Source organism: Phyllobates terribilis, unplaced genomic scaffold (genome assembly GCF_046119375.1).
Source record: "Phyllobates terribilis strain yellow unplaced genomic scaffold, ASM4611937v1 Scaffold_5__5_contigs__length_657084704, whole genome shotgun sequence".
Taxonomy (NCBI): domain Eukaryota; kingdom Metazoa; phylum Chordata; class Amphibia; order Anura; family Dendrobatidae; genus Phyllobates; species Phyllobates terribilis.
Genome location: NW_027362765.1, coordinates 15,445,734 through 15,517,822, shown reverse-complemented (window position 1 = coordinate 15,517,822; position 72,089 = coordinate 15,445,734). Strand labels below are relative to the sequence as shown.

At 44.9% G+C, this 72,089-nt stretch overlaps 1 protein-coding gene across 3 annotated transcripts; it reads left to right on the top strand.

Annotated features, from left to right (window-relative positions):
- Positions 1-15,166: 15,166 nt before the first annotated feature.
- LOC141270554 (uncharacterized) lies at positions 15,167-56,172 on the top strand. 3 transcript variants are annotated; one of them, XM_073680621.1, is made up of 8 exons: positions 15,167-15,255; positions 33,541-33,681; positions 49,598-49,789; positions 49,919-50,095; positions 50,179-50,302; positions 50,386-50,483; positions 50,684-50,774; positions 53,028-56,172. In XM_073680621.1, exons 3-8 carry the CDS (start codon positions 49,718-49,720, stop codon positions 54,065-54,067), a joined length of 1,602 nt encoding a protein of 533 aa, XP_073536722.1. In that variant the 5' UTR covers positions 15,167-15,255; positions 33,541-33,681; positions 49,598-49,717; the 3' UTR covers positions 54,068-56,172. The 3 variants fall into 3 exon arrangements, with proteins under 3 accessions (XP_073536722.1, XP_073536723.1, XP_073536724.1); XM_073680622.1 differs by having other exon boundaries at positions 33,541-33,683; positions 49,642-49,789; XM_073680623.1 differs by lacking the exon at positions 33,541-33,681 and having other exon boundaries at positions 15,174-15,255.
- Positions 56,173-72,089: the final 15,917 nt, after the last annotated feature.

Below are 72,089 nucleotides of genomic sequence, written 5' to 3'. Positions count from 1 at the left end.
TGCTTAAGCACATTATTTCTCAAAATGCATTGCAAATCAAGCCATTTCCCAACTCTAGTCAGGAAATTCAAGGTATCAAGAAAGATCTTTGTGTGTGACTAAGCACCACCGAGAAGTGTGAGATGATGTATAAAGGACTGCCATTGCTTATGGAACTAGCTGCATTAGAGGACTTACTGGGAGAAATGACAGCTGGAGTAGAAACGGTTTCCCTCTATGCCAGTCCTTTCACCGAGCTAAAAAATATGGCTGTGGTGAAATACAACTCTCACAGAGAAGCAGCCCTGGCTAAGAAAAGTCTGTGTGAAGGTTCCCGGACACCCTATGGCTGCTTTTTTTTACTGTGGACTGGCTCCAGCAAATCTATAAGATCCCTTCACTGGCTTGCAACAGTTCAAACTACTAACACTGACTTACAAAGCCATCCATAACCTTTGTCCTCCGTACATCTTTGAAAGAATCTCCCAATATATTCCCTTAACTAATCTCCGGTCTAACATGCTGGAGAAACTTGCACCTACTCAGTGTCTTCAGCTCCTTTGTGAGAAACTAATGTTTGGGCAGGCACTCAGTCTACCAAATAAAATTCCTGAGAAGGAAATTGTGGGTGTCTTTGCTTCTGGTACTGGGTGCACTGCTAATAGCATGCCGTGCCAGAATTCACTGGAAATATTCCAAGCTTGTTGGAGACTAGCTCATTCCCACAGAAAAGTACCAGCAGCAAGCTAAGGAGATGGAGGCCTCTATCATCATAAAGGAGTTAGCTCGTTGTCTAGGAGACCGACCACCGCTGCTGTCCACTTTGTGAATATTGTGCTGAAGCTCGCAAGGTGTCACAGGTTTACCGTGACAGAGAGGAGCCTGAAGACTCTAACGTCTGATTCATCCCACTCCTGCACTCATTAAAAGCCTTTCGCCTTCATATTAATCAGTGCAGGGATTAATCTGCTCAGTTGTGAGTTCCTGGAAGCTTCCCTTCATTTAGGCTCTCAGCAGATTGGTCCCGTGCGTCATGGGAATGTTTAAAGAAATCAGCCGAGATATCAGGAAGAGAATAGTGGACTTGCACAAGTCTCGCTCATCCTTGTGTACAATTTCAAGATACCTGAAGGTGCCTCGTTCATCTGTACAAACAATTATACACAAGTACAAACAAGATGGGAATGTCCAGCCATCATGCTGCTCCGGAATGAGACGGGTTCTGTGTCCCAGAGATGAACGTACTTTGGTTCGACATGTGCATATCAACCCAAAGGCAAAAGCAAAAGACCTTGTGAAGATGATGGCGGAAGCTGGTAGAGTGTGTGAATATCCACAGTTAAACGAGTACTATATCCACATGGGCTGAAAGGCCACTCTGCCAGGAAGAAATCATTACTCCAAAAAAAGCATAAAAAAGCCAGATTAATGTTTGCAAATGCACACAGGAACCCAGACCTTAATTTTTGTAGACCTGTCCTGTGGTCTGATGAAACTAAAATTGAACTTTTTGGGCATAATGACCATCGTTACGTTTGGAAGATAAAGGGAAAAGCTTCGAAACCTATGAACACCATCGCCACTGTGAAACACGGGGGTGGCAGCATTATGTTGTGAGGTTGTTTTGCTGCAGGAGGGACTGGTGCACTTCACAAAATAGATGGCATCAAGAGAAAAGATTATGTGGCAATACTGAAGCAACATCTCAAGACATCAGCCAGGAAGTTAAAGCTTGGGTGAAAATGGGTCTTCCAAATGGACAATGACCTGAAGCATACTGCCAAAATGGTAACAAAGTGGCTTAAGGATAACAAAGTCAATGTTTTGGAGTGGCCATCACAAAGCCCTGATCTCAATCCTATTGAAAATTTATGGGCAAAGCTGAAAAGGCAGGTGCGAGCAAGGCGACCTACAAACCAGGATCAGTTACACCAGTTTTGTCAGGAGGAATGGGCCCAAATTCTGACCAACTATTGTGAAAAGCTTATGAAAGGATATCCCAAACGTTTGGCCCAAGTCATTCAGTTTAACGGCAATGGTACCAAATACTAATGAAATGTATGTAAACTTTTGACTTTGCAGTAAGTAATAAAAATGCCTTAAAACATTCTCTCTCTCTCTCTCTCATTATTCTGGCATTTGGCAAATATTAAACATTATGGTAATCCTAATTGACCTAAAACGGGAAAGGTTTATTCTGATTTCATGTCAGATATTGAGAAAAACATGCATATGTGTCTTTTTATATAGTGTATGTAAACTTCTGGTTTCAACTGTGTGATATATATATATTTTTTCCTTTTAAAGTTGGGGGGCCCATTTACAGCTATTGCTGTGGGACCTGTAATCTATAGCTACGCCACTGTGTATAGGATAATAGAGGAATAAAGTTTTATGGATGTGACTTAACAAACATTGTACAGTGAGTCGGTTTTGCCTATAGTGATGGATATTTCTTCTTGCTAAAACTGATATTTTTTTTTGCTTTAAACCTTTTTTTTAAACTTTTTTAAACAACTCTCAACATACAAGACTCTGCTCAGGTGATACAATGTACTACTGTAGTGCCGTGTGTTAGCCCTTCCTGTCAGTGTAATACTAATGTACCCATACACATAAATGTTGGCTGTACGGTGATTTGACAGACGACTATCTCTCCCGACTTCCCCATACACACAAATGTTCCAGCTTTCCTGTGGTCTGTATGAGAGAGTCACCTCCAGGAGGATTATTTACAGGAAGAACAAATGGATTAGCCTCTGAAATTCAGGATGCCAGATCCTCATCTGTTGGGAGGCCCCAAAATACATTATATAGTTGACCAAACCACCTGAAATCAGTGCTTTCATGTAACTTTAGTGTAATGTGTATTGGGGTGTTTAAAGGTAACGTATTGGACGCTGCCTCTGGCCCGGCCTAATAGACTTTCGTACATTGCATTGCAGGCCCAGACACCATTATTAGGAATTTAAGTCTCGTAGTAACTAGGCAATGCCATACTATCGAGCACTTGGGGAGGAGGGGCATTCAGGCGAACTCTGTGAAACCATCTTAGATGCCATGTTTGCTTTTAACAGCAGCAATTGGTTAAACTGTCAGGGTTTGTATAGCAGCTGCACCTGTGCCATCCTTGCAGTGTACATCTATGTTCTGTTCTGGTGCCCGAAAGAGTTAATTTGTTTTGAAATAATTGTTTAACGTGTTAAAACATAAGAAAATGTGTCTGATGCTTTTTGCATGTTTTATTTCTTTTAACAAGAATTGTTGGTGACGATTTTCTTTTGAAACATTTTAATATCTGCTTTTTTATGGTGTTTTTCTTGTAATATAGGAAAGCCTAAGGCCAGAAATAAACCCCATAAATCACTGTACATGGAGACTTCAGTATCAAATAATTTCTGTCTACAGTGTTTGTGACAATAAAAAAGCTTTTATAAAAGCCTCAAACTTCTGTGTGTGAATCAGACATGAGATCTATCATGATAGAAGATTACAGTCCAGGGAAGATGGGAAACATTCATATAGACGGCAGATGGTGATGTAGTCAGTGACAAAATATGTGTCTAGAGCTGTAGAAGGAGATGAATATGCTGTCCTTATCATGAAGTAGTTATTTCTCATGTCACATGTATTGAATATCTCCTGCAGTATTACCAATGCCGATTCTAGTGTCTGTAAATGAGACGAGAATTAGTGTAAGGCTATGTGCCCACGTTGCATTTATGAAGCAGAAAATTTCTGCTGCATAAATGCAAGTCCTCTCCCGGAAAAACGCATGCGGAATTCCGCACGCGTTTATCGCGCATTTTTCACGCGTTTATCACGCGTTTTCCACATGCGGAATTGCCTTGCGTTTTTTATGCATTGGCCAAAGGCAATTCCGCTTGCGGAAACGCAAAATTAAATGACATGCTGCGGATTTTTGAACGCGGCATAAACGCTGCGGAAAAATCCGCAGCATGTGCATAGAACTTGCGGAATCCCATTGGGGACCATGGGGTGCGGATATACATGCGTTTTTCAAGCGTTTACGCTGCGGAAATTCTGCAGCATATACGCTTGAAAAATGCTACGTGGGCACACAGCCTTATGGAAGATGAGTCTATGAGAAACATATTCAGCTGTAGACTCCGAGGAAGAAATTGCTTGTGCGTGTGTGGTCTTAAATATATAGGTTGTATTACTAGATATAAAGAAGAAAACTAAATACTGTAAAATAATCTCATATGTTTCCCTTTTTGTCTCCAGTAATTGTATTATTTCACAGGAATTTTATGATGTTACATAGTTTCATCTTTTCATTCAGGTCTCTACAATATCAGATCCTCTTAGTGAAGATTTTCTTTAGAAGAGAATTTGGACAGAGACATGATGGCAGAGAGGATATTACACCTCACCCTAGAGATCCTCTTCCGGCTTACTGGAGAGGTGAGAGATTCTAATGATGTCACATTACATCATTCTTATCTATGGGAATAACAGATGGACAGAACTGGAGACGTGAGGACTCTGGAAATGTCTGTAGTGAGATTTATTAATGTGTCTCTTCATAACCAGGATTACACAGTAGTGAAGAAGACCTCTAGTGAGTGCCATCAGGACCCTGTGTCTGAGGAATGGAGAAAACCCCTGATACATGAGGATGTTTGAACTGCTGACTGGAGAGGTGACACTGCTGGAAATGCTGGGACATTATACAGTAACACTATGAAGGGATCGGGGGATGACAGTATCATTGTATGTGTCAGGTTCCTATAAGGTGTCAGGATGTCACTGTCTATTTCTCCATGAAGGAGTGGGAGTATTTAGAAGGACACAAAGATCTATCCAAAAATGTCATGATGGAGGTTTCCCAGCTCCTCACATCACCAGGTAATAGACAGGACTAAATACACACTGCCTATTATTATCTGTATGTAAAAAAATTAATTCAGTCACTGTATGTGTTTCCTCCAGATCTATCCAGTAAGAGGACAACACTAAAGAGATGTCCCCATCCTCTTCTTCCACAGGACTGTAAACAAGAAGATCCCAATGTTCCTCAGGATCATCAGGTAGATGGAGAAAAGGTGTCATGAGATCTCCCCTATGATGTGTAGAAGGCTGTGAAGGTCTTGTGTTCAGTCTTGGTTTATCCACCAGTATTATATGTTTTATACATGTATAATGAGATTGGTGGAGATGGAAGGATTAGAGGTGATCATAGATGTGACTTCTCCATCTGTCTGTGACTTTTACAATATTTGTTTCAGGGTGAAGATCTGACCCATATTAATACTACAGAGACATGTGTGAGGGGTGATGAGCGGCATAAGGAGGAGATTCCTACATATGATTACCCAGGTGAGTAGTGACCACTAAATGCAGAAAAGTCACAGATTCTTCTCAGTCACCGGCTGTGGCTGCTTTATCGGTGGTGTAGTCCGGCCATATCACATCGTGTGATCACCATTTTGCTGCTAGACAAGAACATTCTTCTTCACCTAAAACTGTACAAATTAATTTGTGCATTGAAAGTCCTTTTCTATAGAATTTACAATCTGGAGGATCCACCTACCCCCTGGGATTAGAAGACGATCACGGTTATCTGCAAGGTCTGTAAACCACAAAGTAAAATGAAAGCGTACACAGAATGTGCTGACAAGTTAGAAAAATATTATGATGGGCCTCTTAAAGAAAGCGGAGGGTAATAATTATTTTTTTCTTCCTAGAATCCTGATATCTTATTGAATGAATCTACCTTCTCTCCCTTCTGTGCTGCTGAATGTGCTCATATGGTCCCTACAAGACCAGGTCCAGTCTCTCTGTCCAAACTTCGCTTTTATGATTGACCACATTAAATGTGCAGTGAGGGCCAAGTGTGAATTTCTGCACAATAACAACAGAGTTTCCCTTTATCCTGACTTTTCAATTTCTTTTAAAACTGACTAACTTCAAACAGGATTGCGATAAACTATACAAAAAACATTACACCTGTGCCATGATATATCTCTAAGCTGTGCGTGGCTGATGGCTGTAATATAGATTTATTCACGCCTGCAGGAGATGTGTTGGCATGGCTCGAGCCCTGGTTTCATGGCTTCACTCCACATCATAAATTTCATTATGTTTTTGTTGGCAGCGGATTAATTCTTGTACAGTCCAACCGTTCAACAGAGCTTACAATTGGTATTTCTTATAGGATCTTAGCATCTTGTCTGCCAGCTTGTAAAGTAAAACTGAAAAATGTGCTCCAGCTACACACACTGCGTGAACAGGAACCTCCCCTTCCCTTTTTTTTTCTTTTTTAACAATGCTTTACTGACAATATAACACTATTGCTGTAGACAGAAACTCATGTGCTATTAAAAAGTACTAAATAGTAGTTGATTCAATATATACAATAATAAGCATTATTCAAACACCCCCACTCAACAACTACTTATTCTGTTAGTCCCATAGTGGTTCTGAATTCTTCAAATTTGGCTCTTGGAAGTGGCTTTGTCATAACATCAGCTATCATAAGGTCATTCTCGCACTAAACAAACTCAATTATGCCACATTCTATCAAATCATGCAGGTGATGATGTTTAATGGCAATGTGTTTGGTTCTCGCAATGATCTTCTCATTGCATGCAAGTTTAATGCATCCTTGATTGTCTTCATAAATCACCGTCGGTTGAGTTGATGGCTTACCAAGATCGTCTAACAATTGGTTTAACCAAATGACCTCTTGACTTGCTTGGACTGTAGAGAAATAATGTGCTTCTGTAGATGACAATACTACAGACACCTGTTTTCTGGAAGAAATGTAACTTTCTCCAAGCTTGAACAAATAACCGCTTGTCGATTTACGATCACTTAAGTCACCAGCCCAGTCTGCATCCACATAGCCTGTATGCCTCCTGTGCCATCGCCGCCTGTTGAAGATATTCTTAAATATATGTCTTGAGTCTCTTTCAAATATCGAAGAACTGTCTTCACGGCATTCCAGTCTTTTTGGTGCGGTTTTTCCACATATCAGCAGAGAATTCGAATTGTTACTGCGATATCCGGTCGAGTCGTAGTTGCTATGTATAGAAGTGCGCCCACTGCCTGTCTGTATTGTTGATTGTTAGGTAACAGATCATCTTCTCCTTCCCACTTTAAATAGGATGGTTTCATTGGGGTTGATTTACCTTTGGCTTCTGACATTCCAAACGGATTCAGAATTGAGTTGTTACTTGCACTTTAGCTTAGAAAAATTCTTCCATCTTCTTCTCTTCGGACCTGGATTCCTAGATAATATGCCACATTCCCAAGGTAGTTAGTTTCAAAATGCTGATTCAGAATTTAAGTCATCTTTGCAATTTCTGTTTCCTCTTGCTGAACCATAATCACATCATCCACATATAAGAGAATATACAACCACTTTCCATCTGTACATTTTGTGTATAAACACGGATCTGCTTGACCTCTTTTAAATCCTTCTTCCAATAAGACTTTTTGGTGCTCCATACTCTTGCCAATTACTTAAAGATGTTTTTCATTACTATATATAATGCCCCCATAGATTTAAACAGTGGAAAGAAGAGCTTTTGTAATTACCTTCCATTGTCATTCTTGCCTGTGAGCGGCGCTATCGCTGACCGCTCACTAGGCATCATGTGACTCGGCAGCAGCCGGTTCTGACATCCGCTGATGTCACGTTAAGTTCCAGCCAGGCGTGACATGTACCCCCCATTTGATGGGCTGTGGGCGGGGTTTCACCGCACGTTACAATTCAGAATCCAGTGCTCGCTTTCCCAATGAATGCAGAAGAGAGGGAAAGAGAAAATGGTAGTGGAGCTGCAGGAACATGTCCTCTGCTTCCTGCCCGGCGATTTCGCTCTGACACATGCGCACGTGGCTTGATGACGTCAGCATGCAGCGCGCACCTGTGTCCTTTAGAAAGTTGCCGGCGACAATGATGCTGTGGGGCAACGGAAAGAGAGGTGAGTAGTGTTGAGTGAGTATGAATTGTTTTGTTAACTAGTGATGAGCGAACATGCTCGCCACTACTCGGTACTCGCCCGAGCATCACTGTGCTCGGCAAGTATTTCCAGGTTGCTCAGGCGGGAACTTGGGTCCTCGCCCTGCATGTTTGGCGCTCTTTAGAGAGCCAATGAACATGCAGGGATTGCTTGCCACGCACTGTAATGTCGTAGCCATGTTGGTTGTGGGCATTACAGTGATTGGCTGGCTGCACAGCATCATCAGGTCTATATAAGACCTGATGCAGCTATGCTCGTCACAGTCTACCCCGGAAACAGGCAAAGTAGGAAGAGGTGCTGCTGCATCAGGGAGAGATTTGCTTGTTTATAGTTAGCATAGGTATTCCGCAACATATATTTATATCCATTTGAACTAACAGTCCTTCTGAGGACTAATCCAGCTGCATATATTCAGTGGTGATAGCAGGAGTTAGGCAGGCAGGCAGTGTATGTGGCAGACTGCAGTGCATATAGTGCAAGAGGGTCTATTGAACGTTCCTGCTGCTGCTGTTCTTACAGATATTTGTAGACATAGCCTCAAATATCAAGGGCTAGGGCTAATTTTTTTTAATCTTAATCCTGGTTATTTGCTTAAAAACCAAGGCAGGCAGGGTATGTGACAGACTTCAGTGCATGATACAGCACAAGAGGGTGCATTGCATGTTCAACTTCTGACTGAGCCTGCTGTGACAAATATTTGTACACATAGCCTCAGGTATCAGGGGCCAGGGCAATTTTTTTTTATCTTAATCCTGGTTATTTGCTTAAAAAGCAATCCAGAGTACACCATTTGTCAGCTCCATTTGCTTGTTAGCACTGCAGAATACAGCCAGATCTGTTCCATATTACAGCGATAAAAATCCAGAAATTTGAACTGAACGTGGAAAATCTTGGCCTTCTTTTCCATTTTGTTGCAGTGTGTCGGTCAAGCTATTCACACGAGGTCGATGGGAAGAATAGTATTAGTAAACTACAGGCCTGCAATTTAAAACCATGGTTCTCTGTCACACGTATCACATATAACTGCGGTTCAAATCCAGCCATTTGTAGTGAACGTGGAAAATACTGTCCTTCATTTATAGATTGTAGCAGTGTGTCAGTGTACACCATTTTACAGCTCCATTGGCTTGTTCGCAGAATACAGCCAGATTTTTTTAGTTTTATTCATATTACCATATTGTGGAAGCAGAGGAACTTTTTTCAATGATTAGAAGCACGTGATCCATATGACTGCCGTAAAAATACAGACATTTTGTGGAACGTGCCAAATATTCCACTTCATATAAAGTCAGTCACCTGTGTTTTGTTGAATCAATTGATACTTGCTCACTGACAAATGCCATACTATTAGGCGACTGCTATCAGACGTTATCCCATATGATTGCCCTAATAATCCAGCAATTATTGCGAGCATGTCAATTATTACACTCCATTTAAAGTATTGCAGTTGGCCGCTGAGAAAAAGCATATCTGCAAACAATGTTGTCAGAGTATTACGCCACTTTTACGGACTGACAAAAAAAAAACCATACAAAAAACAAGCTAAAATGGAAAAAATGCTAAGAAACATTCTTTCCAGGGTAATGACTTGTATATAAGGCCAAAAAAAATAAAAAAAATAAAGTTATGGACTGTGGAAGACATTGATGTGACTAAAATGGACACTCATCTGTAGCTGATGATGATACCACCTAGCAGCACCTGTTCCTATTGTAAATGCATCTAACAGCGTTATCGATAGGGAATGGAATAGATTTGAAATTATTTTCGGCAGCACCAGCAGCACGCAGTATAAGACAATAATACCTGGCTGGATCGATATAATACGCTATCCATACTGCGATACCTCGCCCGTAAAAGAATTTCAGATAAGACAGTTAATATTCTAGAATATAGAATCTATTTGAATTGTCCTTCCCATTATTAAGGAGTGTGTCTCCTATACTGTTATTGCATATGCAGCAATTTCAAGGGCAGCCAAAAATTAGGATGAACTCCAATACACATTTGAAGAGACGTAAAAAAATATATAAATAAATACAAACAGTAGGATTTTTTTAGTATAAAAACCAGACTCGGCAATTTAACCTCAATGTAATCACATTGTTCAGCTCCTGCACCTCCTCCTCCTGTTCGACCTCCATCTCCAAAATGACCACATCAGTCACTAGCTGAAAGCACTGCAGCACTGCCTTGGCCAAGCGGCAACAGGCTGTGCTAAATATAATAGGCTTAATGCTTAGGTGACAAACCACCCACCACTGCAGAGTTGTTGAAAGCTGTAACACAGCAGCCTGATCTCTGGCTCTCACCACTGAACATACAGCCAGGCATGGTCGTGTGGGACAATGGGTGGAACCTGGAGGCGGAGAAATGACAGCCGGAGTAGATACGGTTTCCCTCTATGCCAGTCCTTTCACCGAATATGGCTGTGGTGAAATACAACTCTCACCGAGAAGCAGTGTCAGACTGAAAAGCATTGGGCCCACAAGATGATTTGATTCTAAGGGCCCACCTTTCTCCCCCGCTCAAGAGCCCCATAGAACCTGCAAATTTGAGCTCTCATGAACTCTCCTGATGGAGAAGCCAGGGCCCACCCGAGGATTCTCTGGTGGGCCTGTCCAACCCTGCAGAGAAGTAGCCCTGGCTAAGAAATGTGTTTGGGAAGGTTCCCGGACACTCTGGCTGCATAGGAAACACACGCAAGCACGAGGAGAACATAAAAATCCTTGCAGATGTTGTCCTTGGTGGGATTTGAACCCAGGACCCCAGAGCTGCAAGGCTTCAGTGCTAACCACTGAGCCACTATGCTGCCCTCTCTGTTCTCCCTCTGATATCTAACATGCTGGAGAAACTTGCACCTACTGCCACTCAGTATCTTTAGCTCCTTTGTGAGAAACTAATGAATTTGGGCAGCCACTTAGTCTACCAAATAAAATTCCTGAGAAGGAAATTGTGGATGGCTTCGCTACTGGTACTGGGGGCACTGCTTATACCATGGCGTTGTGCCATAGTTCACTGGATATATTCCAGGCTGGTTGGAGCCAAGCTGATTCCCATAGAAAAGTACCAGCAGCAAGCTAAGGAGATCATCACGACCTCACCTCGGCATAATGAACTCTCCAGAAGGAGAAGCGGGGAACACCGAAGGAGTCTCTGGTTCTCTGGTGGGCCCGTCCAACCCTGCCGAAAAGCAGCCCTGGCTAAGGAAAGTGTTTGGGAAGGTTCCTGGACACTCTATGGCTGCTTTTTCACTGTGGACTGGCTCCAGCAATCTATAAGATTGCAATCTATGATCCCTTCACTGGCTCCCCATTGGCCAGAGACTTCAGTTCAAAGCTGTAACCATGACATGCAAAGCCATCCACAACCTGTCTGCTCCATATATCTGTGACTTAGTCTCGTGATACCTGCATGCAACCTCTGATCCTCAAAAGATCTCCTTCTCTACCCCCCATCTCTCCACTTCCCACAATCGCATGCAAGATTTTTCCCATGCATCCCTTCTACTCTTGAACTCTGTACCCCAGCATATCAGACTCTCGCCTACTGTTGAAACCTTTAAAAGGAAGCTGAAGACCCACCTCTTCCGACAAGCCTACAACCTGCAGTAACCCTCGCTCCACCATTCCGCTGCACGACCAGCTGTACCCTCACCCATCCTTTATAGACTGTGCGCCCTCACAGGCAGGGTCCTCTCTGCTCTTGTACCAGTCAGTGACCTCTTTTCACATGTAAAGCTGAATGGAATAAATGGCGCTATAATAATAAATAATAATTATATTACTTGTACTCTGGGTCAATTGATGGCACTTTCCTGGTGACTGCTCCTAAATTGATGTGTTTTGGCAGCTTTTGGTCCTGTTTGAAGGTGTTGTGCATACGTTTGATTTTGGCATCCATTGACTCCAATGGCGTTTGGCAATGTTCAGCGAATATTCGACAATTACATTGGCGAATATTGCAAAAACGGCGATTGTAATCCAAAACCAATATTGAAATATTCGCTCGTCTCTAATCAGAAGCACCCTTAAAAAAATTATGTGGGTGTTGCATCACAGTCTCCCTGGTGATATGGTGATGCAGGATGAGGGGAAGGAGGAGGGCGACATAAAATAGAACAATTCCTGAAGGGTATACCCATGTCTGGGTGTGAAGGGGTGCATGGTATAGACCCCCCAAAAAATAACCACTGTATTTGAGTTTATGTTTGATGCTATCATCTGGTGGTGTTGAGAGAAGTCTGATCCAATCCAGCCCTTGTTAATTTTTATAAGAGTCAGCCTGTCAGCATTTTCATTGGATGCGCCTATCAGTTTTATGTTATAATGCCCCCGGCGGCACTAAAAACCATCTGACAAAACGCTAGCGGCCAGGACCTTCAAAGCGTAGGAAGACAGTTCATGCTACGTGTTCAGCTTGGATACCCAACAGTTGTAAGGCACAGAGACAGAGAGGAATCATGGAGGACACTGGCATCGTCGCCAAGATAGTCCTTCAGCATCTTCCAAAACTTTTCCCTCCTTGACAGAGTACCCCATGTATCAGGGCCTGGGCGCTGGAAGGGTCTGAGAAAACTGTCCCAGACCTTTGAAAGCGTTCTCCTGCCTCTGCCACATCTGGTTTGTGTCTCCCTTGCTTGTACTCCTTGTTTGTCCAATGAACTGTCTGTGACCTCTGCCACCAGCGTTGTCAGATGGGAATTTTTTTTTTAATTATAATTCTTCAACAAAAGCCTGAACTTAATATCTCCAAAAATGAACTCCTTCGGTTTCCTCCCTCTACTAACCTAAGTAAAACTGACTTTGCAATTTCCTTTAGCTGGTGCCACCATAACTCCCACTAGGCACACCTGCTGTCTTGGAGTCATATTTGACACACAACTTTCCTTTATTCAACTTGGAAAATTACTCACTCACTCATGTCACCTGCACCTTAAAAACATCTCCACAATTCGACTCTTTCTCACCTTTGATTCTGCAAAAACTTACTGTCGCTCTTATTCACTACTGCACCTCTCTTCTAATCGGTTTCCCGCTAAACCAACTGTCTCCTCTCCAATCCCTTCTGAATGCAGCAACCAGAGTTGTATTTCTATCAAGCTGCTTCACCAATGCCTCTATCCTGTGTCAGTCATTGCACTGGTTAGGTTAAACAATCACTACAGAATACAATGCAAACTCATCTCTGTCACTCAACAAGCTGTCTAAAGTTCTGCTCTGGCCTATATCTCATCCCTCATTCCCTGGTCAGGAACGGAGCGCTAGGTAGCAAGCAGACTCTCAGAGAGGAGATGTTATACAGACCTGTTTATTACACAATCACTATGTGTTTCAACAGCAGCCTGCCGTCTTCCTCAGGTGGGGTTTACAGACAAGAGAGGGAAGTGGCCAGTGCCATTTATAGGGACATTGACCAATAGAGAGAATAGCCATTTAGTGATGTCATTTAACCCTTGGCATTCCCAATTACTGCAGGAAACACTGGAAACTAACAGTAACTATACAGACTAATAAAATAGAACATACACAATCATTAAATTATTCTAGATGTGTTAAAACAGGGACAAATAACACAAAATATAAATTCAGGAGACACACCTATAAAAACATAAAAGATATAACAAGCACAATGATAAGAAATATGATAAAAATGTTAAAATAAAATTAAAATGAATCCAACCTCACAAATAAACAACAAAAACAAATCGGAGGCTATCCATAAAATCTTGTTTTACCTTACAGACGACCTATAGTGCATTAAACCAATATTGAATATATATATTAAAATATATCTAAAAAAAAATTTTTCGTACACGCGGCTCTGCTCCGTACATCTCGTACACGTGCGGCTCCGCTCCGTACGCCTCGTACACACACGGCTCCGCACACCTCGTACACACGCGGCTCCGCTCCGTACGCCTCGTACACACTCGGCTCCGCTCCGCACACCTCATACACACGCGGCTCCGCTCCGTACGCCTCGTACACACACGTGGCTGCACTCCGTACACCTCGTACGCACGCGGCTCCGCTCCGTACACCTCGTACACACACGCGGCTCCGCTCCGCACACCTCGTACACACGCGGCTCCGCTCCGTACATCTCGTACACACGTGGCTTCGCTCCGTACACCTCGTACACGCGCGGCTCTGCTCCGTACGCCTCGTACACACGCGGCTCCGCTCCGTACACCTCGTACACACGCGGCTCCGCCCCGTACACCTCGTACACATGCCGCTCGGCTCCGTACACCTCGTACACGCGCGGCTCCGCTCCGTACACCTGGTACACGCGCGGCTCCGCTCCGTACGCCTCGTACACGCGCGGCTCCGCTCCGTACGCCTCGTACACGCGCGGCTCCGCTCCGTACGCCTCGTACACGCGCGGCTCCGCTCCGTATGTCTCGTACACGCGCGGCTCCGCTCCGTACGCCTCGTACACGCGCGGCTCCGCTCCGTACGCCTCGTACACGCGCGGCTCCGCTCCGTACGCCTCGTACACACGCGGCTCCGCTCCGTACACCTCGTACACACGCGGCTCCGCCCCGTACACCTCGTACACATGCCGCTCGGCTCCGTACACCTCGTATACGCGCGGCTCTGCTCCGTACACCTGGTACACGCGCGGCTCCGCTCCGTACACCTGGTACACGCGCGGCTCCGCTCCGTACACCTGGTACACGCGCGGCTCCGCTCCGCACACCTGGTACACGTGCGGCTCCGCTCCGCACACCTAATACACGCGCGGCTCCGCTCCGTACACCTCGTACACACGCGGCTCCGCTTCGTACACCTCGTACACACGCGGCTCTGCTCCGTACGCCTCGTACACACGCGGCTCCGCTCCGTACACCTCGTATACACACGGCTCTGCTCCGTACACCTCGTACACACGCGGCTCCGCTCCGTACACCTTGTACACACGCAGCTCCGCTCCGTACACCTCGTACACACGCGGCTCCGCTCCGTACGCCTCGTACACGCGCGGCTCCGCTCCGTACGCCTCGTACACACACGGCTCTGCTCCGTACACCTCGTACACACACGGCTCCACTCCGTACACCTCGTATACACACGGCTCTGCTACATCCACACTGTAAACCCCTCCTGACCCCACACATAAACTTCAGCTCATCCAGCACCATGACAACCAGCACAGCAGAGTCCTGCATCCACTGAGGCCCCTGATCATGTGACCCCTGACTCCTCCCATCCTGTGACCTCATCACAGCTCCTGTGCGCACAGAGCAGCCATATATGTGGTGGCGGCTCTGCAGGTGGAGGTATGTGGAGACCCCATTACTGGGTGCAGGGAGCATTAACCCCTTCAGCACGGAGACTCTTTTGGGGTCTTGTGTTGCCCCTTTATAAGAATCATAAGGTTTTTGTTCTGTTTCCTGTAATAGATACATACGACCCAACTATGGAGACAGGAAGGGAGGAAACGTATTGTTCTCATAGTACAGGACCCCTTTACTGGCCCCACAGTGTAATGTCCCCATTATGCCCCTTATGCAGGATGTATGATGTCCCCACAGTGTAATGCCCCCATTATGCCCCTTATGCAGGATGTATGATGCCCCCACACAGTGTAATGCCCCCATTATGCCCCTTATACAGGATGTATGATGCCCCCACACAGTGTAATGCCCCCATTATGCCCCTTATGCAGGATGTATGATGCCCCCACACAGTGTAATGCCCCCATTATGCACCTTATACAGTATGTATGATGCCCCCACACAGTGTAATGCCCCCTTTATGCCCCTTATGCAGGATGTATGATGCCCCCATTATGCCCCTTATGCAGGATGTATGATGCCCCCCACACAGTGTTATGCCCCTTATGCAGGATGTATGATGCCCCCACACAGTGTAATGCCCCCATTATGCCCCCACACAGTGTAATGCCCCTTATGCAGGATGTATGATGCCCCCCACAGTGTAATGCCCCTTATGCAGGATGTATGATTCCCCCCACAGTGTAATGCCCCTTATACAGTATGTATGATGCCCCCACACAGTGTAATGCCCCCATTATGCCTCTTATGCAGGATGTATGATGCCCCCCACACAGTGTTATGCCCCTTATGCAGGATGTATGATGCCCCCACACAGTGTAATGCCCCCATTATGCCCCCACACAGTGTAATGCCCCTTATGCAGGATGTATGATGCCCCCCACAGTGTAATGCCCCTTATGCAGGATGTATGATTCCCCCCACAGTGTAATGCCCCTTATACAGTATGTATGATGCCCCCACACAGTGTAATGCCCCCATTATGCCCCTTATGCAGGATGTATGATGCCCCCACACAGTGTAATGCCCCCATTATGCCCCTCATGCAGTATGTATGATGCCCCCACACGGTGTAATGCCCCCATTATGCCCCTTATGCAGGATGTATGATGCCCCCCACAGTGTAATGCCCCTTATGCAGGATGTATGATGCCCCCCACAGTGTAATGCCCCTTATACAGTATGTATGATGCCCCCACACAGTGTAATGCCCCCATTATGCCCCTTATGCAGGATGTATGATGCCCCCACACAGTGTAATGCCCCCATTATGCCCCTCATGCAGTATGTATGATGCCCCCACACGGTGTAATGCCCCCATTATGCCCCTTATGCAGGATGTATGATGCCGCCCACAGTGTAATGCCCCTTATGCAGTATGCATGATGCCCTCACACAGTGTAATGCCCCCATTATGCCCCTTATGCAGGATGTATGATGCCTCACACAGTGTAATGCTCCCATTATGCCCCTTATGCAGTATGTATGATACCCCCACACAGTGTAATGCCCCCATTATGCCTCTTATGCAGGATGTATGATGCCCCCCACACAGTGTAATGCCCCCATTATGCCCCTTATGCAGGATGTATGATGCCCCCACACAGTGTAATGCCCCCATTATGCCCCCACACAGTGTAATGCCCCTTATGCAGGATGTATGATGCCCCCCACAGTGTAATGCCCCTTATGCAGGATGTATGATGCCCCCACACATTATAATGCCCCCATTATGCCCCCACACAGTGTAATGCCCCTTATGCAGGATGTATGATGCCCCCCACAGTGTAATGCCCCTTATGCAGGATGTATGATTCCCCCCACAGTGTAATGCCCCTTATACAGTATGTATGATGCCCCCACACAGTGTAATGCCCCCATTATGCCTCTTATGCAGGATGTATGATGCCCCCCACACAGTGTTATGCCCCTTATGCAGGATGTATGATGCCCCCACACAGTGTAATGCCCCCATTATGCCCCCACACAGTGTAATGCCCCTTATGCAGGATGTATGATGCCCCCCACAGTGTAATGCCCCTTATGCAGGATGTATGATTCCCCCCACAGTGTAATGCCCCTTATACAGTATGTATGATGCCCCCACACAGTGTAATGCCCCCATTATGCCCCTTATGCAGGATGTATGATGCCCCCACACAGTGTAATGCCCCCATTATGCCCCTCATGCAGTATGTATGATGCCCCCACACGGTGTAATGCCCCCATTATGCCCCTTATGCAGGATGTATGATGCCCCCCACAGTGTAATGCCCCTTATGCAGGATGTATGATGCCCCCCACAGTGTAATGCCCCTTATACAGTATGTATGATGCCCCCACACAGTGTAATGCCCCCATTATGCCCCTTATGCAGGATGTATGATGCCCCCACACAGTGTAATGCCCCCATTATGCCCCTCATGCAGTATGTATGATGCCCCCACACGGTGTAATGCCCCCATTATGCCCCTTATGCAGGATGTATGATGCCGCCCACAGTGTAATGCCCCTTATGCAGTATGCATGATGCCCTCACACAGTGTAATGCCCCCATTATGCCCCTTATGCAGGATGTATGATGCCTCACACAGTGTAATGCTCCCATTATGCCCCTTATGCAGTATGTATGATACCCCCACACAGTGTAATGCCCCCATTATGCCCCCCACACAGTGTAATGCCCCCATTATGCCCCTTATGCAGGATGTATGATGCCCCCACACAGTGTAATGCCCCCATTATGCCCCCACACAGTGTAATGCCCCTTATGCAGGATATATGATGCCCCCCACAGTGTAATGCCCCTTATGCAGGATGTATGATGCCCCCACACATTATAATGCCCCCATTATGCCCCTTATGCAGTATGTATGATGCTCCCACACAGTGTAATGCCCCCATTATGCCCCTTATGCAGTATGTATGATGCCCCCACACAGTGTAATGCCCCCATTATGCCCCTTATGCAGTATGTATGATGCCCCCACACAGTGTAATGCCCCCATTATGCCCCTTATGTAGTATTTATGATGCCCCCACACAGTGTAATGCCCCCATTATGCCCCTTATGCAGGATGTATGATGCCCCACACAGTGTAATGCCCCCATTATGCCCCTTATACAGTATGTATGATGCCCCCACACAGTGTAATGTTCCCACAGTGCTCCCAATCCCAGAATAGACCAGGACATTCGGAGTTGCCAATCCTCCCTCTTTTGTAGACTTCTGGAGATAAACATCTTCAGCCTCCGCTCTTTACCTCCTACAAACAACATGGTGGGAAAACAAACCAATTTTTAATTAGTTTTTTAACCTCTTTACCCCAGAGGGTGGTTTGCACGTTAATGACCAGGCCAATTTTTACAATTCTGACCACTGTCACTTTATGAGGTAATTACTCTGGAACGCTTCAACGGATCCCGCTAATTCTGAGATTGTTTTTTCGTGTCATATTGTACTTCATAATGGTAAAATTTCTTCGATATCACTTGCGTTTATTTGTGAAAAAATCGGAAAGTTGGCAAAAATTTAGAAAATTTCGCAATTTTCAAAATTTTAATTTTTATGCCCTTAAATCAGAGAGATACTCTTTAGAGCATCGATGAACATGCAGTGATTGTCTGCCTCACACTGTAATGCCGTAGCCATGTTGGTTGTGGCTGGCTGCACAGCGTCATCAGGTCTATGTCAGACCTGGCGCCGCTGTGCTCGTCACAGTCACTCCGGAATCAGACAGTGTAGGGAGAGGTGCTACTGAGCTAGAGAGAGATTTGCTTGTTTCTAGTTAGTGTAGGTGTACCAAACTACAGTACAGACCAAAAGTTTGGACACACCTCATTTAAAGATTTTTCTGTATTTTCATGACTATGAAAATTGTACATTCAAACTGAAGGCATCAAAACTATGAATTAACACATGTGGAATTATATACTTAATAAAAAAAAGTGTGAAACAACTGAAAATATGTCTTATATTCTAGGTTCTTCAAAGTAGCCACCTTTTGCTTTGATGACTGCTTTGCACACTCTTTGTATTCTCTTGATGAGCTTCAAGAGGTAGTCACCGGAAATGGTCTTCCAACAATCTTGAAGGAGTTCCCAGAGATGCTTAGCACTTGTTGGCCCTTTTGGTCTGTACTGTATGTCACACAAAATAATTAATAAATAACATTTCCCTCATGTCTACTTTAGATCAGCACAATTTTGGAACCAAATTTTTTTTTTTTAGTAGGGAGCTATAAGGGTTAAAAGTGGACCAGCGATTTCTCATTTTTACAACAAAATTTACAAAACCATTTTTTTAGGGACCACATCACATTTGAAGTCACTTTGAGGGGCCTTTATGACAGAAAGTACCCAAAAGTAATACCATTCTAAAAACTGCACCCCTCAAGGTGCTCAAAACCACATTCAAGAAGTTTATTAACCCTTCACGTTCTTCACAGGAATTTTTGGAATGTGGAAGAAAAAAATGAACATTTAACTTTTTTCACAAAAATGTTACTTTAGACCCAATTTTTTTTATTTTCGCAGGGGTAACAGGAAAAAATGGACCCCAAAATTTGTTGTGCAATTTCCCCTGAGAATGCAGATAGCCCATATGTGGGGGAAAACCACTGTTTGGGCGCATGACAGGGCTCGGAAGGGAAGGAGTGCCATTTGACTTTTTGAATGTAAAATTTGCTTGAATAATTAGCGGACACCATATTGCTTTTGGGGAGCCCCTGATGTGCCTAAACAATGGAAACCCCCACAAGGGACCCCATTTTGGAAACTAGACCCCTTAGGGAACTTACCTAGATAAGCCTAAATAGTGGAAACCACCCCCCCTTCCCTCCACCTAGTGACTCCATTTTGGAACTAGACCCCTCAAGGATTTTATTAAGGGGTATAGTGAACATTTTGAACCCAGAGGTACGACACAGAATTTGATAACATTAGGTCATCATATTGAATAAGTTGGCATTAGTCTTGAGTGCGAGTGCTCGCTACTTGAGTTTGCATCGGGTGCTCGGGTATGCACCAAGTATCGCGGGTACTCAAGTGACATGCTCGAGTCCCTGCCCCGCATGTTTCACGGTTATTAGACACCCAAAAAAAACATGCGGGGATCACTCGTGCATGGCAGGCAATCCCCGCAAGGTTTTTTTGGCTGTATAACAGCTGCAAAACATTTGGGGCGGAGACTCGAGCATGTCACTCGAGCACCCGCTATACTTGGTGCATACCCGAGCACCCGATGCAAACTCAAGTAGCGAGCACTTGCGCTCAACATTAGTCGCCATATCGTTAGCATTTTTTTTTTTCTTTACTTCTGAAACAATCCCAACCCTAACCCTAGCACAACCCTAACCCAACCCTAACACAACCCTAGCCTATCCCTAGCCCAACCCTAACCCTAACCCTAGCACAACCCTAACCCTAAAGTTTATTTCTTACACCGTTCCTCGTGCTGTATAAGTAATTAAACGTTTTTATTCTTTGGGTCGGTGCAATTACAGCGATGCCAGATTCATATCGGGTTTTTATGATTGACAGCTGTCACGCACTAAAAGACGCATTTTTTTGCAAAGACTAGTTTTTGCATCGCCATATTTTGAGAGCTATAATTTTTCCATATTTCGGTCGACAGAGTCATGTGACGGCTTGTTTTTAGCGGGACAAGTTGACGTTTTTATTGGTACCATTTTCGGGCACGTGACATTTTTTGATCGCTTTCTATTTTGATTTTTAGAAGACAGAATAAACAAAAAACAACAATTCAGGATTTATTTTTTTATGCCGTTCTGCGTGTGGTAAAATTGTTAAGGTAGCTTTATTCTTCGGGTCACTACGTTTACAGCAGTACCACATTTATATATTTTTTTTATATATATTTTGGTGCTTTTACACAATAAAAAATATTTTATAGAAAAAATAATTGTTTTTGCATCGCTTTATTCTGAGGGCTGTAACTTTTTTATTTTTCGGCTGTTGGAGCTGTATGGCAGCTTGTTTTTTGCGGGACAAGATGACGTTTTCAGCGGTACCATTTTTATTTACATTCATCTTTTTGATCGCGTTTTATTCCATATTTTGTTTGGCGGTATGATGATAAAACATCGTTTTATTTTTAGTTTTTTTTTTTTTTTTTTTTTTTTTAACCGTGTTCACTAGAGGGGTTAACTAGTGGGACAGTTTTATAGGTCAGGTCGTTCCGGACGCGGCGATACCAAATATGTGTACTTTTATTGGTTTATTTTTTTTTTCAGAAGATTATTTATTTATGGGTACAATATATTTTTATTTTTTTATTATTATTATATTCATTTTTTTTTTTTTTTACATTTTTACAATTTTTTTTCTACATTTTTTTTTCACTTTCTGACATTTTTCTTACTTTTTCACATTGTCCCACTATAGGACTTTCACTTTTTGCAGCCTAATCGGCTGCATGGCATAGAGGGTAGCAGCTCCCTATCCCATGCAGCCTGTCAGCGCTGCACAGGGAGAAGTTACTTTGGTGGTGCACTGCGCATGACCAAAGCAACTTCCTGCCTCCTGGTGTCCCGTTTGTTGTCATGATGACGTCGGGTCCCCATGGCAACAACCGGGACCGGACTCAGACGCCGCGAGACGCCGGCAGAGAAGGTAAGTATAGGGCTTACCTCCTCTTGCCACCAGAATCGATCGCAGCATTTCGGGGGTTAATGTGCCGGGAGTGGTGCGGGACTGCTCCCTGCACATAGCACCGGGTGTCAGCTGTAACAATCAGCTGACACCCGGCGGCGATCTCGCCCGCACCGCTTGTGTGCGGGCGAAATCGCCAGGGTCTATTTATACGTATCAGGCCCATAAGGCCCAGGGCACAGATAAGTATTAATACGCCCTGGGTCAGAAAGGGGTTAAAAGGAAATTGCAATAAAATGTCCCCAATCCCTTTCTCCCTTCTCCCGATCTATAATGCTGGGGTAAGATTATCTCTACAGAAACCCCTGTACAGAAATATTAGGGCTCCAGCGACATCACATATGTTATACAGAAGAATAGTTCTGTACACAAGGACATAGAGATCAGACAAGTTCCTCATATTCATGCAGTTTCTACTTTACTCACTCTTTATTAGTGATGAGCGAGCACTAAAATGCTCGGGTACTCGTTGCTCGGGTCGAGCAAATTGGAATACTCGGGTACTCGACCCAAGCAATGAGACCTATGTAAGTCTATGGGAAACTCAAGTATTTTTCATGCTGCTCCCCACGGTGGTCTGCAGAGGGCCTAAAAATTGCCCAAATCGACAGGAACAGTGCTCAAATGACATGGGAACAGCATGGGGAAGACCCCTGGAAGCATTTCTGACTCCCAGGTCACTGCTGTCAACAACATTGTCAGAGGTATTACGCCACTTTTACGGACTCACAATAAAACATACAAAAACGAAACCAAAATGGATTTTCCTGGGAAATATGTTAAGGAACATCCTTTCCAGGGTAATGACTTGTATATAAGGTAAAATAAATAACCAAAACCAAAAATACTCCTCCACACCTTGGGCTATGTTCACATTAGCGTTTTTGATTCGTTTTTGCTCTTTTGCATTGCTTTCAACCAAGACAAATGCATTAACTGGGAAATGTCATTTTAACATTTTACAACCTTATCTGGCCATGTGGTGTGTGACTCATCATCAGACACAAGCATACAGTGCTGAAAAGACATGGGAACAGCATGGGGAAGACCTCTGGAAGCATTTCTGACTCCCAGGTCACTGCCTAAAAGTGTGCCCATCATAAATGATCCTTGGCGCATGCGAAGATCCCTCCCGCCATGCACCTGTCGTTGCAGACTTGCAACAATCACCGTCCACGCCCTTGTCCCAGTGCAGTGTTCAGTTGTCACTACCCCATTCATTGGAATGCAAGCGCAAGTATGCAGCCAGCCACCCACCCACAGGCTGCAATACTATATTGCCAAATTTTTGACAGCTGCTTGCACTTTAAATGTGGCCTTTTAGGTTCGTGGAGGCGGAAGCTGTCCACAATCTTATGCTGGCGGCAACCGGGTATCCATATTCGGTCCCCAGCCGCCACTATTTTTCCCGGTATCGTCTCCGCCTTCCACAAGCACGGGTCCCACAACATTACCCGTGCTCTCCCCAGTGCACTTACTGTGAAGGACTGCCTAACCACAAACACATGGACAGGTGAATGTGGCCAGGGATGGTATGGAGCCAGTCCACAGCTTTTTTTTGTTGAGTTGTATTTCACCACAGCCATATTCTTTAGCTTGGTGAAAGGACTTGGGAAACCATATCTACCCAGCTGTAATTTCTCCCAGGAAGTCCACTAAAGCTGCTTTCACTTGAAATGTGGCCTTTTAGGATCGTGGAGGCGGAAGCTTTTCCTAACCTCATGCCGGCGGCCGGGTGTCCATACTCGGTCCCCAGCCGCCACTATTTCTCCTGGTATCATCTCCGCCTTCCACAAGCATGGGTCCCACAACATTACCTGTGCTCTCCCCAGTGCACTTACTAGGAAGGACCGCCTAACCACAAACACGTGGACAGGTGAATGTGGCCAGGGACGGTACGGAGCCAGTCCACAGCTTTTTTTGCTGAGTTGTATTTCACCACAGCCATATTCTTTAGCTCGGTGAAAGGACTGGCAAAGAGGGAAACTGTATCTACTCCGGCTGTCATTTCTCCGTCACCAGGTTCCGCCCATTGTCTCACATGACCATGCCTGGCTGTATGTTCAGCAGTGAGAGCCACAGATCAGGCTGCTGTGTTACAGTTTTGAACAACTCTGCAGCGCTGGGCGGTTTGTCACCTAAGCATTAAGCAGCTTGGCCAAGGCAGTGCTGCAGTGCTGTCAGCTTGTGACTGATGTGGTCATTTCGGAGATGGAGGAGGAGGTGCAGGAGCTGAACAATGTGACTACATTGAGGTTAAATTGGCGACGCTGTTTTTATACTAAAGAAAGATCCTATTGTTTTTTTGGGTTTTTTTTACGTTATTTTTTGAAGACAAATGCATTCACCGGGAAATTTCATTTTAACATTTTACAAACTTATCTGGCAATGTGGTGTGTGACATATCATCAGACACATCCTGTTTCATTTATGATGGAGGGACTCTGAAAGTCATAAAACCTGCTTTTATAAGGCCATCAGACAGCCCTTACTATTCTTAAAAGGCCAGCAGACGGCCCTCGCTATTGTTAGAGAGCCATCAGCCGGCTATGCTTTGTTGTTCCCATTATTAACAAGTGTGTCTCCTATACTGTTATTGCGTATGCAGTGACTGCAAGGGCTGTCAAAAATTTGGACGCAACCCAATACCCCTTTGAAGAGACATAGAGGAGGGTCTCAGTAAAAAAAAATGTTCCCATTATAAGGAGCGGGTCTCCTATAGTGGTAATGCCCATGCTGTGACTGCAAGGGCTGCCAAAATTTGGAAAAAAAAACAGAATTTAAAGACTCATAGAGCAGGGCCACAGTAACAAGTACGACATGTTCCCATTAGAAATGAGAGAGTCTGCTATACAGTTATAGGGTATGTTGTGAGTCCAATAGCTGACCAATTTTAGGAAAAACTCCACTAAGAATTTAAAGGCACATAGAGCAGGGCCACAGTAACAAGTACGACATGTTCCCATTAGAAAGGAGAGGGTCTCCCATAGTGTTGGCCTATGCAGTGAACGCAAGGGCTGCCAAAAATTGGGAGGCACTCCAATGCCCCTTGGAAGGGATTTAGAGGGCCTCATAAAAAAATGTTCCCATTAGAAAGGAGCGGGTCTCCTATACTTGTAATGCCCATGCACTAAGTGTATGGGCTGACAAACATTTACCCCTGGAGGGTATACATGAACATACTGTTAGAATCTGTTTCTTTGGGACCATTCGCCATTTTGTTGTGGTTTTCTGGCTGTTGGTCTTTTTCCCCTGTTGTTGGTTTTGACTAAGGTCAGATGATTGTATCACCCTTTATTACCCAGCACCTGCCTCCTAGGTGGACAACAGTGTTAATCCACGAGAGTTCTGGCTAGGAGGTTTGGTAGTAGTCCTTTCTGTGTTTAGTTTTGTGCAGTTCTTGGATCCTCTAGTTCTGCCTGCTGAGATTCCTTTATTCCCTTTTTCGTTTCTGCAGCTTCCTCTAGTTTTCTACTAGGAGGTCACCTGTTTGTTTTTTTCCCAGTCCTTCGTTCTTTCAGGGTCTCCTTCCCCTCTTCCTTTAGTTCTTCTTTTGAGTTTAGTCTAGGAAACGTTGGTGGGTCTATTCGCTAGGAATAGGTTGCCCACTCCACCGAAAGGGCTTCAGTCTAGACCTAGTGAAGGGACAGCTTTTCCCTCTTCTGCCCTAGTGTGGAGTTGCAGTTTCGTAACACATACTGTATAATTATTATTTTTTTTACTGGCATCATAAACACCCTTTAAAAAAATTATGCGGGTGTTGCATCACGGACCACGGTCACCCTGGTGATATGGTGCTGGAGGATGAGGAGAAGGAGGAGGACAAGAGCAAATAGCCAAAATCAGGAAGCGTATACCCATGTGTGGGTGTGAAGAGGTGCATAGGAATACACCTCCTAAAAAAGACACTGGATTTGAGTTTGTTACGCTGCTATCATTTGGTGGTGTTGAGAAGTCTGGCCCAATCCAGCCCTTGTTCATTTTTATAAGAGTCAGCCTGTCAGCATTTTCAGTTGGCAGGCAGATGCACTTATCAGTTATAATTCCACCAGCGGCACTAAAAACCCTCTCTGATAAAACGCTAGCGGCAGGGCAGTCCAGGACCTCAAAGGCATAGAGGAATCACGGAGGACGTTTGTACGGTTGGCAAGGTAATCTCTCAGCATCTTCCCAAACTTTGCACTGCTTGTGAGAGTACCCCGCACCTCAGAGCCTGTGCGATGGGAGGGTCTGAGAAAACTGTCCCAGAACTTTGACAGTGTTCCCCTGCCTCTGCTGGATTGCATTTGTGTCTCTCTCGTCTGTACTCATTGGTTGTCCAATGAACTGTGACCTCTGCTGCCAGCGTTTTCAGATGGGAATTTTTTTAGTAGTTCCGCAACAAGGGCCTTCTGGTACTGCCCCATTTTTGTAGACCTGTCCGCTTCAGGAATAAGAGATATAAAGTTCTCCTTGTAGCGTGGGTCTAGAAGTGTCACTAACCAGTAATGACTGTCACCAAAAATTTTGATGACGCGAGGGTCATGGGAAAGGCAGCGTAAAATGAACTAAGCCATGCGTGCCAGACTGCTAACAGGCAAGACTTCCGTGTCCTCACCAAGAGGATGACTGACCATGCTCTCCTCCTCCTCTCTGTTCTCTGGCCATCCACGCTGAACAGACAGTTGTGCAGGTAGTACTGTCTATAGCGCATGAAACTTGCTCCTGTTCTTCCTCTTCTTCCTCATTGTCACCCAATCCACATTGGAATGAGGTGAGGCTGGGTTGTGTGTAATCACCCTGTATGGTTCCTTGCTCCATCTCATCGTGCTTCGCCTGCAATGCATCCACTTTGATTGTGAGCAGAGAGCGTTTCAGAAGACAGAGAAGCGGGATGGTGACGCTAATTATGGCGTCATCGCCGCTCACCATCTTGGTGGAGTCCTCAAAGTTTTGGAGGATGGTACATATGTCTGACATCCCTGTCCACTCCTGAGGTCTTGTGTGGAGTCTGAACTGAATACCGACGGCCTTGTTGATGCTGGTACTCAACAACTGCCCTCTTCTACTCACAAGTCCTTTCCAGCATCTGCAGTGTAGAGTTCCAACGCGTGGGGACATCACACACCAGTCTGTGAGCCGGAAGCTGCAAATGCTGCTGAAACACAGCAAGGGCGGCGGAAGCTGTAGGTGACTTTCTAAAATGGGCACACAGGCGGTGTACTTTAACAAGCAGATCCGGCAGCTCCGGGTAGGATTTGAGAAACCGCTGAACCACGAGGTTAAGCACATGTGCCAGGCGTGGTACGTGTGTGAGCTCTCAGAGCTGCCACCAGGTTCCGGCCATTGTCACACGACCATGCCTGGCTGTAGGTTGAGCCACAGATCTGCATGCTCTTTCAGAGCTGTCCACAACTCTTCAGCATTGTGCGGTTTGTCACCCAAGCATATTAGCTTCAGCACAGCCTGTTGCCGCTTGGCTGAGGCAGTGCTGCAGTGCTTCCAGCTTGTGACTGATGCGGTCATTTCTGAGATGGAGGCTGAAGAGGAGGAGAAATACAAATACAGAGAAATAGTCGGCACTCCGTAGTACTCGTTAGTAATAGTGGTGCACGTGGAGAGATTACAAGCAGAATGAAGAAATCCCGGCACTCGCGTGTATTCGATCAGTTAATTTATCCCACATGTAGGAAAACTGCAACAAGACGTTTCAGCCCCTCACAGGCTTTTTTTCAATTGAAAAAAGCCTGTGAGGGGCTGAAACGTCTTGTTGTAGTTTTCCTACATGTGGAATAAATGAACTGATCGAATACACGTGAGTGCCGGGATTTCTTCATTCTGAAGAGGAGGAGAAGGCTGGGGAGGATGAGGTGCAGGAGCTGTATAGTGTGGGGGCAACCCTGATTAACCTAGGGCCCACAATCCTTGGCGTCGGGAGGACGTGTTCCGTCCTAAGGTCCGACTGGGTCCCGGCTTTCACTATGTTAACCCAGTGTGCCGTCAGCGAGATGTACCGTCCCTGCCTACAAGTACTTGCCACGTGTCCATGGTTAGGTGGACTTTCCCGGTAACTGCGTTGTTGTGGGCATGGCTAATGTTTTGGGACACGTGCTTGTGTAATGCGGGGACGGCACACCGGGAGAAATAGTGACGGCTGGGGCCCGAGTACCGAAGGACGGCCGCCGCCATCAGGTTGCGGAAAACTTCCGTCTCCACGAGCCTAAAAGGCAACATTTTGAGCGCAAGCAGTCGTGAAATGTGGGGATTTAGTACTGTGGCCTGTGGGGCGTTGGCTGTGTATTTGCGCTTGCGTTCCACGGACTGGAGTATGGACAACTGAACGCTGGGACAAGGACGTGGACGTGCTTCCTGATGCTGCTACTTGAGAGTGTGCAACGACAGGTGCACGGCAGGAGGCATCTTTGCATGCACCATGGCCAGGGGATTGGCTTGCATGCACAACAGCGGAAGAAGCAATGGTGCCACCCGCAGACACTGTTCCTGGACCCTGGGGTTCGGCCCACAAAGTCAGGTGCTTTGCTGCCACGTGCCTGATCATGCTGGTGGTGGTCAGGCTGGTCGTTTTGCCACCCTTCCTGATGCTGGCCTGGCAGGTGGTGCAAATGGCCTTTTTGGGGTTATCGGCAGAGTCTTTAAAAAACAACCGGACTCGGGAAGACCTAACAGTTGTACTGGCAACTTCCTTCGTGTTGGTGTTACGGGGAACGGTTGCCTGCCTTCTTTCTGCGGCCACCACACTAATTCTTCCTGCCTGTTGAGGTGCTCTGTCTCCCTCCCCCTGTGTGTTGCTCTCCTGGCTCTGCATTTCCTCCTGCTAGGTTGGGTCAGTTACTATATCATCCACCACCTCGTCTTCCACTTCCGCACTCTGGTCCTCCTCCTGACTTTCTGGCAATTGTGTCTCATCCTCGTCCACCTCGTGTGACACTTTCCCACCGTTGCCTTTGTGTGACCGTGGCTGCTCAAATATTTGAGCATTGCTACATGCGATCTCCTCTTGCCCCGCTTCAAGTGGACCGGGGCGAGAGGCCCGAATCTATAAATGGAAAAGTGAACAGTTCTTCGGAGTCTCCAAGTGTGGGATCAATTGTCTCTGGGCACTCGGCATGGTGGGAGGAAGGAGGTTCAGGGTGAGGAATATGCGGTCCAGACTCAAAGCTACTGAGACTTGACCATGTGGAAGACAGGGTGGTGGTGGTGATGGTGGCTAAGTGACTGGAAGCATTATCTGCTATCCAACCAATAACCTTTTCACACTGCTCTGTGTTGAATAGTGGTGTTCTGCGGTCCCCTATTAATTGGGACAGGAAGGTCGAGCGAGAAGATGTGGGTGTTTGTTGTGGCACAATTTCAGCTTGCCTACGGCCACGGGCTCTGCATGCACCATCATCACCATCACGTCCAGTTCCCCGTCTCTTGCCACGTGCCTTGCCCATTTTAAATGGAGAACAATATATTCCACGCTCATAACAAACAAATGACTGAATTTGGAGCGAACTTATATGTGATCCGTGTGGCGGACAAACCACAGTTTTAAATACCTGGCCTGTAGGTAACTATTTTGAACAGCAATCTGGTGTCAATTGTTTCACTGGCACACTGAAACAAATTTTTAATGGAGGCCAGAAATGGCAGTATTTTCTGAAAACGTATATGTGATCCGTGTGACGGAGAAAACACAGTTTTAAATAGCTGGATTTCTAGCGCTCTAATATGGAAAGGACCTGGCTGTATTCTGCAGTGCCAACAAGCAAATGGCGCAGAAAAACTGTGCTCTCTGGATTGCTTTTTAAGCAAATAATGAGGATGAATATCCAAAAAAAAATTATTCCTGGCCCCTGAGACCTGGGCTTTTTTCTAGGAATATCTAACAGCAGCAGCAGGCAAAACTGGAATGGAACCTCTTGTGCTATGTGCACTGCAGTCTGCTATATACACTGCCTGCCTGATATCTCTGCAGATGGATTTGTTGAGATGGATATGTGTCTCTAATATAGTTTGGTGCACCTACACGAACTAGAAACAAGCAAATCTCTTCCTAGCTCAGTAGCACCTCTCCCTACACTGTCTGATTCCCGGAGTGATTGTGACGAGCATGGCGGTGCCAGGTCTGATATAATGCCACAACCAACATGGCTACGGCATTACAGTGAGTGGCAGGCAATCCCTGCATGTTCACTGGTTTTGTAAAGAGCGCCAAACATGCAGGGAGGAGACCCGAGCTCCCGCCGAGCAACCCCGGAAATACTCGGCGAGCGCCGAGCATGTCGAGCAGTGAGATGCTCGGGCGAGCACCAGCGAACATGCTCACTCATCACTACTCTTTATAAGAACAAGATCAGAGTCTCATTATACCGAGTAGAGAAGCTCCAGGGACAAAGACCCCATCTGGTCCTAACACGCTGGGGGCCTGAATATCCAGCCACGGGGCCCGGATTCTCTCATTTGTGGCTCCAGCGTTTCTTGTAGAATAAATCCCTTTCTCATACAGTCCTGTAGTAATGACTTTATCACGTCTTGTAGGAGGGTTCGTCTGACTCCATCTTATGTTATCAATATCTGTGCGAGAAACAAGAAACTTCAGAGCGCAGTTTTACCGAGTGTCCAGTGTCAGTTCTTCTACGCAGCTCTGCCCTGTACACTGGGTTGTGGAGTCGGTAAGCCAAACCTGCGACTCCCACTCCTCAGTTTCCCTTACACCGACTCCACGACTCCGACTTCCACATATATTGCTTATATTTAAGTGAAAAATTTATTGTAGTACAATGTGAACATCAGACATTTAATCATTTTTATGATACAATAATCAAGATATTTAGATAGAATATAATATATATTTATTGGAATACAACTTTAGAACACAAAACTGTAATAAATTGTAAATATGTAATACACTATGTAATATCGATATATATAGTGTGTGTGTATGTACAGTACAGACCAAAAGTTTGGACACACCTTCTCATTTAAGGATTTTTCTGTATTTTCATGACTATGAAAATTGTACATTCACACTGAAGGCATCAAAACTATGAATGAACTCATGTGGAATTATATACTTAACAAAAAAGTGTGAAACAACTAAAAATATGTCTTATATTCTAGGTTCTTCAAAGTAGCCACCTTTTGCTTTGATGACTGCTTTGCACACTCTTGGCATTCTCTTGATGAGTTTCAAGAGGTAGTCACCGGAAATGGTTTTCACTTCACAGGTGTGCCCTGTCAGGTTTAATAAGTGGGATTTCTTGCCTTATAAATGGGGTTGGGACCATCAGTTGTGTTGTGCAGAAGTCAGGTGGATACACAGCTGATAGTCCTACTGAATAGACTGTTAGAATTTGTATTATGGCAAGAAAAAAGCAGCTAAGTAAAGAAAAATGAGTGGCCATCATTACTTTAAGAAATGAAGGTCAGTCAGTCCGAAAAATTGGGCAAACTTTGAAAGTGTCTCCAAGTGCAGTTGCAAAAACCATCAAGCGCTACAAAGAAACTGGCTCACATGAGGACCACCCCAGGAAAGGAAGACCAAGAGTCACCTCTGCTTCTGAGGATAAGTTTATCTGAGTCACCAGCCTCAGAAATCGCAGGTTAACAGCAGCTCAGATTAGAGACCATGTCAATGCCACACAGAGTTCTAGCAGCAGACAAATCTCTGCAACAACTGTTAAGAGGAGACTTTGTGCAGCAGGCCTTCATGGTAAAATAGCTGCTAGGAAACCACTGCTAAGGACAGGCAACAAGCAGAAGAGACTTGTTTGGGCTAAAGAACACAAGGAATGGACATTAGACCAGTGGAAATCTGTGCTTTGGTCTGATGTGTCCAAATTTGAGGTTTTTATTTCCAACCACCGTGACTTTGTGCAACGCAGAAAAGGTGAACGGGTAGACTCTACATGCCTGGTTCCCACCGTGAAGCATGGAGGAGGAGGTGTGATGGTGTGGGGGTGCTTTGCTGGTGACTCTGTTGGGGATTTATTCAAAATTGAAGGCATACTGAACCAGCATTGCTACCACAGCATCTTGCAGCGGCATGCTATTCCATCCGTTTTGAGTTTAGTTGGACCATTATTTATTTTTCAACAGGACAATGACCCCAAACACACCTCCAGGCTGTGTAAGGGCTATTTGACCAAGAAGGAGAGTGATGGGGTGCTACGGTGACCTGGCCTCCACAGTCACCAGACCTGAACCCAATCGAGATGGTTTGGGGTGAGCTGGACCGCAGAGTGAAGGCAAAAGGGCCAACAAGTGCTAAGCATCTCTGGGAACTCCTTCAAGATTGTTGGAAGACCATTTCCGGTGACTACCTCTTAAAGCTCATCAAGAGAATGCCAAGAGTGTGCAAAGCAGTCATCAAAGCAAAATGTGGCTACTTTGAAGAACCTAGAATATAAGACATATTTTCAGTTGTTTCACACTTTTTTGTTATGTATATAATTCCACATGTGTTAATTGATAGTTTTGATGCCTTCAGTGTGAATGTACAATTTTCACAGTCATGAAAATACAGAAAGATCTTTAAATGAGAAGGTGTGTCCAAACTTTTGGTCTGTACTGTATATATATTGTGTGTATGTGTGTGTATATGTATATATATGTGTATATATATATATATATGTGTGGCAAAAAACAGTTTTCAACAAAAACATACTAAATAACATTCGTGCAGTCTATGAATTTGTTCTAAGAAATAGAATTGCCTCCATCAAATCCTCCTTCATTGATGACCTCAAATCTGACCTAATAATTTTAAGGCTAGAGAACAAACTCTCTACACTAACTTGGGTTGGAGGCAAAGCCGTAACCACATGGGCAACATCTCTAACAATTTCCGGGTATAAAGGAATTGCCTCATGCACAGTCAGTTTTGATGAACGGTTGAATTTTTCTATTTCTTTGAGAGCAAGTGAAACATTTTGCTGAAATATGATCAATCTGCTTGCTATAGGAGACGGAGTGAAATCTTTTTCCTTGCGGCAACGCTTTGCCTGCTCCATGTCATCCAAATACTTGTCAAACTCCTCATCTGATGAGGATGAAGATATGGCAGCAGTAGCACTGTCAGGACCCAAGTCCTCTTGTGACTGGCAGTCCTCCTGTAGGCCACTCATCCTAACTGCTACCTCAGTCAGAGCTTCATTCTTTTTGGTACAGATAAGATATGGATAGACAGATATGGATAAATGGATGGATAGATAGATAGATAGTGGGATAGATAGAGGGATGGATAGAAGGAGAGATAGATAGATACAGGGATGGATGGATAAATATATGGATAGATATATGATAGATAGCCATATGGATGGATAGCTGGAGGGATAGATGAAAGGATGGATAGATAGAGGGATGGATGGATAGATAGAGGGATAAATGAAAGGATAGATGAACGGATAGATGGAGGGATAGATAGATGAATACATGGAGGGATAGATAGAGTGTGATAGACAGATGACAGCAAATAGTATATTGCACATATCGCACATATAGTTCGCACATTGTACAGAGAGCACATAATAATCACCTACAATATTAGCAGTAGTTACCTTCCTGTGACAGAGATGAGCAGTAGTACTTTCACTTTCTCACTTTCTCCAGCTCGGGCCCCAGGAATCAGATCCTGTGCAGGGCAGGCACCCCTCCTCTCTCTGGTGAAGACGACAGAAGACAGGACAGAGGAGCGGAGATTGCCCCCTGCAGTCTGGAGCCGGTGCAGGATGGGAGCACTGCAGCATACAAGTGAGTTTTGATAGGTGCGTGCCCCTGCTTCTAGGGGGGGGCTGCTGCCCCCTCTGCCCCTCACTGGCTACGGCCATGATTCACACACAGTGTTTTTGTGGATCCTTTTTTTGCAGTAAAATGCAGTGACTCTGGGCATCCCACCCAGCAAAGTCAATGGGTTTCAAGATATGACATTCAGACACATCATTTTGTGAGGATCCGTTTTTGGACTCAAAAACGGATCCTCACAAAGAATGAGCATGTCAGTTTGTGCGGCGTTTTTCTATTCTGCTTTTGCTATTGAAAACATCTATGAGCTCAAAAACCTTTCAGGTGATGCGTTTTTTTAAAAAGCTGATCTGCTTTTGCAGCTGAAAAAAATATCCTCAAAAAACGCAGCAAAAACGCTGTGTGTGAATGTAGCCTTATATCAGGAATAGAACAGCCATTTATAGGACATTTCATAACTTTCCCAAATTCCTATGAAAAAATATTCAGCACATTCTGCATTGAACTACTGTACCCAATTTATTATATATTTTAGGAGTCGGTCCATTTTATACCGACTCCGACTCCACCAAAATGAGCACCGACTCGACGACTCGGACTCCGACTCCACAGCCCAGCCTGTACACATGCGGCTCTGCCCTGTACACTGAATATCAGAGTACAATACACTAAAAAATGCCATATAGATTTGCTATTTAATAAAGAAGGGCACTAGAAGCGGAAAAAGATGCAGGTGGACATACTAAGCATGCAGGAGAGTAGTAAGGGTAGTAATAGAGTTTGTACTTACCTGCTAGTGTGGGGTGCCTTCAGGATGAATATAGCGGTGGTGGATGCCGTATAATAGTACAAGGGAGAGTGCTCACCTTAAGACATTTTAACCATCTGGTCAGGGACGAGTGAACAGTTTCTAGAATTTGTCAGGGAACTCAACATCAATAGAGTGCGACTTAGATTTACAGTGGAGTTTAATTATTACCAGTTGCCTTTCCTGGATTTAATAAGAAAGAAAGGGATGGGACCCTAGGGACACTCATCTACCATAAACCTACAAGCATTAATAAACTATTGAAGTGGGATAGCCACCACCCCATGCCACTAAAAAAGAGAATACCCAAGGGCCAGTTTTTACTGTTGAGAAGGAACTGTTCAAATGTCAGAGATTTTAATATACAGACAATAGACATTAACACCAGATACATGGAAAAAGGTACCCACAGTACATTTTGGATTCCTCATGATCATTTGCACAAAAACAGGAGAGACAGACACTCCTCCATACCTAACCAAGAGACCAAGAAATAGATGATAACACGAGTAATAGGAACTTCCAACAGAGTGACCATATCTTTAATATCCTCAGAAAACACTAGGATATACTTAAGGCCTACCCAAACCTGAGGGTGCTGAGGCATCTACTCCCACAATAACTTTCAGAATTGGTCGGTCAATTAGAAACAATTTAGTGCATGGTGTTTATAAAAAAAAAACTGCACCCAAGGGGACTTGGCTAGGTAGAAGAATTTTCATTTTCTTTAGTTGCGGAGAATGTTGTACATGTACTTGGATGAGACCATGTAAATCTTTTTCGAGTTCATCCACAGGTAAGACCTTTTTCCAAAGGTATTATTCCAACTGTAAAACCTCAGGACTTGTATATATGGCCACATGCACCTGCCCCCTAGATTACGTAGGCAAGACCAAGAGATAGTGTAGTAACAAGGTGGGGAGCATTTGGGCGATATACGCCATGGTCAGGACATCCCATTAGTGAGACACGTGAACCGTGTACATCGAGGTGAAACCGGAGACCTCTCCTTTTGTATCATTGAGGTGGTTAAACCCAATGTGAAAGAAGGTGATCACAATAGATATATCCTCTAAAAGGAAAGTGAGTGGATTTCCAGACTGGATACACTAGCCCCTAAGGGACTCAATGAGCAAATTTCCTATGCCTGTTTTGTATGAATAGAGCCCCATTCTGGATTACATTTTTGGATATTCTACTTTTCCCATTGCTACTCAGTTCCCTGAGAGTGAGGTTCACATATTGTTGTACTTCACCGAGATATCTCAGCTGCTATATCAGAATTATTTCTTATCAGTTGTATCCCACATATACTATTTAGTAACTAACAAGTGTGGTGATACTTGTGAATCTCTAATTATGCAATAGTGGTCACATTTAACCATTTAGGAATATACTGTGGGCTCTCATCCCATATTTTTTGTAGTGATAACGTAGATCTACATGCCTATTGCATGATGGGAGGATGTGCAATACTTGTTTTTAGTCTCCTATGACACTGATCTCAGAGATAAGGTATTTCTATGTTGGTAGAATGCAATCGAAATTCATTATACTGTGCCACGTGGAACGCATGCTTCCGGACATGCGCAGTTGCAGATAAGAGACCGGGATGCTCTCCGGTGTGGAACGCAGTAACGCAAACATCCGGGAATGTGCAACCGCAGACACTGACCCTAGATGCATTCCGGCGTGAAGCGCATAGCTACCGGTATGCGCAGTCATGGGTACGAGTAGTGCCTCCGGCAATCAGTTTATCTGGTGTTTCAGTTTAAAGCACGTCACTTCCGGACATGCACACTAGGGGATGGACATTATCGCACCTCTAGCACACGAGAAGTAGCGCAGGCGCAGTACAGTATTGTAGACAGACTCCATTCTATATATCCTATGACAATTCACTTCTAGGAATGGGAATAGGTCTCCTAGGATGGGGAGTGGTTTTGGATGAAGTGAGATATTTAAACATGGACACCTGGTTATTAGGTACACTATTCTGAACATCATGAATACTATGCTGAAGATCATGAATTATCATCCCTGTATCAAGCCTCCTGATGAACCTATTGGGGAAACGCCTTGAGGCGGATTATTGAATCATTCTCTGATGAGTACCATACCCTTTCCTTTATATATACCTTGATATTCTTAAATATCAGGAATTGTGGGGGCATCATATTAAGTGAAGGGCTGTGGGGGCTCTCATAGTGAGTGGGCGGCTCATGGGGCTCATTATACTGAGTGTGGGGCCATGGTGGACTGTAAGGGCCAACATACTAAGTGGGGGTCCTCATTTTGTGTAGCAGGCTGTTGTGGCCATAATACTGTGTGGTAGCTCTCATACTGAGCTACATGGACACACAGGAGAACAATTTCCTGGTCATGAGTCAGATGGGGATAACTAAGTGAGAAATACAGACCTTTGGTCTATCTGATTGAAGACTTGAAATTATATGGTGTTGTGTGCCAGGAGGGAGACATCAGTATGTTCTGAAGGAAAGCAAAGCTAGAATAGCAGTAGGAATCTGAACTCCAGGGAGCATAGCGGAGACTAAGAGCAGGGCAAGGTCCTTAGCTCTGGCCAGGAGGCCTACTTAAAAAGGCATGGAACTTTGCCCTGGGGAAGGGGGGAGACAGAAGGCCTAATTAAAGGGGACTAAGTTAAGGAAGGATTCATTATCTTAGACCAGGATTTAAGCAAACTATTGTCTACACGAGAGAAGAAGCCACAGTGGCGACAAACTGGGACACAAGTTCTCTTACAGAGAGCTGAAGATGCAGTGCAACAGCAAGGAGTGTGTGGTGCTCATTTAGTGGACTTTGAGATTACTAGTGAGGACTCATACCGATGCACCTCAGCCAGTGAGGTCCTCACAAATGAACTGGGAGCTGTGAGTTGCTCTGAGGGGCCATAGCATCACATCTCACCCCGTATAATCCCCACAGGGGATGATGGGCCTTCACATCATTGTTTGCTGGCTGTCGTAGCTTGTAAAAAAAAATGTTAAGTACCATCACATATAACCAGAATGTTCCTGACTCTGCGTAATGCAGGAGAAGCATTCATAAAGTGTTGTGTCTGCTATCTGTTGTATATACTTCTCATCAAGTTCTTGTTAACTAAAGAAAAGTTTACTTTTTGACTTTGGCTTCCCTTATTCATCTCCATACCATCTCGTCCTGGCCTGCCAAGTACAAGGGCAGCATGCAGAGTCGGAAGATATGACTCAGCCAAATATATATATATTTCTTTTTCCTTTTGACGTTGGGGGCTATTGCTGTGGGACCTGTGATTTGTGATTTGCCACTGTGTAAAGGATATGTATAGGATGACAGAGTATGATAAATTTGTTATAGATGTCACTTAACTAACATTGTGCAGTGACTCTGTGTTCCCTATACTTATGGATATTTATTGTTGCTAAAATGTTTTTTTTTTCACATTAACCCCTTAACCCCTTTACCCCCGAAGGTGGTTTGCATGTTAATGACCAGACCAATTTTTACAATTCTGACCACTGTCACTTTATGAGGTAATTACTCTGGAACGCTTCAACGGATCCCCCTGATTCTGAGAATGTTTTTTCGTGACATATTATACTTCATGATTGTGGTAAAATTTCTTCGATATCACTTGCGTTTATTTGTGAAAAAAATGGAAATTTGGCGAAAATTTTGCAATTTTCAAAATTTGAATTTTTATGCCCTTAAATCAGAGAGATATGTCACACAAAATAGTTAATAAATAACACTTCCCACATGTCTACTTTACATCAGCACAATTTTGGAACCAAAATTTTTTTTTGTTAGGGAGTTATAAGGGTTAAAAGTTGACCAGCGATTTCTAATTTTTCCAACAAAATTTACAAAACCTTTTTTTTAGGGACAACATCACATTTGAAGTCACTTTGAGAGGTCTTTATGACAGAAAATACCCAAAAGTGACACCATTCTAAAAACTGCACCCCTCAAGGTGCTCAAAACCACATTCAAGAACTTTATTAACCCTTCAGGTGCTTCACAGGAATTTTTGGAATGTGGAAGAAAAAAATGAACATTTAACTTTTTTCACAAAAATGTTACTTTAGACTCAATTTTTTTTATTTTCACAGGGGTAACCAGAAAAAATGGACCCCAAAATTTGTTGTGCAATTTCCCCTGGGCACGCAGCTACCCCATATGTGGGGAAAAAACACTGTTTGGGCGCACGGCAGGGCTCGGAAGGGAAGGAGCGCCATTTGACTTTTTGATTGTAAAATTTGCTTGAATAATTAGCGGACGCCATGTTGCGTTTGGAGAGCCCCTGAGTGCCCAAACATTGGAGCTCCCACACAAGTGACCCCATTTTGGAAACTAGACCCCCCAAGGCACCTATCTAGATGCATAGTGAGCACTTGGAACCCCCAGGTGCTTCACAAATTGATTCGTAAAAATGAAAAAGTGAAAAAAAAAACACTTTTTCATTTTTATGAATCAATTTGTGAAGCACCTGGGGGTTCCAAGTGCTCACTATGCATCTAGATAGGTGCCTTGGGGGGGTCTAGTTTCCAAAATGGGGTCACTTGTGCAGGAGCTCCAATGTTTGGACACACAGGGACTCTCCAAATGCAACATGGTATCCGCTAACAAATTGAATGGAAAATCGGCTCAAATTGTTAGAGGACATAATGTTGCGTTTGGAGAGCCCCTGTGTGCCCAAACATTGGAGCTCCCCCACAATTGACCCCATTTTGGAAGCTAGACCCCCCCAAGGCACCTATCTAGATGCATAGTGAGCACTTGGAACCCCCAGGTGCTTCACAAATTGATTCGTAAAAATGAAAAAGTGAAAAAAAAACCACTTTTTCATTTTTATGAATCAATTTGTGAAGCACCTGGGGGTTCCAAGTGCTCACTATGCATCTAGATAGGTGCCTTGGGGGGGTCTAGTTTCCAAAATGGGGTCACTTGTGCAGGAGCTCCAATGTTTGGACACACAGGGACTCTCCAAATGCAACATGGTATCCGCTAACAAATTGTCGGTTCAAATTGTTAGCGGACACCATGTTGCGTTTGGAGAGCCCCTGTGTGCCCAAACATTGGAGCTCCCCCACATGTGACCCCATTTTGGAAACTAGACCACCCAAGGCACCTATCTAGATGCATAGTGAGCACTTGGAACCCCCAGGTGCTTCACAAATTGATTCGTAAAAATGAAAAAGTGAAAAAAAAAACACTCTTTCATTTTTATGAATCAATTTGTGAAGCACCTGGGGGTTCCAAGTGCTCACTATGCATCTAGATAGGTGCCTCGGGGGGTCTAGTTTCCAAAATGGGGTCACTTGTGGGGGAGCTCCAATGTTTGGGCACACAGGGACTCTTCAAATGCAACATGGTATCCGCTAACAAATTGTCGGCTCAAATTGTTAGCGGACACCATGTTGCGTTTGGAGAGCCCCTGTGTGCCCAAACATTGGAGCTCCCCCACAAGTGACCCCATTTTGGAAACTAGACCCCCCCAAGGCACCTATCTAGATGCATAGTGAGAACTTGGAACCCCTAGGTGCTTCACAAATTGATTCATAAAAATGAAAAAGTGGTTTTTTTTTTTCACTTTTTCATTTTTACGAATCAATTTGTGAAGCACCTGGGAGTTCCAAGTGCTCACTATGCATCTAGATAGGTGCCTTGGGGGGTCTAGTTTCCAAAATGGGGTCACTTGTGGGGGAGCTCCAATGTTTAGGCACGCCGGGGCTCTCCAAACGCAACATCTCGTCCGCTAACAATTTGAGCCGATTTTCCATTCAATTTGTTAGCGGACACCATGTCGCGTTTGGAGAGCCCCTGATGTGCCTAAACAGTGGAGCTCCCCCACAAGTGACCCCATTTTGGAAACTATACCCCTCAAGGATTTTATTAAGGTGTATAGTGAACATTTTGAACCCAGAGGTACGACACAGAATTTGATAACATTAGGTCATCATATTGAATAAGTTGTCATTAGTCTTGAGCGCTGTAGCGCTGGCGTCCCTGCCCTCTGCTAGGCAGGGACGCTGCTCCCCTCACCGCTCTGCTCCGTGCCCGGCGTCCTCTCCCCGCTCTGCTGTCAGCGCGCGCTCCTGCCCGGCGTCCTCTCCTCGCTCTGCTGTCAGCGCGCGCTCCGTCCCGGCGTCCTCCTCCTGCTCTGCTCTCGGCGCGCGCTCCTTCCCGGCCCCTGTGCTTAGGGCGCGCGCGCGCGCGCTCCCCTCCTCTTAAAGGGGCCGCGCGCGCCGCCCTAAAGAGTCCCCGGCCAATGGCCGGAGGACTTCATCATATAAAAGGCACCTCCTCCAAAATGGAGGTGCCCGAGCAATGTTGTTTGCACCTGTGTCTCACCTGTGCTTCAGCCCTCAGGTCCCGTTGCCAGTTACCTGCCAGTTACCTGCCAGTTACCTGCCAGTTACCTGCCAGTTTCCTGCCAGTTTCCTGCTAGTTACCTGCTTGATTCCTGCCTGAATACTTGTTACCTGTCTGCCAGCCTGAGGTCCGACGGTCTGCCTTACTACTCCTGTCAGTCTGTCTAAAGGACCAGCCTGCCCGCTCACCTGGGAGCGCATATCAGCTACCTGCCTGCTTGCCTGAGGTCCGACGGTCTGCCTTACTACTCCGGTCAGTCTGTCTATGGACCAGCTTGCCCGCTCACCTGGGAGCGCTTCTCCGTTATCTGCCTGCTTGCCAGCCCGGAGGCTCCGTTGTCACGTGCTGTGACCACCAGCTATCTCAGAGACTCTTGCCCGCTCACCTGGGAGCGCATCTCCGTTACCTGCCTGCTTGCCAGCCCGGAGGTCCCGTTGTCACGTGCGGTGACCACCAGCTATTCCAGAGACTCTTGCCCGCTCACCTGGGAGCGCTTCTCCGTTACCTACCTGCCTGCCAGCCCGGAGGTTCCGCTGTCACGTGCCGTGACCACCTGCTATTCCAGAGACTCTCGCTTGCTCACCTGGGAGCACACATCTACCATCTGCCTGCTAGCCTACCCGGAGGCTCTGCCATCACAGGTCGTACCTACCCCTTACCCAGAGACTGCCCTGATCACTTGCCGTAACTCCCTGTCCGTTCACCCAGAGACTGCCACCCGCTCCCTTACAAGGGCCGCCCCCTTGTATAGTAGCTCAGAGGTTCCGCCTCCCGGACCCGTTACAGTTTGCTCGGGCCATGGAACCCGGTGGCACTCAAGCTCCCTCGCTCTCGGACCTCTGTCTTGAACTGTCCCGTCAGAGGTCCCAACAGGAGACCATCCTGGGTCACCTGCGGAATGTTAATACTCGCCTGAACACTCTGTCTGATCCACCAACAACCTCCGCCAGTACCATGGTATCCTTTTCCGGACCCCGGCTCTCTGCACCTCCTCGCTTCGGAGGCGACTCCGTCCTGGCTCGGGGCTTCATAAATCAGTGCACCCTGCATTTTGAACTATTATCCCACCAGTTTAACTCCGACCGAGCCAAAATTGCCTTTATCATGTCCCATCTCACCGGGGAGGCCCTGGCCTGGCTAAATCCTCTATGGGAGAGAGGAGATCCCCTGGTGTCCGACTTGCCTGCCTTTCTCATGGCTTTCCGGAAAGCCTTCGACGAACCCGGACGGAGGACCTCATCCGCATCTTCTCTGCTTCGCCTCCGTCAGGGAAGCCTCACCGTGGGCCAATATGCCATACGGTTCCGTACCCTTGCCTCGGAGCTGGCCTGGGATAACGAAGCCCTGGTATCCGTCTTCTGGGAGGGTCTGTCCGGCCGTATTAAAGATGAACTTGCTGGTCGGGACATTCCTACCACTCTCGATGATCTAATAACCCTTGCCACCCGGATTGACCTACGGTTCCAGGAGCGTGCCAAAGAGGTCACCCGTGAGAGAAGGATTCCACGTCTAGCTCCTACTTTCCAGGAACCCGTCATTCCTTCCGTTTCTCCACAGGTACACTCTCCTGAGCCTATGCAGGTCGACCAGACCAAGATGGTCAAATCCCGTCAGGATTTCCGCCGTGCCGAGGGGAGCTGCTTCTACTGTGGCAGTAAGGAGCATCTGATCCGTGCCTGCCCGGAGAGGTCGGGAGAACGCCTGTATCTAGGTTCACTCAGAGGGGTCGATCTAGACAAAAATAAATCCTCTCCATCCCTGCTGTTGTCAGTCTCAATCATCTGCGGGGAGAATCGTTATTCCGAACTAGCCCAACTTGACTCTGGAGCAGCCGGAAATCTTATTTCACAGTCCCTGGTGGAGAAATTCCGCATCCCCACCAAACCTCTGGCTGTACCCTTGTCTGTTGTTGCCGTGGATGGGGGCCTCTTACCTCGCCCCATCCAATTCATCACCGAATCCATTACTCTGCACGTGGGAATGCTGCATTCAGAGAGTATCTCCTTTCACGTTCTGCCTGGTCTCCCTCACGCCCTCTTGCTAGGTCTGCCTTGGCTCCAGAGACATGCACCCGTGCTTGACTGGCAAACCGGAGAAGTCCTTCACTGGGGACAGGCCTGTCATAAAACCTGCCTGGTTCCCGTCCATTCCGTCCGTCCCTCTCCTATCCCAGCTAATCTACCTGGACTTCCGATTCCTTATTGGTCTAGTGCTGATGTCTTTGTTAAGGAGGAGGCAGAGACATCACCACCTCATAGACCATGTGACTGCCCCATCGATCCCGCCAGAGTAATGCAGGTGGCTCCCGTGAGTCTAAATTGTCTCCCTCCTGGTAAGACGTTCGTATCGGTACCTGATCGGGAGAGAATCCTACACTGGGGTCATTCGTCTAAACTAGCTGTCCACGCCGGTCGGAAAAAGACCCTCCAGCTTATTACCCGACACTACTGGTGGCCTAACCTGCACAAGGATGTTATGGACTTTGTTTCTGCCTGTGTGACCTGCGCCCGCAACAAAGTTCCGAGACACCTGTCGGCCGGCCGCCTTCTTCCTCTGCCAGTACCTGCTGCCCCCTGGCAGCATTTAGCGATGGACCCTCCTCAATTCCGTCCTGGGGATAAAGTCTGGCTCTCGTCCAAATATGTCCGACTCAAGATCCCTTCCTATAAGTTAGGGTCTCGGTTCATCGGCCCACTGGTGGTCATCGGTCAGATCAACCCGGTAGCCTATAAATTGAAACTCCCGGCCAACTTACGGATCCCTAACTCCTTCCATGTATCTCTCCTCAAACCTGTGGTACTTAACTCTTTTTCTAAGTCTACAGGTACGCCTCCTGCTCTGGTTTCTGCTGAGGACAAGTTTGAGGTAGAGAACATTCTTGCCAGCAAAAGGGTAAGAGGAAAGACCTTTTTTCTGGTAGATTGGAGGGGGTTTGGTCCTGAGGAGAGAACGTGGGAGCCCCGGGAGAACATCCATGCCCCTCTCATCCTAGCTAAATTTCTGTCTGGCCTAAAAAAGGGGGGGCCTAAAGGGGGGGGTACTGTAGCGCTGGCGTCCCTGCCCTCTGCTAGGCAGGGACGCTGCTCCCCTCACCGCTCTGCTCCGTGCCCGGCGTCCTCTCCCCGCTCTGCTGTCAGCGCGCGCTCCTGCCCGGCGTCCTCTCCTCGCTCTGCTGTCAGCGCGCGCTCCGTCCCGGCGTCCTCCTCCTGCTCTGCTCTCGGCGCGCGCTCCTTCCCGGCCACTGTGCTTAGGGCGCGCGCGCGCGCGCTCCCCTCCTCTTAAAGGGGCCGCGCGCGCCGCCCTAAAGAGTCCCCGGCCAATGGCCGGAGGACTTCATCATATAAAAGGCACCTCCTCCAAAATGGAGGTGCCCGAGCAATGTTGTTTGCACCTGTGTCTCACCTGTGCTTCAGCCCTCAGGTCCCGTTGCCAGTTACCTGCCAGTTACCTGCCAGTTACCTGCCAGTTTCCTGCCAGTTTCCTGCTAGTTACCTGCTTGATTCCTGCCTGAATACTTGTTACCTGTCTGCCAGCCTGAGGTCCGACGGTCTGCCTTACTACTCCTGTCAGTCTGTCTAAAGGACCAGCCTGCCCGCTCACCTGGGAGCGCATATCAGCTACCTGCCTGCTTGCCTGAGGTCCGACGGTCTGCCTTACTACTCCGGTCAGTCTGTCTATGGACCAGCTTGCCCGCTCACCTGGGAGCGCTTCTCCGTTATCTGCCTGCTTGCCAGCCCGGAGGCTCCGTTGTCACGTGCTGTGACCACCAGCTATCTCAGAGACTCTTGCCCGCTCACCTGGGAGCGCATCTCCGTTACCTGCCTGCTTGCCAGCCCGGAGGTCCCGTTGTCACGTGCGGTGACCACCAGCTATTCCAGAGACTCTTGCCCGCTCACCTGGGAGCGCTTCTCCGTTACCTACCTGCCTGCCAGCCCGGAGGTTCCGCTGTCACGTGCCGTGACCACCTGCTATTCCAGAGACTCTCGCTTGCTCACCTGGGAGCACACATCTACCATCTGCCTGCTAGCCTACCCGGAGGCTCTGCCATCACAGGTCGTACCTACCCCTTACCCAGAGACTGCCCTGATCACTTGCCGTAACTCCCTGTCCGTTCACCCAGAGACTGCCACCCGCTCCCTTACAAGGGCCGCCCCCTTGTATAGTAGCTCAGAGGTTCCGCCTCCCGGACCCGTTACAAGCGCAAGTGCTCGCTACTTGAGTTTGCATCGGGTACTCAGGTATGCACCATGTACAGCGTGTGCTCGAGTGACATGCTCGAGTCCCTGCCCGCATGTTTCACGGATATTAGACACCCAAAAAAAAACATGCGGGGATCGCTCGTGCATGGCAGGCAATCCCCGCAAAGTTTTTTTGGCCGCGAAGCATATGGCACGGAGACTCGAGCATGTCACTCAAATACCCACGATACTCAATGCATACTCGAGCACCCGATGCAAACTCAAGTAGCGAGCACTTGCGCTCAACACTAGTCGCCATATCGTCATCTTTTTTTCTTACTTTTGAAAAAAATCCCCACCCCATCACAACCCTAACCCCAAACCCATCCCTAACCCTAACCCCAAACCCAGCCCTAACCCTAGTCCAACCCTAACCTGAGAGTTTATTTTTTACGCCGTTCCTCGTGCGGTATAAGTGATTAGACGACTTTATTCTTCGGGTCGGTGTGATTACAGCAATGCCAGAATCATATGGGGTTTTTATGACTGACAGCTGTCACACACTAAAAGACGCATTTTTTGTAAAATCTAGTTTTTGCATCGCCATATTTTGAGAGCTATAATTTTTCCAGATTTTGGCAGACAGTCTCTCGTTTTTTGCGGGATGAGTTGACGTTGTTATTGGTGCCATTTTCAGGCACGTGACATTTTTTGATCGCTTTCTATTCCGATTTTTGGGAGGCAGAATAAACTAAACAAAAACCAACAATTCAGGAATTGTTTTTTTTTTGTTTGTTTTTTATTCTGTTCCGCGTGTGGTCAAATTGATAAGGCAGCTTTATTCTTCGAGTCAGTACGTTTACAGCGGTACCACATTTATATAGTTTTTCTATGTTTTGCACTTTTACATAATAAAAGCAATTTTATAGAAAAAAATATTTTTTAGCATAGCTTTATTCTGAGAGCTATAACTTTTTTATTTTTCGGCTGATGGAGCTGTATGGTGGCTTGTTTTTTCCGGGACGAGATGACATTTTCAGCGGTACCATTTTTATTTATATTTGTCGTTTTGATCGCGTGTTATTCCATTTTTTGTTTGGCAGTATGGTGATAAAGCATTGTTTTTTGCTTCGTTTTTTTTTACAGTGTTCACTGACTTGGTTAACTAGTGGGACAGTTTTATAGGTCAGGTTGTTCCGGACGCGGCGATACCAAATATGTGTACTTTTATTGTTTTTTTTTTTAGATAATAATATTTATTGATGGGTACAATATATTTTTATTTTTGGTGGATTATATATATATATAGATAGATAGATAGATAGATAGAGATATATAGATATATATATATAGATAGATAGATAGATAGATAGAGATATATATATATATATATATATATATATATATATATATATATAAAATTATATTTTTGCAATTTTTTTATTCACTTTCTGATAGTTTTTATACTTTATTACTTTGTCCCACTATGGGACTTTCACTTTTTTTTCTCTGATCGCCTGAATGGCACAGGAATGCAGCACCATCCCTGTGCCATGCAGGCTGTCAGCGCTGGACAGGGAGAAGATTGTTTGGAGATGCACTGCGCATGTCCAAATAATCTTCCTGCTGTCTGGTGACCTGGATGTTGTCATGACGACATCAGGTTGTCATGGCAACATCCTGGAAGCCGCGGCAGATATTGCTGGAGGCCGGAAGAGGAGGTGAGTATCGGCGATCACCTCCCCTTGCCACCGCAATGCTGCGATCGACTTCGATCGCAGCATTGCGGGGGTTAATGTGCTGGGAGTGGTGCGAGACCGCTCCCTGCACATAGCCCTGGGTGTCAGCTGTGACAATCAGCTGACACCCGCCCGCGATCGCGCCCGCACAGCCTGTGTGCGGGCGAAATCGCCAGGGCGTACTAATACGTATCAGGTCCATAAGGCCCAGGGCACAGATACGTACTAATACGCCCTTGGTCGTAAAGGGGTTAAGGACCCTGGGATTTTCCGTTTTTTACTCCCTTTATTCCCAGAGCCATAGCGTTTTTATTTTTTGGGACGAGTTGTACTTTTGAACGACATTACTGGTTTTACCATATCGTGTACAGGAAAACGGGAAAAAAATTCCAAGTGCGGTGAAATTGCAAAAAAGTGCAATACCACAGATGTTTTTTTTTACCACTTTCACTGAATGCTAAAAGTGACCTGCCATTATTATTCTCCAGGCCATTACGAGTTTGTAAATACCAAAGATGTATAGGTTCTTTTTTATTTAAGTGGTGAAAAAAAATCCAAAGTTTGCTAAAAATAAAAATAAAATGGCGCCATTTTCCAAGACCCGTAGCGTCTCCATTTTTCGGGATCTGGGGCCGGGTGAGGGCTTATTTTTCGCACGCCGAGCTGAAGTTTTTATTGATACCATTTTGGGGTAGATCCGATGTTTTGATCGCCTGTTACTGCATTTTATTGCAAAGGTGCGGCAACCAAAAAACGTTATTCTGTAGTTTAGAATTTTTTTCTCATTACGCCATTTACCCATCGGATTAATTCTTTTTTTATATTGATAGATCGGGCGATTCTGAACGCGGTGATACCAAATATGTGTATGTGGTTTTTTTTATTATTATTTTATTTTGAATGGGGCGAAAGGGGGGTCATTTAAACTTTTTTATATATTTTTTTATTTTTTTTATATTTTTAAAAACATTTTTTTACACTTTTGATGAGCAGATCACCTCTATGTAGCAGAAATGCTCCAGTGCTATGAGCGCCGACCACTAGGTGGCGCTCATAGCGATCAGTACATGACAACCACTGGGGTCTGCTGCAGACCCAGAGTTGTCATGCTCACCCATCAGTGACCCGCGATCACGTGACAGGGTCACCGATGGCCGGGGTAAGTGACACGCTTCCGGCACGGTCCTGTTAGATGCCGCTGTCAGAGATTGACAGCGGCATTTAACATGTTAACAGCCGCGGGTGGATCGCGATTCCACCCGCGGCAGTTGCGGGTACATGTCAGCTGTATAAATCAGCTGACATGTGCCCGGTTCAGTGTGAGCTCAGCGCCAGAGCCCGCATTGAACAGGGGGTGATAGCCTGGTGCGTACTTTTACGCCCCAGGCTGTAAAGGGGTTAAACCTTTTTTTAAATAACTCTCATTAGTCCGATCATGCAACACACAAGCCTCTGATTGCTCAAGTGATGACTTTACTGTAGTGCCGTGTATTATCCCAGCCTGTCAGTGTAATACTAATGGCCCCACACACTTGAGAGAAGTGTTGGCTGAACGGTCATTTGGCAGACTGCTATCTCTCTCGACTCCATCATACACACAAATATTTAAGCTTTCCTGTCATCTGTATGAGAGAGTCGCCTCCGGACTCCTCTAGCGGAGGATTATCTACAGGAAGAACAAATGGATTAGCCTCTGAAATTCAGGATGCCAAATCTTTCTCTGCCCTGTCATCACCTTTCGGGAGGCCCCTAAATACATTATATAGTCGACCAAACCCTCCAAAATCAGTGCTTTCATGCAACTTTAATCTAATGTGTATGGGGGCATTAAAAGGTAACTTATTGGACGCTGCCTCTGGCCCGGCTTAGTAGGCTTTTGTACATTGCAGACCCAGACTCTATCATTAGGTATTTAAGTATCGTAGTAACTAGGCCACCCCATAATATCGAGTACTTGGGGGAGGAGGGGAATTGAGCAGATCTCTGTCAAACCTTCTTAGACGCCATGTTTGCTTTTATCAGCCACAAGCATTTAAACTGCCAGAGATTTTGTTGCAGCCACACCTGTGCCATCCCTGCGTTGTACATCTATGTTCTGGTGCACAAAAAGAGTAAATTTTTAAAAAAATAATGTTTAACGTGCTAAAAAATGTGTCGTCTGCGTTTTGCATGTTTTTTCTTTTTGCAAGAATTGTTGGTGCCGATTTTCTTTTGAAACATTTTAATATCTGCTTTTTTTCTGGTATTTTTCTTTTAGTAATATAGGAAAGCCTAAGGCCAGAAATAAACCCCATAAAACATTGTACATGTTGACTTTAGTATCTAATTATTTCTGTTTGCGGTGTTTGTGCAAACAAAAATACTTTTATAAAAGCTTCAAACTTCTGTGTATGAATCAGACATGAGATCTAACGTGATAGAAGATTACAGTCCAGGGAAGACGGGAAACATTCATATAGGCGGCCGGTGGTGATGTAGTCAGTGACGGACTCTGGCCAAATATGTTTCTAGAACCGTAGAAGAAGATGAAGATATTGTACTCATCATGAAGTAATTATTTCTCATGTCACGTGTAATAAATATCTCCTGCAGTATTACTAATGCCGATTCCAGTGTCGGTAAATGAGATGAGAATTAGCATTATGGACGATAAGTCTGAGAAGCGTATTCAGCTGCCGACTCCAAGGAAGAAACTGCTTGTTGTTTGTGGCCCAAAATATATAGATTTTATTACTAGATGTAAAGAAGAAAACTAAATACTGTAAAATAATAAATCTCATGTGTTTCCCCTTTTTATCTCCAGTAATTGTATTATTATTCCACAGGATTTTTATGATGTTACATCGGTTCATCTTTTTCTCATTCATGTCTCTACAATATCGGATCCCCTCAGCGAAGATCTTGTAGATAAGAGAATTTTCCTGCTATACCCTTCAAAGATAGATATGGACAGAGACAAGATGGCAGATAGGATATTACACCTCACCCTAGAGATCCTCTTCCGGCTTACTGGAGAGGTGAGAGATTCTGATGACATCACATTACATCATTCTTATCTATGGGAATAACAGATGGACAGAACTGGAAAGGTGAGGACTCTGGAAATGTCTGTAGTGAGATTTATTAATGTGTCTCTCCATAACCAGGATTACACAGTAGTGAAGAAGACCTCTAGTGACCGCTGTCAGGACCCTGTGTCTCAGGGATGGGAAAGACCCCTGAGCCCCATCATGAGGCCTCTACCTCCCCTGATGCATGAGGATATCAATGACCAGAAGATCCTAAAACTTACCTACAAGATGATTGAGCTGCTGACTGGAGAGGTGACACTGCTAGGAATGCTGGGACATTATACAGTAACGCTATGAAGGGACCAGGAGCATGACGGTATCATTATGTGTGTCAGGTTCTTATAAGGTGTCAGGATGTTGCCATCTATTTCTCCATGGAGGAGTGGGAGTATTTAGAAGAACACAAAAATTTGAACAAGGATGTTATGATGGAGGTTTTCCAGCCCCTCACATCACCAGGTAATAGACAGGACTAAATACACACGGCATATAATGATCTGTAGATAAAGAATGAATTCAGTCACTGTATGTGGTTCCACCAGAACTATCCAGTAAGAGGACAACACGAGAAAGATGTCCACATCCTCTTCTTCCACAGGACTGTAAACAAGAAGATCCCAATGTTCCTCAGGATCATCAGGTAGATGGAGAGAAGGTGTCATGAGATCTCCCCTATGATGTGTAGACTGCTGTGAAGATCTTGTGCTCAGTCTTGTTTTATCCCCCAGTATTATATGTTTTATACTTGTGTGTAATGAGAACGGTGGAGATGGCAGGATTAGAGCTGATCATAGATGGGACTTCTCCATCTGTCTGTGACTTTTACAATATTTGTTTCAGGATGAAGATCTGACCCATATTAATACTACAGAGACATATGTGAGGGGTGATGAGCAGTGTAAAGAGGAGATTCCTACATATGACTACCCAGGTGAGTAGTGCCCATTAAATACAGAGAAGTCACAGATTCTTCTCAGTCACCTGCTGTGGCTGCTTTATTAATTGTGTAATCCAGCTGTATCTCAACTGTGTGATCACTATTTTGCCTCTAGACCACAACATTCTCCTCCACCAAAAATTGTTCAAATGACTTTGGGCATTGAAAGTCCTTTTTTATTGTACTTACAACCTGGAGGATCCACCTACTCCCTGGGATTATAAGATGCTGACCATTACATGGGCAGATCTGTAAACTACAAAGCCAAATAACATTGTACGTAGAATGTGCTGACAAGTTGGAAAATCACTTAAAGATAAAAATTATGATGGGCCTGTAAGAGAAAGCTGAGGGTAATGATGCTGTTGGCTTCCTAGAACCCTGATATCTTATTGTATGAATCTACCTTCTCTCCCTTCTGTGCTGCTGAATGTGCTCATATGGTTCCTACAAGACCAGGTCCAGTCTTTCTGGCCAAACTTCAAACTTTATGATTGACAACATTAAATGTGCAGTAACGGCCAATTGTGAATTTCTGTATAATAACAACAGTTTCCCTTTATCCTGACTTTTCAATTTCTTTTAAAACTGACTAATATTTCTTCTTGAAACTCATCTGACAGAAAATATTGGCCCTTACTATAGTTTAGATTGCCAAGAGCTACCGAGCCCCATACTCCAATTACCCCAAAGAGGTTTCACCACTAGTTACTCATTTTTTGCTGATGAAGACTGTAGTTTGATCATTTCAGTAGATGTGTTATTGTCTATACTCACAGTTTTTGACTACAGTAGTTAGTGCCCAAAATACTCTGATTTAACCACTTCCCGCAGACAGTTTTATGTTCCTAATCAGGCCCATTTTTCAGATCTGACGTGTGTCACTTTATGTGGTGATAACTTTGGAATTCTTCACAAAGGATAATAGGAAAGAAATAGATATTACACATTATTTTCCAACTTCTCTTGAATCCAATAATACCCTACATACGGTTGTACACTACTGTCTGGGCATATGGCAGGTTAAGAAGGGAAGGAGCTACATTTAGCTATTTGAATGCTGATCTTGGTGGATTAGTTTGCAGACACAATGTATTCGGGGCACTGTTCGTGGTCACCTGGCAGCTCAAAACATGGCTAAAACTAACAGGCTGGGCACTATCTACTCCGTTTGCCAGATTTCAGGGATTGCTTTGCTTATCGCCCTCTACATGGATCTGGACTTCACAGAGAGACCCTTATTATGGATTTATTTACCCCTAGGCTTGGGCCTGCTTGTGTGTTACCTGCTGTTCTATGGTGTGAGATGACAAGAAGAATAGTCAGTCAGGTAGTTGGGTCAGAAACTGCGCGCCCAGAGCTTCTGGTTCCGACATCTTCTCCATTACTAGCGCCGCCTGCAGAATGAATAATGCGGCTCCTGGTGACAGAAGCTGATATCTCAGGAGCAGGTCCCAGAGGAGATGGAACACACCATTTGCAGAAGCCTTAATATGACATATTCTGCAGCGGTTTACATACATTAGGGCAGCATGGTGAAATCCCCATAAAGTGACTCCATTTTGGATTTTTTTCCCCTCATTTAATTAATCTATAGGAGTAGTAACTATTTTGTTTCCACCGGCACTTTTCAGAAATTAGCACGCAGTGGATGTTGGAGAGTGAAAATTACAAATATTCCATTTTATAACCCAACATCTAGTGCCCAGATTGTGCTCCAGGAGACACATACAGTAAATTAACTGGGTTCTTCTCACTATAGTAATGCCAAATAGATGGGTGCTAAATGTGGTTTGGGCACACTGCAAGGCTCAGAAGCGAGGGGGAGATCTGACTTTAGGAGATCAGATATTGCTGGATTGGTTTATGGAAACCATGTTGCTTTTTAAGAGCCTTTGAGACACTAATAACGTGGAAACCTCTATTTTTCCATTTAGAAATGATGGACCTGAGTGGGGGCTTGTTTGTGAGATAAGTAGAAGTTTTTATTGGTATTATTTTCACCTGCATAATATTGTTTGGTGGCTTTTTATTTCATATTTGGGAGGCAGAATAAACAATCAGTTGAAAACCACGCTTTACTGGTTCATCTTATGAGGTTTTCTATTAGATTGTGAACTCTGTCTTGGTGAATAATTCAATATATTTACATAACTTGCCATTTTTATGGACAGATTAAGTAGACATTTTAAAAATATAAAATTCAAGGATATTTTGTTTAAAATTAATAGATTTTTATCTTTACAGATAACTGTACCAGGAGATCAGAGGGACAGCTGACATCTTCAGTTTTTAAATCCGATAATCTTGAGATCCCACAGGATATTATTGAAATGAATGACATTACTCCAGATACACCATCATCCCTTCACAGCAAAGATCTGTCATCTGATCCTTTGAAACAGGTCCTAACTCCTGATTCATTACCAACAAATAAAGAAAATCAGTGTCACAAAATAAGCATTGAAAAACTTACTGCTCCTAAAGCAAAGAAAACATTTTTACGTTCAGAATATAGAAATAGTTTTCCTCTAGAAAAATCTTTTGCTAAACATCAAAAATTTCACACGGCCGAGAATAGATTTTCTTGTTCCAAGTGTGGGAAATGTTTTAAAAAAAAATCAGATCTTGTTAGACACCAGAGAACTCACACAGGGGAGAAGCCTTTTTCATGTTCAGAATGTGGGAAATGTTTTACAAAGAAATCAAATGTTGTTAAGCACCAGAGAACTCACACAGGGGAGAAGCCATTTTCATGTTCAGAATGTGAGAAATGTTTTTACCAGAAATCAGATTTAGTTAGTCACCAGAGAATTCACACAGGGGAGAAGCCTTTTTCCTGTTCAGAATGTGAGAAATGTTTTTGCCAGAAATCAGATTTAGTTATTCACCAGAGAATTCACACAGGGCAGAAGCCTTTTTCATGTTCAGAATGTGAGAAATGTTTTAACAACAAATCAAATTTTTTTAGGCACCGGAGAAGTCACACAGGGGAAAAGCCTTTTTCATGTTCAGAATGTGGGAAACGTTTTAACCAGAAATGCAGTCTTGTTATACACCTGAGAACTCACACAGGGGAGAAGCCTTTCTCATGTTCAGAATGTGGTAAACATTTTAAACAGAAATGCAGTCTTGTTATACACCAGAGAACTCACACAGGGGAGAAGCCTTTTTCATGTTCAAAATGTGGGAAATGTTTTAACCGCAAAGCACATCTTGATAGACACCAGAAAACCCACACAAGGGAGAAGCCTTTTTATGATCAGAATGTGGAAAATGTTTTGTGAAGAAATCCTCTCTTCTTAGTCACTAGAGCAGTCACACAGGGTAGATGCCATTTTTATATTCTTAATGTGGGAAATGTTTTCTTTGGAAATCAACTTTTATTAAACTTCAGAAAAGTTACACAGGGGAGAAACCTTTTTCCTGTTTCGAATGTTGGAAATGTTTTAACCGGCAATTGTATCTTAAAGGGGTGGTCCACTACTAGGACAACCCCTTTTTGTATTTTATGTTTGGCCTTGTTAAAATAAAAACACTCATACTCAGCTCCCATGTCGACGCCACTCCAGATGTGTCGCTACTCACGTTCCCGGGGCTCATGTGAAATCATTACATCACATGAGCCCTGCGCCTAATCAGTGCCGGCTTCAGTGTCCCCCCTTCGGACATATTGAACATCAACAACAAGCCAGTGTTTCGGCTCCTCTCTTGACTTTCTTGTGATATTCGATTTGTGTGAAGGTGAGGACAGTGACTCCAGCACTGATTGGGCTAACAGTTTACATGACATAACAACCTCACATGAGCCCCGGGAACGCACGTGCCGACACAATTGGAACGGCTCCTGCATAGGAGGTTTGTATAAGTGTTTTTCTTTTAATATGAATGTGACAATACAGCCTATAATCTTAATCAGCCAGACAATTAGATTTGTTAAGCCAAGAGAAATACACTATTGTGTTTGTTGACTTGTGAATGTATGTGTATTTCTGTGGCTGGTCAATAAGGACAGACCAGTACTTGTATAACCCTGAACGTTGTCTTCGCATTGATTCTGAAACAATGATGTTTATTTACAAGAGCCCTGCTTTACCAATTATGTAAATTGATTAGCTCAAACAATGAGACCTGAGTGAGCCCTGCACCTTTTATCTCTGACCTGTGACTGATGACCTTAGCCACATATGTAAATATAAAAAAGGGGTTTTCTATCCTGCTAAAAAGAGATTGGAAACTGAGGTTGGAAAGAGATTTTACAAAGAGAAAAAGATCAGACTTTCTCAGACCATCAGCTTGGAAGCATGGCTTTAACCAAAGAGACACAGATTTGGTTTCTACATAATTCTGGCCTAAGAATATACGGCCCTGACTGGAAAGATATAGATCAGTTAAACACCAAAGCAAAATAACCAGAAGGGGGCCAATAGACAGAGACAACCATAAAAAAACAACCTTTTTTAGGGTTTTTTTTTCTTTATGGTTGTCTCCAAAGATATAGATCTGCTCTGTTGACCATCAGAGAGCCCATGGATATGTTTGGGGTTGCCAGGTGGGACCCTCTGGTCGCCTGGAACCCATGGAGACATTTGGAGAAGCCAGATTTGGAGCAGCTGGTCAGCTGTCACCATGGAAACTCTCGGAGAGGCCAGGGTGGGAACTTCGGGTCTCCTGGCCTTGTACCTCGATGGACTGCTAGCTTCCTAAGCTTGCCGCTACCTTTTCTCTGTGGGGGCCCGCCAGAAGCGGGGGGCCACTGGTTGAGGTAGTTGGCCCTGGAAGACCCAAAGTCGCAGCTGTTCTATCCCAGGTGAGCCAGCGGAAGGGTGAGACTGTGTAATGTTGTACCATCTTGGTTATTTGCTGGGACTGTTCTGTGTTTGCCTGCTTTGTGGTTCAATAAAGTATTGCAACACTGTTTTACCATAACCCTGTGTTGTCTGAGTAGTATTACGCCCACGGAAGACCCTGTGTCTTCACAAGGACCAAATATGAGGAATGAGAAGGGGTTGTCCATGTGGATAACCCGTTTAAACATAAAAAATCCCATACGAAGAGAAGTAATTATCATACATACAGCGTAAAAAATGAATTACTTGCAAATCATATTTTGTTGACCATCAAGAATAATTGGCAAAGTACTAGAGGGGAGATGTGTAAAACTGAGGTTGTTAGCTTCAGTAATATAAACCTAGGAAAAATAATCCAGCACACAAACTGCTGAGAGAAGTTAATCAGCCATGTTTACTAGTAGAATGATTGAACAGCTGTAGAATGGGCGGAGTTCAGAGGATAAATACCCAGTTTTCTAGAGCAGTGTGTGGGGATGGGCCTGGAGGTGAAAGCTCTGGAGCTGTATTGTCATGTGAAGGAAAGCTAAACCTTGTGTTGTTTGTTCCTGAAGTGGGCGGTTACCCGTAGCAACAAGGACTGTGCCATAAGTTATGTTTTGCTTTTCCTGTTAGGCCAGAAAAGACTGTGTTTGTTTTGCTAATATTGCCACGGTTTATGCAGTACCTTTAATAAACTAGCTTAAGATTTAAAGAGACAGTGTTCCTGTGTCTACCTCTTTATACAGCCGAGTGAGCCGATCTACCACATGTTATTGACAAATTGTACAAAAACTTACAACAGACAGTTAAAATAATTAATTAAGAAAGGCAAACTACTATATAACTTACTATATTTCTTGAACTATAGGACACACTTTTAGAAAGAAAAAATCTTGTTAATAAGTGGGTGCAAAAAAAAAGGAGCATGGACCGCACCTCCAAAAATCATACATTTGATCTAATGCCTCTCGGCAAAAATATATATAACTGAACATGAGGTTCTTAGTTTAACATTCTGATCAGACTGTATGAAGCCCACTGCCACGTCACGGCAAACCTCGTAGTGGGTCCTAACATTTCCTACCTGAACGGGAGCGGAGCCATGCGCCAACCACCGCCACAGCGAGAATGCACCAGCAGGGCGGGTGGCCTGGTGCCTCACAGCACCCATGCTGCAAGACCGAGTCCCCATGACTCCAGGCCACGCAGCCCCAGAAGCACAAAACCACAGCAACAATGGCCGACACACTGCACCAACACCACAAGAAAGGAGCTTTGTAATTCACCTTCCTCAAGTTCTCAAATGAGAGCAAAAGTAGGCTAGACCCTCTTTGCAGTCTCCTGTTAATTAAAATCACCTGTGCCAAATGGGAGGAGTGCTGGTCCAAGAAAGGGGAAAGAATATGCAATGCAAAAAAAAGGAGCATGGACCGCACCTCCAAAAATCATACATTTGATCTAATGCCTCTCGGCAAAAATATATATAACTGAACATGAGGTTCTTAGTTAAACATTCTGATCAGACTGTATGAAGCCCACTGCCACGTCACGGCAAACCTTGTAGTGGGTCCTAACATTTCCTAACTGAACCTCCTGAGTGAGCAGCTGAAGGACCTTCCATTCGACTAGCTCAAGGACCTTTTCAGACCATGTAACGCTGTTTTACATAATTCCAAAAGTTGTCAGGTTCAGTTATGCAATGAGCCGTTTCTTTTTTTTTTTTAAATAAATTTATATTTATTAAGTTTTGAAAAGGAAATACGAAAGCAAACCACTGGCACTAATTGTGCCACAATTAGTGGGTCAAACAAGACCACATGGAAACAACAATAAACAGACTTTACATTACATTTAAACCAAAATAAAAAAGTACACACAATCCAAGCTAGAGTCACTGGTAGTACATTTGTTCAATGTGTTTTAGAATATAGCGACATCTCCGCTACAGAAATTGACATGCTGCGGGTGAGTTTGGGTATGTGCCCATGATCAGGAAATGCTGCGGGTTTGAAGATGTGGGTTTATGCAGCGTCAAACCTGCAGTGGCCAGATGTTACAGCCAAGTGGATAGGATTTCTAGAAATCCCATGTCCGCTATGCATGCATCTGGGGCTGCAGATCACCCACAGACACTGACATGCAGCACGTCTTTCAGGACCGCAGCATGTCAAATTCACTTGCAGAGTCGCTATTCTCCTCAACAGAAATTTGACCACTAGAATGTATTGAATGCAGCAAATGGTTCAGTGAACACATTCAGATTTACCGATGTTCAATAGAATGCAGCGTTTTGGATGCAGCAAAAATATGTTGTGTCCAAAGCGCTGCTACATCCCGATTGTGAGCACATAGCCTAAAATGAAAAAAAAAAAATGGTTTGGGCTCCCACGTCATTTTCATAACCAGTAGAGGGAAAGCCAACCGCTGGGAGCTGATATTAGTAGACGACAGGGACGGGCTGGGTCGAGAGGCAAATACCCCCTGGGCCAGTTCCCTAGCAGCTGCTCAGGGACGCCGGGGGACCGCACTGTACTTTTAAATATGTTCAACTTCTGCGCCGGCCACATTGCAGAGATGCAGACGCATCCTGCAAGCTGTGTGGCTGCATCTGCTGAAGTGACGTCACACAGCATGCCTAGAGCTGATTCAGTCTGCCGGAGAGGAGCCTGTGGATCGGTGACTTCAATGGTCTCAGTCAGTATGAGGTCAGGAGGTCTGCAGTGAGGGGCAGCAGGACTGCTCACCTACTCCTCTCCTCACCCAGGATTCTATATTGTCCGGTCGGGGGCCGCTGCTGGGGCTCAGTGTGAGTTATTGCAGGAGTCTGAGCTTTGATGCAGATTAGGGTAATCCTGTCAGTGCAGAAAGTTCAGTCTGGTGCAATAAATCACACTGAGCCCCAGCAGAGGCCACAGACCTCACTATACAGGAACCTTCACTGACTGATCAAACCTGAACCTACAGCACATCACAGATTATACTATACGGCTCCATATATAAGATGTGAGGTACTGTAGGCAGGTGTGATCAGTATAGTGTATATCCCTATACAGTACATACCAAAAGTTTGGACACACCTTCTCATTTAAAGATTTTTCTATATTTTCATCACTATGAAAATTGTACATTCACACTAAAGGCATCAAAACTATGAATTAACACATGTGGAATTATATACTTAACAAAAAAGTGTGAAACAACTGAAAATATGTCTTATATTCTAGGTTCTTCAAAGTAGCCACCTTTTGCTTTGATGACTGCTTTGCACACTCTTGGCATTCTCTTGATGAGTTTCAAGAGGTAGTCACCGGAAATGGTTTTCACTTCACAGGTGTGCCCTGTCAGGTTTAATAAGTGGGATTTCTTGCCTTATAAATGGGGTTGGGACCGTCAGTTGTGTTGTGCGGAAGTCTGGTGGATACACAGCTGATAGTCCTACTGAATAGACTGTTAGCTGATTTTTTCTTGCCATAATACAAATTCTTTTTTTTTAAACAATGTGTTTATTGAATTTTGCACAAAAATCAGAACATACAATCTATAGGGCCAACAGATGCCCAAAACTGTGCCCCAACCTCTGGGCTTACAAAATGTACAAAATGAACAGTATAAAAATAAAATAAAGGAAAATACATATACATAAAAGAAAACAAAAGAAAAAAGAATGGTTAATTACATTAAATTCCCCATATATTAGATGGTTGTGAGAAATAATTTATATCCGTAAGTGCTGTAAATGTCGCATGGCTCATATTTTCTCTATTGCAAGATCGGAGGTGCAAGGTAGGGAGAGGGGCCCAGAATCGTCCTGCGCGTCACCCAAACTCAGAACGGCGCACAAAATATACCGCTTCCTCAACGTTCCCCATGTATAAACAATGGGCTGTTTAACCAAGGTTCCCATATTTTATCAGTTTTCTTCTTTGCCTTGAGTGTGTGTGCCAGAGCCCTTTCATATTGACAGTTCGTGTTTAGTCTGGTCACCATCTCCCCCACCGTAGGGATGCCCACTCCTTTCCATTTAGCCGTGATAGCTGATCTAACTGCGATCAGAATATGTGACAAAATTCCTCTAATTTCCCAGGGGACATCCATTAATCCTATATGAAGTATTCCCATACTAGGTGTTATCTCCAGGTGAGTCCCCAGTATATCCCATATCAAACTATCCAATGCCCCCCATAGTGATTGAAGTTTTGGACAAAACCACCACATGTGGCCCAACGAGCCTTCCCCATTGCATCCTCTCCAACATAAAGATGATGATTCAGACCCGAAGTGTACCATCTGTGCCGGGTAGTAGTACCATCTCATGTGCGTCTTTTTAAGCTGCTCTAGGTGGTTTAAACACGACGAAACTCGCTGGACCTCATCCAAACCATCCCGCCAGTCCTGAGGGTCCGTCGAAGTTCTTAGATCCCGTTCCCAACGAGTCATATACGTCAATTTATCGTCCAGATCTGGGTCGTTTAGAGCCCTATAAAGTATAGAAACCCCCTTAGAACCGGTCTTAGAGTGGAGAAAATAACCCATAGCTCTTTTATCCTTAGGTAGAATAAAAAAGGGGGATGTCTGTGTAGAGTGGAGTAAATGCCTTATTTGCAAATACTGGTAAAACAAGGGCCGTAGGTCTGGGAATCTCATAACTAGTTTATCAAAAGGAATTATTACATTGTCCTCCAACAGGTCTGCTAGTGATTGAACTCCAGCTGACACCCAACTTTGAAGGTTAATATATGGAATATGATATTCTAGAGCTCTTAAAGAGATCTCAGTCCTGGGGAGTAACAGCAGTTTGGATGCCAAATTCCTCCAACAATGCATAGTAGCCTCTGATGTTGGTAACTTGGCGACCATAGTGCTTCGCTTAACTACTTCTGTCTCCAATATCAATCTGGTAGAATGGTTTCGGGCAAGTAAGGACTCTATTTGCAACCATTTGTGGCCGCTGTCCATATTCCACCAGTCCCTGATTCCCGTCAAGACCGCCGCTCTATAGTAGGCTATGAGATTGGGCATGCCCATCCCTCCCATGTCATATGGATAATACAGAAGTCTACCAGACACCCTCGGTCTCCTATTGTCCCAAACGTAATTATTAGCCAGTCTTTGAAGGGTATTTATGATTTTAGAAGGGATTTTAATTGGGATACACCTAATATAGTATAACATTTTTGGAAGGACCTTCATTTTAAAAATATTTATCCTGGCTATCCATGATGCAACAACGTTTTGTAATACCGCCAGCTCCTCCCGCACTGTATTTATCAGTCTAGTAAAATTTACTTCCACCAATTGTTTTGAAAGGGTTAAGGTGATACCCAAATACGTCATTCCTTCCTGCGCCCACTGAAAAGGCTATGCCCCTTCCAGTCTTTGCCTAAGTGACAACGGAACAAAAATCGGCAGGACAACTGTCTTAGCTGCATTCAGTTTATTATACAAGATGTTTGTAAACGTTTTGAGATCGGACATAATGGCAGAGAAGGACCTGTCCAGATCAGTGCACGGGATAACCACATCGTCAGCATAAAGACCGATTTTGTGAGAGGACCCCCCCACCGAGATGCCCGAAATCTCTGAGTTATTTCTAATCTTTTCAGCCAAGGGCTCCATACATAAAGCAAATATGACTGGAGATAAGGGGCAGCCCTGCCGTGTCCCATTTGTTATGGGGAAGGATTCAGAGAGGAAACCAGACGTCAAAACCTTAGCGGAAGGAGTGGAGTACAATGCGTTAATCGCAGACAAAATAGGTCCTTTTAGTCCAAATTTAAGCAAAACACTTTTAAGGTATCCCCAGTGCACCCTATCAAACGCTTTCTCAGCATCTAGCGACAGGAGTGCACTGAGGAGGCCGCTCAACTCTGCCACTCTGATCAGATCCAACATCCTCCTCGTACCATCTTTAGCTTCCCTACCAGCTACAAAACCAACTTGATCCGAGGATATCAGGGAAGGAACGACACGATTTAGTCTAACAGCCAAGAGCTTGGTAAAGATCTTTACATCACTATTCAAAAGTGCTATTGGTCTAAAATTACCTGGAGAATCAGGGGTCTTTCCAGGCTTAGGCAATGTGACGATCGTAGCCTCCAAATTAGGTACTGCTACCTTTCCCGAGTCTCTCCAGGTATTATATAACCTGATAAGTTATGGGGTAAGAATTTTTTGGAAACCACGATAGTACTCATTAGCCATGCCGTCTGGGCCATGGGTCTTGTTACATTTGGATGAATTAATAACATCTTTCAGTTCTACTTCTGTGAAGGGGGCATTCAATATTTGTAACTGTTCCCGGGAAACCTTCGGGAGCTTCAAATCACTCAAATATTGATCAATATCTGACTGTTGTGGCTGTGGGGTATCAACATCATCTTTTAGGTTATATAAAGATTTATAGTATGCAGCAAAGACTGCAGCTATGTCCTTCGGACTTCTGGCTATCAACCCTTTCGAGTCCCGTAGATGATCTATTCTGGATTTTGCAGCCCTTTTCTTGACCCGCCTGGCCAAAACAGCTCCCGGCCTATCTCCCATGGCGTAGTGACTAAGTTGGAACTTGCGGAGGTTATATTCATATACTGCCAGCAGATCAGAGCGCAGTTTAAATCTGAGCTGATATATGGCCTCAGTGGTAGCCGGGGAGGGGGAGGTTTTATTTAATATTTCTAGCTTTTTCAACTCAGTCAGGAGGTCATTCCTATGTTGCTCCCTCTTTCTTTTCAATTGTGACGCTTGTTGTAAGAAGACTCCCCATATCACCGCTTTGTGCGCTGTCCATAAAGTCTTGTTGGAAACTGTGCCATTGTCGTTTAATTCAAAATAAGATGTCAATTCTGCTGTTGCTTTTGACATTATAGAGTCATTCAATAATAGAGAGGTGTTTAGTCGCCAGTGTGGTTTTGGGTTGAATTGGTGCGCAAGATGTACACATAGGTAGATCGGTGCGTGGTCAGACCACGTAATCGTTCCAACCTCCACAGATATACATCTATTGAGAGCTCTATTGTCTACTAGGAATAAGTCAATCCTATTATGTGACCCATGTCGGAGAGAATGAAAAGTATAGTCCCTTTCACTGGCATGAGAGTATCTCCAAAAATCGTGCAGACCAAATTCATGGACCAACTTGCCCAATTCTCTCCGAGGGCGACCCGATCTAGATGAGCAGTCTAAAGTACCATCCATTGGCATGTTAAAATCCACGCATACAATAACCTCCCCTTGTTTAAGTGTTGAAATGGTAGAGAGGACTTTTTGCACAAATGGGAGCTGGGCAGAATTTGGGGCGTATAGTGCTGAAATCGTATGAGGGGTCCCATTCAATGTACACACCAACACCAAGTATCTACCCATGGGGTCTGCACACATCTGAATGTTCTGGAAGGCCACCAAATTTTTTATCATAATACAGATTCCTGCTGTCTTAGTCTGGGCATTTGCAAAGAATGTATGGGGGAATTGTGCCTGATGCAATCTATGATTATCAGCTGCCAATAAATGCGTCTCCTGCAGACACACAATGTCTGCCTTCGATTTCCTCACCTCCCTCCACAACATAGAGCGTTTGGCAGGTGAATTTAACCCTTTCACATTCAACGAGAGAAATTGTATACTCATAGTTACACATAAAGGAGGAAATTGTTATGAGCCGCATACAAAAATCCAATTTTTCTCTCCCCCCTCCCCCACCCCAACCCCCCCACACCACCCCTCATGAGCCATTCACTGAAAAAAGCACATATGTTCTTAGAACGATCAGCAGTTACGTCAATAGGGGAAATATACCTCAAGTTAAATTGGAACAAAACAAATAAAAAACAGTAAAAAGAAGGAAAAAACACAGCGGAAAAAAGTCCTCAGAAAAAAACATAGAGAAAACTTCAGTCAAAAAAGTAAATTCTTCAGACATAAATCTGAACACGGGGTCCCGTGAGATTTTCAAATCTCGCTGTCACTCAGCAAGATTTCTCACAGTCCAGAAGATCACCAACCAGATGGCTTCCGCCGAACAACAAGAACAAAGGGAAAAAAAAAATGGTCAGCAATCCTCTAACAGCTCCATCTCAGCCAGGATAGCGTCCTCGCCTCTCTTTCAGGTCGATACCCATTCCTGCGCAATTTTATTGCCCTTAGCAGGTTGTCTAGGAGCATAGGCAATCTTCCACGAAACCAATTTCTCTTCCGCTTGTTTAGGGGTAAAACACGCAACCACGCCACTGTCACGGAGTATTAGTAGTTTTACTGGGTTGAATCCCCATCTATACCGTATGCCGGCCTCTCTCAATGCCCTGCACACATGGGCAAATTCTCTTCTCTTTGCCAGGGTAGCCGCAGAAAGATCTGGAAAGACCTGGAGATTTTTAAATTCCTCAGGCAGCCTGGGGGTTTTCCTTAGTTGGTATAGGAACATGTCCTTCGTAGTGAAGAAATGAATGCGTGCCAAGGTATCTCTAGGCAGGGTAGGATCTACGTGTCTGGGCTTCGGTGTTCTGTGAATCCTGTCCACCATTAATTCATTAGGGGCAACCTCAGGTAATACAGCCACCAGGAAGCGTTGCATGAACTCAGTGAGATCCTTATCTGGCACTTCAGGGATTCCCCTAAGCCTCACATTGTTACATCTGGATCTATCTTCTAAGTCATAAACTTTATCAGTGACTGGAGACATCTATTCCCTGAGTGCCTCATTTTCATCTACCAATGCATTGATCGTTCTGGCATATTCTTCCATCTTGTTTTCAATGTGGGAAGTACGATCCCCTATGGAAGTAATCTCCCCTTTTATCTCCTGCAACATTGCCTGCATATCTTCCCTCATGGAGGAGCGAATTGCAACCAGAAATTCTTGCATATCTGCCCTTGTCATTGGTGCTGTCGGCTCATTAGCCCTGCTGCTGTGTTTCACATTCTCTGCTTCCCCTCCCCCTGAGGAGTGTGAAGAAGTTGCAGGAGAGGCAGGTGCCATCTTACTCACTGTTCTTGTTGTTTGTCCCCTCTGGAAGAAAGCCTCCAATCTCGCCGGGGATCCTCTTTTTTGAGACCTTCCCCTGGTCATCATGGGCCCTAGGTGTTCTGCCGCCACTGGGTGTTAGGTAATAGGCTGTAGGACGATGCTGTGTGCTGCTTTTTGCTGGTTTTAATCCTGGCTGGCTGGAGCAGTTAAGCTGCTGCCACCTTGTCTTGCAGGCCACACCCCCTCCATAATACAAATTCTAAGTAAAGAAAAACGAGTGGCCATCATTACTTTAAGAAATGAAGGTCAGTCAGTCCTAAAAATTGGGAACAACTTTCAAAGTGTCCCCAAGTGCAGTTGCAAAATCCATCAAGCGCTACTAATAAACTGGCTCACATGAGGACCGCCCCAGGAAAGGAAGACCAAGAGTCACCTCTGCTTCTGAGGATAAGTTTATCCGAGTCACCAGCCTCAGAAATCGCAGGTTAACAGCAGCTCAGATTAGAGACCAGGTCAATGCCACACAGAGTTCTAGCAGCAGACACATCTCTTCAACAACTGTTAAGAGGAGACTTTGTGCAGCAGGCCTTCATGGTAAAATAGCTGCTAGGAAACCACTGCTAAGGACAGGCAACAAGCAGAAGAGACTTGTTTGGGCTAAAGAACACAAGGAATGGACATTAGACCAGTGGAAATCTGTGCTTTGGTCTGATGTGTCCAAATTTGAGATCTTTGGTTCCAACCGCCGTGTCTTTGTGCAACGCAGAAAAGGTGAACGGATGGACTCTACATGCCTGGTTCCCACCGTGAAGCATGGAGGAGGAGGTGTGATTGTGTAGGGGTGCTTTGCTGGTGACACTGTTGGGGATTTATTCAAAATTGAAGGCATACTGAACCAGCATGGCTACCACAGCATCTTGCAGCGGCATGCTATTCCATCCGGTTTGCGTTTAGTTGGACCATCATTTATTTTTCAGCAGGACAATGACCCGAAACACACCTCCAAGCTGTGTAAGGGCTATTTGACCAAGAAGGAGAGTGATGGGGTGCTACGCCAGATGACCTGGCCTCCACAGTCACCAGACCTGAACCAAATCGAGATGGTTTCGGGTGAGCTGGACCACAGAGTGAAGGCAAAAGGGCCAACAAGTGCTAAGCATCTCTGGGAACTCCTTCAAGATTGTTGGAAGACTATTTCCGGTGACTACTTCTTGAAGCTCATCAAGAGAATGCCAAGAGTGTGCAAAGCAGTCATCAAAGCAAAAGGTTGCTACTTTGAAGAACCTAGAATATAAGACATATTTTCAGTTGTTTCACACTTTTTTGTTAAGTATATAATTCCACATGTGTTAATTCATAGTTTTGACGCCTTCAGTGTGAATGTACAATTTTCATAGTGATGAAAATACAGAAAAATCTTTAAATGAGAAGGTGTGTCCAAACTTTTGGTCTGTACTGTATATTAGGAGGCTTGTAACAAACTCCAATTAAAAGCTTTTCATTATGGCCATCCCCATGTACATTTACCCACACTGACTCTACATTGCCGCAGCTCCCCTTAATGTCGTCATTGAGCACAGGTTTTAAGTTGGATCTTGCGAAAATACATACCCCTCAACCTTCTTTTGTCTTTCCCGTCCTTTCTAAATGTAGTATATCCCTCTGTTTGTCACCCAATCATGGCCTTCATCCAGCCAGGTTTCCGTAATACCCACTACATCGAATTCTGTGACCGACATAAGAGTCTCCAGTTCATTCATTTGTTTGCAAGACTTCTTGCATTAGCCAGCAGACATTTAATACTACTAGCACATTTGTTACTCCTACTCAGCTCAGTACTTTCCTTGCATATCGCAGCCCCCCCATATTCTCATTAACCCCTACTATCTCACTCACTCTGTTTACTCTATCCCCTTATTAGCACGCATACCCTCCTTCCCCAGATCCTAGTTTAAAAGCTCCTCCATCCATCTGACCATTTTTTCCCCCAGCATAGCTGCACCCTCCCCATTCAGATGTAGCCCATCCCTACCGTAGAGCCTGTAGCTGACAGCGAAGTCGGCCCAGTTCTCCATGAACTCAAACCCTTCCTTCCTACACCAATTTCTAAGCCACTTATTTATCTCCCTAAGCTCCTACTGTCTTTCTAGTGATGCTCATGACGCCGGCAGTATTTCTGAAAACACCACCTTGGAGGTCCTGGCCTCCAGCTTCTCTTCTAGTTCCCTGAAATAATTTTTAAGGACCCTCCACCTCCCTCTAACTTTGTCATTGGTACCGATGTGTACCATGACCGCTAGGTTTTCCCCAGCTCCACCCAGTAATCTGTCTATCCGATCCACAATATGTCGAATCCCAATGCACTTTTCGGGATTCATGGTCTCGGCGGCAGTTGACCCTGTCTGTCCCCTACCACCAACATCTGTCTTGCCTTTGCTGCACTCCTATTTCCCTCCTTCCTACAGCAGTCATCTTCCTGGTTGCAAGGAGCAATGACCTGCTGTAGTGATCCCAGCTCTGGGCTTGCAATCCTAATATCAGTCAAACAGGCATATTTGCTAGGTTGTGCCAGATCAGGACTCTGTTTCCCAGCACTTTTCCCCCTACCCCTTCTTGTAACATTTATCCAGCTGCGTACTTCTCAGTCCTGATCTTCCCCACCTCCACCCTCCTTTATATCACTGGCCCCAGCCAGCGCAAGCTCAGTGACCTCTAAACTCCTCTCCAGGTTTGCAATGCTCCTGAGTGTTGCTAGCTGCACATGTATCTGGGCTTCCAAACCTGTAACTCGCTGACATCGAGCGCAGACATATTCACCCTCAAACGGCTGTTCAAGGAATGCATACATCTCACAAGATGCACACCTAGCAGCATTGTTCATGGAGCACATATTAAACAGGGATAAACAATACAGGTAAAAGCAGAAAAAAAACAATGCAAAGCTATCAAGGAAAACACCAAACTATGATACTGTGTTTAACTATATACTTACCTGCAAGCCTGTACTTGGAAAGCAGCCCCCCTATGCTCTTAAGCCTCGCTTAGACACACTGGAACTTGTATTCCTCCAGGCAATACAGCACAGATGTTATTGTTACACTGAATTCTGCTAAGAAAAGGTTCCAATGTAAGAATGAAAATCAGAGGGGAAAGCAGACACCCTTGTCGCGTGCCGTTACATATACTGAAATCCTTAGATAGGACTCTGTTAACTTTTACACAAGCGGTTGGTTTTGAATAAAAAGCTGAAATCAAGCATAACATATTGTATTTCAGACCCAGTCGAGAAAGCGTTTCATTCATAAATATCCAGTTCACCCTATCGAATGCTTTTTCTCCATCGGTAGACAAAAGCATTAGGGGCTGAGATTTAAGTCTGGTTCTATATACTAGTGCATCTCACTAAATTAGATTATCATCAAAAAATTTATTTTTCTTTCAGTTCTTCAATAGAAAAAGTGAAATTCATATATTATATAGAGTCATTGCAAACAGAGTGATCTATTTCAAGTGTTTATTTCTGTTAGTGTTGATGATTATGGCTTACAGCCATTGAAAACACAGGTCATTATCTCAGTAAATTAGAATACTTTATAACACCAGCTTGAAAAATGATTTTAAGATCTGAAATGTTGGCCTACTGAAATGTATGTTCAGTAAATGCACTCAATACTTGGTCGAAGCTCCTTTTGCATCAATTACTGCATCAATGCAGCTTGGCATGGAGGTGATCATCCTGTGGCACTGCTGAGGTGTTATGGAAGCCCAGGTTGCTTTGATAGCAGCCTTCAGCTCATCTGCATTGTTGGGTCTGGTGTCTCTCATCTTCCTCTTGACAATATCCCATAGATTCTCTATGGGGTTAAGGTCAGGGGAGTTTGCTGGCCAATCCAGCACAGTGATACTGTTGTTTTTAAACCAGGTATTGGTACTTTTGGCAGTGTGGACAGGTGCCAAGTCCTGCTGGAGAATGAAATTTACATCTCCAAAAAGCTTGTCGGCAGAGGAAAACATGAAGAGCTCTAAAATTTCCTGGTAGACTGCTGTGCTGACTTTGGTCTTGATAAAACACAGTGGACCTAAACCAGCAAATGACATGGCTCCCCAAACCATCACTGATTGTGGAAACTTCACACTAGACCTCAAGCAGCTTGGATTGTGGCCTCTCCACTCTTCCTCCAGACTCTGGGACCTTGAATTCCTAATGAAATGCAAAATTTACTTTAATCTGAAAACAACACCTTGGACCACTGAGCAACAGTCAAGGTCTTTTTCTCCTTGGCCCAGGTAAGACACTTCTGGCATTGTCTATTGGTCCTGAGTGGCTTGACACAAGGAATGCGACACTTTTAGCCCATGTCCTGGATACGCCTGTGTGTGGTGCCTCTTGAAGCAATGACTCAAGCAGCAATCCACTCCTTGTGAATCTCCCTCAAATTTATGAATGGCCTTTTCTTAACAATCCTTTCAAGGCTGCGGTTCTACCACACTTTTTCCTTCCACTCAACTTTCCATTAATATGCTTGGGTACAGCACTCTGTGAACAGCCAGCTTCTTTAGCAATGACCTTTTGTGGCTTACCCTCTTTGTGGAGTGTGTCAATGACTGCCTTCTGGACATCTGTCAAGTCAGCAGTCTTCCCCATGATTGTGGAGCCTACTGAAACAGACTAAGGGACCTTTTTAAATGCTTAGGAAACGCCTTTGCAGGTGTTTTTTGTTAGTTATTAGTGATGGGTGAGTACTGAAATGCTCGGGTGCTCAATACTCGGGTCGAGCACATTGGAATACTCGACCTGAGCAATGAGCCCAATGTAAGTCTATGGGAAACTCGAGCATTTTTCAGGCGGCTCCCCACGGCAGTCTGCAGAGGGCTTAAGAATTGCCCAAATCGATGGGAACAGTGCTCAAATGACATTGGAACAGCATGGGGAAGAACCCTGCAAGCATTTCTGACTCCCAGGTCACTGCTGTTAACAACAATGTCAGAGGTATTATGCCACTTTTACGGACTCACAATAAAACATACAAAAACAAAAACAAAATGGAACATCCTTTCCAGGGTAATGACTTGTATATAAGGCAAAATAAATATACAAAAACAAAAATGCTCCTCCACACCTTGGGCTATGTTCACATGTAGCGTTTTGGATCGGTTTTTCCACTTTTGCATTGCTTTCAACCAAGACAAATGCATTCACTGGGAAATGTGATTTTAACATTTTACAACCTTATCTGGCCATGTGGTCTGTGACATATCATCAGACACAAGCATACAGTGCTGAAACGACTTGGGAACAGCATGGGAAAGACCCCTGGAAGCATCTCTGACTCCCATGTCACTGCCTAAAAGTGTGCCCATCATAAGTGATCCTTGGTGCATGCGAAAATGCCTCCCGCCATGCACTTGTCATTGCTGACTTGCAACAATCACCGTCCACGTCCTTGTCCCAGTGCAGCATTCAGTTGTCCCTACCCCATTCCTTGCAATGCAAGCGCAGGTATGCAGCCACCCACCCACAGGCTGCAATACTATACTTCCAAATTTTTGAAAGCTGCTTGCACTTGAAATGTGGCCTTTTAGGCTCGTGGAGGCGGAATCTGTCCACAACCTTATGGCGGCGGCGACCGGGTATCCATACTCGGTCCCCAGCCGCTACTATTTGTCCCGGTGTCGTCTCCGCCTTCCACAAGCACGGGTCCCACAACATTACCCATGCCCTCCCCAGAGCACTTACTGGGAAGGACCGCCTAATCACAAACACGTGGACAGGTGAATGTGGCCAGGAATGGTATGGAGCCAGTCCACATTAAAAATGCAGCCATAGAGTGTCCTGGAACCTTCTCACACACTTTTCTTAGCCAGTGCTGCTTTTCAGCAGGGATGGAGGGACCCACCAGAGAATCCTCAGGTGGGCCCTGGCTTCTCCATCAGGAGAGTTCATGATAGGCTCAAACTTTGCAGCTGCTATGGGGCTCTTGAGCTGGGGAGAAAGGTGGGCCCTCAGAATCAAATCCTCTGGTGGACCCAATGTTATTCAGTCTGACACTGCTTCTCAATGAGAGTTGTATTTCACCACAGCCATATTCTTTAGCTCGGTGAAAGGACTGGCATAGAGGGAAACCGTATCTACTCCGTACATTGTCACACATGACCATGCCTGGCTGTATGTTCAGCGGTGAGAGACACAGATCAGGCTGCTGTGTTACAGTTTTCAACAACTCTGCAGCGCTGGGCGGTTTGTCACTTAAGCATTAAGCATGTTATCTTCAGCACAGCCTCTTGCCGCTTGGCCAAAGCAGTGCTGCAGTGCTTTCAGCTTGTTACTGATGTGGTCATTTCGAAGATGGAGGAGGAGGTGCAGGAGCTGAACAATGTGATTACATTGATGTTACATTGGCGACTCTGTTTTTTATACTAAAGAAAGATCCTACTGTTTTGTCTTATTTTTTAAGACAAATGCATTCACCGGGAAATGTAATTTTAACATTTTACAACCTTATCTGGCCATGTGGTGTGTGACACATCATCAGACACATTCTGTTTCATTTATGATGGAGGGACTCTGAAAGTCACAAAGCCTATTTTTATAGGGCCATCAGTCGGCCTTCACTATTGTTAGAGAGCCATCAGCCGGCTATGCTTTGTTGTTCCCATTATTAACGAGTGGGTCTCCTTTACTGTTATTGCGTATGCAGTGACTGCAAGAGCTGCCAAAAATTCGGAGGCAACCCAATACCACTTTGAAGAGACATAGAGGAGGGTCTCAGTAAAAAAAATGTTCCCATTATAAAGGAGCGGGTCTCCTATAGTGGTAATGCCCATGCTGTGACTGCAAAGGCTGCCAAAATTTGGGAAAAACCCCACTAACAATTTAAAGACACATAGAGCAGGGCCACAGTAATGACATGTTTCCATTACAAAGGAGTGGGTGTGCTATACAGTTATAGGGTATGCAGTGAGTCTAACGGCTGACAACATTTAGGAAAAACCCCACTAACAATTTAAAGACACATAGAGCAGAGCCACAGTAACGACAAATTCCCATTAGAAAGGAGAGGGTCTCCCATACTGTTTGCCTATGTAGTGAAGCAACTGCTGCCAAAAATTTGGAGGAACTCCAGTGTTCCTTGCAAGAGACGTAGAGGTCAGAGAGCCTCCTAAAATCAATGTTCCCATTATTAGGAAGTGGGTCTCTCATAGTGTTTGTCTATGTAGTGAATGCAAAAGCTGCCAAAAATTGGGAGGCACTCCAATGCCCCTTGGAAGAGACGTAGAGGGCCTCATGAAAAAATGTTCCCATTATTAGGAAGTGGGTCTCCCATAGTGCTGGCCTATGCAGTGAATGCAAGGACTGCCAAAAATTGGGAGGCACTCCAATGTCCCTTGGAAGAGACGTGGAGGAGGACCTCATAAAAAAATGTTCCCATTAGAAAGGAGCGGGTCTCCTATACTTGTAATGCCCATGCACTAAGTGTATGGGCTGACAAACATTTACCCCTGGTGGGAATACGGTAC

Excerpts from the sequence above, each read along its gene's own strand:
- LOC141270554 (XM_073680621.1), top strand. The coding sequence starts at position 49,718 with ATGGACAGAGACAAGATGGCAGATAGGATATTACACCTCACCCTAGAG. Across the intron at positions 49,790-49,918 it reads TCTTCCGGCTTACTGGAGAG|GATTACACAGTAGTGAAGAA; the intron begins GTGAGAGATTCT and ends CTCCATAACCAG. Across the intron at positions 50,775-53,027 it reads TCCTACATATGACTACCCAG|ATAACTGTACCAGGAGATCA; the intron begins GTGAGTAGTGCC and ends TTATCTTTACAG.